The sequence below is a fragment of the Coffea arabica genome, chromosome 4c (assembly GCF_036785885.1).
Source record: "Coffea arabica cultivar ET-39 chromosome 4c, Coffea Arabica ET-39 HiFi, whole genome shotgun sequence".
NCBI classification, from domain to species: Eukaryota; Viridiplantae; Streptophyta; class Magnoliopsida; order Gentianales; family Rubiaceae; genus Coffea; species Coffea arabica.
The window spans coordinates 45,268,004-45,340,092 of record NC_092316.1 but is presented as its reverse complement, the minus strand read 5'-3'; the positions used below and the strand labels follow the sequence as shown (position 1 = coordinate 45,340,092).

The window sequence follows — 72,089 nt, the reverse complement described above, 5'->3', positions numbered from 1 at the left end:
GTTTCTATCGCAGATTTATCAAGGATTTCTCAAAGATCGGGGCACCACTTTTCAGGTTTTTGCAAAAGGATGTCAGTTTTGAATTCAACGAGGAGTGCAAAGAAGCGTTCGAGAAGTTGAAAAAACTAGTCACTTCTTCACCTGTCATCCAACCCCCTGATTGGAATCTTCCATTCAAAGTTATGTGTGATGCCAGCGACCACTCCGTGGGAGCAGTTTTGGGACAGAAAGTGGAGAAAGCGGCGCACGCAACATATTACGCCTCTAGAGCTTTAAATGGCGCCCAACTCAATTACTCCACTACGGAGAAAGAACTCTTAGCTGTTATTTTTGCTTTAGAAAAGTTTAGACCTTATTTGCTAGGTGCTAAAGTAATTGTGTATTCTGACCATGCAGCTTTGAGGTATCTGCTGACCAAGAAGGACGCTAAACCCCGTTTGATAAGATGGATATTGCTCCTGTAGGAATTTGACTTGAAAATCAGAGATAAAAAAGGAGCAGAGAATCTAGTAGCTGACCACCTAAGTCGAATACTGGTAGCGGAGGAGGAATTACCATTAAGGGAGTCTTTTCCTGAAGAACATTTACTTTCTATTAATTCATTCCCTCCTTGGTTTGCAGATATTGTGAATTATTTGGTTACTGACAAATTGCCCGCAGGTTGGCCCAAGACGAAAAGGGACAAACTAAAAAGCGATGCAAAGTACTATGTCTGGGATGATCCTTATCTTTGGAAACAAGGTGCTGACCAAATAATGAGGCGATGTGTAAGTGAAAGTGAATTCCAATCTATATTGACTTTCTGTCACTCTTTTGCATGTGGGGGTCATTTTGGACCTAAACGGACTGCTAGAAAAGTGTTGGAAAGTGGATTTTATTGGCCTACCTTATTTAAGGATGCCTACTTGTTTTGTAAGACATGTGATAAATGTCAGAGGGTAGGCAATTTATCCCGAAGGGATCAACTGCCACAGGTGCCCATGCTTTTCATTGAGATTTTTGATATTTTGGGTATAGATTTCATAGGTCCCTTTCCTAATTCTAGTGGATTTTTATATATTTTACTAGCAGTGGATTATGTCTCTAAGTGGGTGGAAGCAAAAGCCACCCGCACTAATGATTCTAAGGTGGTAGCAGGTTTCATAAAGTATAACATTTTCGTGCGATTTGGAATGCCACGGGCAGTTGTGAGTGATAGGGGGACGCATTTTTGCAACAAGACAATTGCTGTTTTGTTCAGAAAATATGGTGTACTTCATAAGGTTTCCACTTCCTACCATCTACAGACCAATGGCCAGGCTAAAGTCTCGAATAGGGAAATAAAATCTATTTTTGGAAAAGATGGTCCGCCCTGATAGGAAGGACTGGAGTTCAAGGTTGGAAGATACTTTGTGGGCATACAGGACCGCTTACAAGACACCTATAGGGATGTCTCCCTATAGGTTGGTATTTGGTAAGCCTTGCCATCTTCCAGTGGAGTTCGAACATAAAGTATTTTGGGCGGTTAAGCAATGCAATATGGATATTGAGGAGGGCGGAATTCAAAGGAAGTTACAGTTACAGGAGTTGGAGGAGATTCGCAATGAACCCTATGAGAATGCGGTAATTTATAAGGAGAAAAATAAGATTTTTCATGACCAACAGATCTCTAGGAAGACATTCGTTTGTGGGCAAAAAGTTCTACTGTATCACTCCAAATTGAAGTTATTTCCAGGTAAATTATGTTCTCGTTGGATTGGCCCTTTTGTTGTGACTAATGTCTTTCATTATGGTGCAGTAGAGATCCAAAGTTTGAAAACTGAAAAGAAATTTGTAGTGAATGGTCACCGTCTCAAGCCATATTATGAAGGTTTCCCAATTGAGCGAGTGGAGATGATGCACTTAGAGGACTCGATTTGCTTAGTTTAAGCAAAGTTTTGGACAACGTCTAGCCAAAGACGTTAAAGAAAGGCGCTTTTGGGAGGCAACCCAATTGTTAATTTTGTTGTTTTAGTGCTTAATTATTCAATTATGTCGTTTCTCACGTGGGTACTAGTCACTCTTGATGTTTTCTAACTCTGATCAGGATAGGTAATCTTGGCGTGCCCACGCAAGGAGGGCACGCGTTAAGCGTCTCAGTCCAAGTCCCATGGTCAGAGGACGTTTGTAAAACATGGCGTGCCCGCACCGTGTTGGTAAATTCTCAACATCTCGCGACGCCGGCAGAAAATAGAATCTTGGCGTGCCCACGCGAGGAGGGCACGCGTTAAAGTGTGTAAGGTGACTCTCGGAGTCAGTGGATATTTTCTAATCTGGGCGTGCCCACGCCATGTTTGACGACCCAAAAGCAAAGGAAAAAATTGTTATTTATTTAATTTTACTATTATCATTTCAAAAAAAAAATATATATATATATATGGTAGAGCATAGCACGGCCTTTCTTTTTTTCTTTTTTTTTTCTTTTTCTTCCTTTTCTTTTTCCTTCTTCTCTTCTTTTCTTTCTTTCCTTTCTTTCTTTTTTTTTCTTTTTCTTCTTCTCCTCCGCCGCTCCCCTGTTTCTTTTTCCCCTCTTCTTCTCCTTTCTTCCCCGCTGCCTCGCCTTTCCTTTTCCCTTTTCTCTTGCGACTGAAACCCTTCGTCGAGCGCCCCCACAGCCCGCGAGAAACTCATCGCGCGCGGGCATCGCTCACCTCGCAGCTCTACCACGGGCCAGCCCGCCGCCAACTGCCGCTGCTCCGCTGCTCGCACCCATGGCCGTGCGCATCTCCTCCATTGCCGCTTCGTCCGCCACCATCGCGCGACCTCCACCAGCTCCCCCTCTCTCCGCTGCCTTGCGAGCACCACCAGGCACGACAGCCGCACGTCGCGCCTTTCTCCCCGGCCTGCCCAGCCGCACGGCGCCCACCAGCATCGCCATCTCGCATACAGGCCCTCTCGCGTTTCCTTCCTCAGTGCGCCGTCGCCACCTGTCCAAAGTTGACAGGTGGAGGTATTGTTTTCCCTCCCTAGTAGAAATTTCTAGACATTACCTACTGGAATTGTTTGCCCTCCCCTTACTTCGTGTGGAGGGATAATTCACTGTATTTGTCCGCCATGATTGTGGAATTTCTCCTGTAATCTTAGGGTTGGTTTTGAGGGTTTCTCTGATAGTTAACTGAGTTGGGCAAGTTCTAGGGTTCATTGTGAAAAAAAATTGAGTTCAGTTGTTGCTCTATGTGGGATGCTTTCTAATATTTACTGAATTATTGGGCAGTTGATCTAAATTTTCCCTGTGCATACACCAGTGGTACTGGTGCTGTTCGTTTTGCCTATAGCTGTTGTCCACATTCTGATATGCTTTTGCAAGCACTTTTGGTTGGATTGAATGTGTGATTAACTGTCCAATGTCGTTGCGCTATTTTTGTTTAACTTCAACTGCTGTTGTTGGAATTGCCTGTTGCTTGGCTCAATTACTAATTTAGTAAATTGCTGTTGCTTGACTGTCCATTTAGAGACAGTGATGCCGGTTTTAGGTCCACGTGTGTCTGATTCATATATTTGGTGTCCAATTGTAGGTGAATTGCTGCGATTGCTGGTTAAATTTAGGGGCGCCCGTGACGCTTATATTTGCTTATTAGGGGCGCCCGTGACGCTTATAATTGCTACTCGGTTGGGTATACTGGACTTGTTTGGAGTCTTTTTCTAGCTCTTGGATTCCTATTTTGTGCTTTCTATTGTTTTGGTTTGTCTGTTGGTCACCATGATGAGGCCTCAATCTTCTTCTAAGTCTAGGACACCTAGGCAATCACAGCCTCCACCACCCCAACCCACTATTCCCGCCTCTGACCCCTCGCACGAACCTTCCTCCTCTGGGAGGAGAGCTCGCCTTGGGAGACAGAGGGACGTCCATATCTCTGACCCAACACATTTTGGGGGAAATCTGCACTTCACTAGGGCCGCCGACAAGCAGCGATATACTGTTTGTTGTGAGCGGCAGATCACTCCCTACCGATATCTGGACGCCGCCACCTTGGGCCTTCTAGATATTAGCGTCCTCGTCCACCATTTGATCAATGGCATTGAGTGGCGCCTATATTCCCGTATTGTTGACCTCCCGGCCTTTGTTGAGTTGGTTAGGGAGTTTTATGCCACTTTTGAGTTCACCATTACTACCGGTTATACTGTGTCTACCCCCGATGTCATTCGCTTTCGATTGATGGGTCAGGAGTTCCACCAGTCGATTACTGATTTTAATTTAATTTTTGGCTTTATTGATCCGGCCTATGCCGCCTCTTGGGAGTATGCCGAGAGTGCCTGCGACTACATAGAGCCTTTCTTCTCTCGTTATCGAAGTATGTGGGAGGCGCTGTCCGTCGACCCTGCCCCTTATGATCCTCGCCAGTCCAAGAGCTCTTACATCAAGAACCCGGCTTCTCGCTACATCCAGCGCTTCCTAGCGTATAGTTTCTCGGGTAGGTGAAATAGTTCGGGTATATTGTCTAAGCCAAAGTTTTTTTTCATATGGTGCATGCATAATAATATTAAAGCTAACTTGGGGTGTTGGCTCGCTTCTCAATTCAAGTCTGTTTTAACAAAGAAGAAGCGCGCCTTGATTTTTGGGTCGTATATCACCCATTTGGCTGTTAACTTGTAGTTGTTTGATCTCTCTAACCATGATTTACATGTTGCTTGTCAAATGGAGGCCTTGGACATCCCGTACTTAGAGCGAATGGGTTTGGTACGGGAGGGTGACAACGGGTGAGAGATTGTTCCCCCGGGACCGATTAGACCTCCACCTCGTTTATCCTTTGCCAGAGCCTCCACGGCGGGCGGTGACCACGGTCCTTCTTCTTCCGCTCCCCCCTCCCGTCCCAACGGCCAAGGAATGGCACCATCTCTGAAACACGGTCGAGAGGCTTGAGACGCGGCAGAAACACATTGACGTTAACGTGCACAATATGGCGCAGAATCTAGCGGCATTTATGCAGCAAGCCGGGTTCCCTCCTCAGTTTCCGCCTAACCCTCCCATGTTTTGACGACTCTGGGGAAGTACCGTTGCCCTTCTCTTTACTTTTGTTGCTGGTTTATCACATTAAGAGCAATGTGTCATTTAGGTGTGGGGGGGTCTCTGTTTGAGTGCTAGTATTCCCTGATTGGTGTTTTTCCTTTGCTCTTAGTTTGATGGTTATCTCATTTTCGTTTATCTTCTCTTCCTTTCTCTAGTGGTCAGTTCTAATTTGAATACCAAGTCGGATGTTAGTTTTTGTCTCTAATTCTGATATTGCCGAGTTTTAGTAAAAACATGGTATCAAGCTAAGGGGGTTAAGTCAGGAATATCTCTCTGGTGAATATCAGCAAGTGCTTGACTTTTCTAATTTTTAGTTAACTTTTCTAGGCATATGGGATGACTGTTGGCATTTTTCATGTGATTTGGTCAGGCTATTAATTTTAGTTCTTCGTTTGGAAGTTTGGGGCTGGCTGTTGTTATTTTTGCGTTGTTTTAGTTATTGTGCTATATGGTTAGCGTTGGCTGTGCTCCGCTAGTTATCGCCACCGAGTAACCGGAGATCTTCACCTAAAGTGTTGATCCTCGCATCAAAAGGTGGTGATGGCTATGAGTACTTGGTCACCTAGCAAGAGGAGTTGAGTAACCGGGCTCCTTCATCTGACAAATGTTGGAGTTCGCGTCAAAAGGCTCTAATGGCTAGAGACTGAGCCTTTTGAATAAAAACAAAAAAAAAACAGGGAGAGAGAAAGAAATAAATAAAAAGTGTGTCAAATGTGAAACGAGTCAGCTACCGATTTATGGGCTAATGTTGAGATTTTAGTTAATAATTGGACCGGTCGCTGATGAATGTGAGTAATCATCCTTTCTCCCTAGATTGGTTTGCTTTAAATTGGAAGAGTCGGTGGTTAGGAAGCTAACTGGGGCGATTTTTCTGTGATCTTGACCTGTGATGCTTGATATATATTTCTTTGAGTATTTTGGCAATACGGTAAGTGGAGAATAGCCATTGTCCAATTTTGGTGTCCAATTCCGGTTCTCATGCTTGAGGGCAAGCATGATTCAGGTGTGGGGGGAATTGATAGTAATTTTATTACTCATTTCCCCTGTTATACCTATCAAATATTGTGTTAATTGCCGATATCTACTTACATTTGGTATTTGGGTCTAATTCCAGGAATGGAGTAGAAAACTACAAAAAAGAAAGGGAACAAGAGACAATTGGGCTAAGGGCCCACCTTGTGTACTTCATTGGCTCAAGTTCTATGGGAGAGAGCATTAGTAATCTCCTTTGGCTTTTAAGAGGGACATCAGCGGGGACCACGAAGAAGCAAAGGCCTTTCTTCAATTGGGCTTTTGAGAGAAACACACGAGGAGAAGCTTTTTCCTTGTAATCTTTTGCTTGCTTCCCAATTGCGGTAGGACCAGAGACTAGATAGCTTTAGTCAACTTCCTTTTGTTTCTCTATAAGTAGAGAACGAACAGAAGCAAGCGGAATGAAGTACAGTTTTTAGTTCAGTTTTTAGTTTTCTTTCCTTTTCTGACTGGCCTCTGACACACGCCAGGTGTTTGACAATATTCCCCAACGAGGAAACATCTTTTATTCCTTGCTTTCTAGTAAAGGCAATGCCGTTGCAATCATTTAATTCGTGTGGTGATTTAATTATGCGGCGTGGCTAAACCTTCAATCTAGTCAAGGGTCAACTCGACGGCGCAGTCCCGAAATTCTGTGAGATCTAATTAGTTTTCACGCGTTCCTCAATTTATTAATATTTGTATGCTGTCTGCTTGAATTCTCATGGGATTTATTTATTAATTGGATGTCAAGGGCCTGATGTTCAATGTGATTTATTAATCTCGTGCCAATTTAGTCAATTAAATCCGTAATTGTTTGATTGATTAATATTAGTGGCAACTGGTGTGTTTACACATCAGGGGAGCGTGCAATCTAATTTAAATAACCCTCGTAGCGTGTTATTGATTAGGCTAGGTTTTTCTAGTTGTTAATGCAATTGGAAAATTAATTCCTATGGTCGTACCTAGGAGTATTTTCTGATTAGGGGTAATCAACGGTCGTACCTTGGTTATCAATAAATTAAGGAAAAATTGGTCGTCAGACTTCGTCAACGACTATAACTAGCCTATTAATACATTAAGTGAACCTCCCTTGCATCAATGATCGGATAATTGGACTGTGCCTGAATAGTTGTATCCTTGGCTAGAATTTATATATTCTTGATTTAATTACCTTTTTTTTTTATATTCGTGCTAGTTAATTATTTGTTCCAGTGAATTATTTAATTATTATTTTAGTTTAACTCCGATAAAATCCCCCTTATTCCAATTGGAATTTTAAAAGAAACAAATATCCCCAGTTCCTGTGGATTCGACCTTGTTTATCACTGTCTACAGAAGTTGTATTTTGTTTGAGCAGGTATTTATTATTGCACAGGTTCGGCACCTGTCTTAAACTTTTATTAAAACAAATAGTCCATAAACTTAAAAAACACAAGGTAACACAGTCTTCTCTATCTTAAAAAGAATCTATATTCTCAATAAAGAGCTATAAAAAATAGCTTATCATAGCAAAAGATTTGTTGCTATAGTTGATTATTAAATAACAAATATTGGCATGAAAAACTTGAGACTCCTTTTTTTTTTTTTTTTATAATTGTGTCAGATTACTTTACAATTGTTTAGAAAAAGGAATTGAACTTTATAAGATAAGGATATTTTAGGCTATTCATTAAATTTTTACCTTATTATAAGGTTTAGTTACCAAAGTGTCCAATTAAGGGAGGTAAATGTAATTTTTAAAACTTCAAGAGAACTAAGTGAAATAGTCAAAAACTTTAGTTGAGGTTACTGAAATTTTAGCTAAAATTAATAGATTTCAAACGATATTAATTGATTTTTTTTTCTACTCAACGCTTTGATAGAAAATGTTGAAATTTTAGTTACTAAAACTAATTAAACATGTGAAAAGTTGACTTTGATATATTTGGCCAACTAGGTCCTCGACCCTTTGCAATGAAGTCAAACGCTTGTCCTATAGCTAGGTCAACCAAGTTCGATTCTTTTATTTTTATTTTTTTTTTAAGCAAAGTTTGATTGTTTTATCAATCAGAATGATCAAGGATGCAGACACACCAAGATTCGATAAATCCATCCTTTAAGGAATTGAGGACCTTAAATAAAATCCATGACAGGGGGATGGCCGATTAGCCATTTTAGTCATTTAGCTTTTTAACTAAAACCAATTTTTGTCCTTTGTTTTTTACTCTGGCCAATTCTGTGTTTAAATTTGATTTGTAATTCCAATATCACTTAACTTGTTAGTGCTTTTTGTGCTGAAATGTTTTTGAATTGGTGGTACCTTTGTGAAAGGCTCTGTTTTAAAACTTGGACCGGACCAGCCAGTCGAACCGGGAACCGGCCAGGTAGCCGGTCCGAGTCATATTAAAAAATCGGAAATTTAAAACCCGGTCAAAGCCGGTAAAAAATCGGGTTTGACCGGGAAAAAACCGATTTTTCCGGTTCAACAGTAATTTTTTTAAAATAAATTCAAACTTTTTAATATTATGTTTTGACCCCTAAATTGTTAAAACTTATTGATATACCTCAAATATTTGATACTTTATAAATATTGTCCTAAAATTTGATGTTATTTTTCAATTAAATTCATAATTTTAATTCTAAACTTGTTAATATTTATTAAATAATATAAATTGCTACTTGATTGTTCTAATTTCTTTGTATTTTCTTGTTAAATATATTTGAAACATCAAATATATATGAATATACCTTTATTAATATCAATATAGTATTAGATATTATATATAATATTTTAATTTTTAAATAATTTTTATTTATGATGTCATCCGGTTCGACCCCTATCCGGTTCGACCCCTATCGACTCCCGGTCGAACTCATTGACCCCTGACCCCTGATCTCGGCCGAGTCGCTATCCGGTCCGGTTCTGAAAATATAGGTGAAAGGATCAAATTGGATTCAAAATTCAAATTTGAGTACTAAATTGACTAAAATAAAAAATTGAGGGACAAATTTGGATTTAAGAAAAGTTGGAAGACTGAAATGGCCATTTATCCTAGTCGGATCTTATTGGTTAAACGATGGAAAAACTTGATGCCTGGTTAAATACACAAGTCTAAGCTTGACAAAGATTTTGTTCAGTTCAAGTGTTTCCCGTACTCTTCTAAGTTCTAATTCACTGTTTTTTTTTTTTGCCACCAATTTGTGTTCAGAAATGGTTATATAGGTATAATACACTGATCTTGGGAAAGTTTCCAATTTATTCGAATAGACATTATTAATAAACTCAATGGGTATTCCAAGCTAAGTAATTTGGACAAATCAGTTTTATCACAGTAAACACGTTGAAAGTAATCTAGTTTTATTGCTCCCACTTTAGCAAACTGCTTTAGTGTAGATTTTTCTTCAAACAACAGTTACTAGAACAACATTAGTTTTATTAAGAAGAAATAAACCTTCAATTCACGTCAGCTTTTAAGCTAATAAATATCTGTATAAATTGACGAGCTGATTTAGATGTCCGAATTAAAAGATGGATTTAGGTCTTGTCAACATCTGAAAGGATACAATAATCTTCGGCGAATTGCAGATATCAGACTATAAGTGTTTTTTTTTTTTTTAGAAATATGTTTTTATTTATTCATGGGATTGAATACAAAAAAAAATATTCCTCTTACATATTTGTGATTTTTCGAAGTGAAGGCATTCCTAATCTGTCCAAACAGATTGCTCCACGAGCCAGTCTTGGGAACATACTAAAGGTATCGTAAACCTTGATTTGTTGCTGTGGATGAGATATTCCCACATTAGACAAAGCATCAGCAACTGTATTAGCTTCCCGATAGCAATGTGAGAATCTAGCAGGATCTTGTACTAGCTTCCAAATCTGGTTAACTTCTCTTCGAATTTGCCACGGATACTGAGTACGACGCTGAATGATCCCAATCAAAACTAATGAATCTGATTGTACACATATGTCTTCGAAGCCCTTTTGTATACACGTTTGAAGGCCAATTAGAAGAGTTCGAGCCTCTGCGCGGAGACTTGTAGTTTCTCCCAAGTAGGCCGAGAAGGCAATCAGTGGTAAGCCAGTTGAATCCCGAAGAACCCCACCACCTCCACCCACTCCTGGATTACCTTTAGCACAGCCATCCGTATTAAGTATATACCTTCCTGTCTCCTTTGTCTCCCAGCGGATAACTTTATATGCAACCCTGCCACCAGAAGGAATCGTCCAATCATACAACTGACTGAATGATTGCAGTCGAATAACTTTTTTGAACTGTATTCCCACCATAGTATGGATTTCTGCGAAGATGGCTTGGCAAATGGCCGACGATCGCATCTGGATACCCTCAAACATTGCTTTATTCCTCGCCTTCCAAATCTGCCAGCAAACTACACTTGGAAGAATGCGGTCAATAAACCGTCGTAGCTCATAGTCATGTGATCGCAACCACCAACCTACTATGCGAGCTCGTAAGTAAGATCCTGAAAAATTCAATCCACATAGACCTCCAAAATAATTCCATATTACCGTCGCTATGTGGCCATTGGAAAATAAATGCTCAATAGACTCCTCAGATGCCGCAGAACAACAAAAGCATTTGGAAGGTAAATGGAAACCCAGTTTGCATAACTGATCTGGTATCGGAATCCTTCCCAGAAGTAATCTCAACATGAAAAATGAAACTTTTACAGGAATGCGGGAATGCCAAATAGAGGCAAATACCATAGACGTGGGGCGAGCCTGCCTAATATCCCCGAAAGCGGACTTTAGGGAGAATTTTCCGGATGTTGTGGGCATCCAAATGACTTCAACTTCATTTCCTTCTTCCGGGACCATTTGCTCTAAAATGGAAAAAACATTCTCCCTTGGCAATGTCTGGTATAAAAGATTCAAATCCCAGTGACCATTGAGTGTGAAATTTCTGAATGATAAATGTGGGATAACTGGAACTTGTAGAAATAAAGCACCACTTCCCAACCAGTTATCGTACCAAAAATGACACGCCCCATGTTTGGCCACCCATAAGTGTTAGATATCACTATAAGTGTTAGATATCACTAAATACTACTTTCTTGACTTTCTACATTTTCATGTAAATGTCTTCATTATTGTTTTCAAGATAAAGCATAAATGAAAAGGATTTTGGTTATAAGATTGACATATTAGACTTCATTTTCGTGCATAGCACCAATATTTGCATCAACGAAGTATTTTCTTGTTAGCAGATAATTTATTTATTTAATATTGAGAACATTCTCTTTAGAAAACTATTACTCTTGATATCACCAAAAAGAAAAAGAAAAAAAACATAATGGCATCTTTGGCAAAAATAAAAAAGGAAAGCTGGACCTTGAATTTCTATTTAATGTAGTTGGCATATAAACCAAAAGCCTTGCTAGCTGTTTGTCCAAGTGGTATCCTTGCTTAAGATGGTAACAAAGGAAGTTAAACCAACAATTTATAGTACAAGATATATATATATTAATTTTCTTTCTTCATTCCACTAGATGAATTCCTTATTTTAGGGGGTAAAGCTTTCAAAAAAATAAAGTTTAAAGATTAAAGTTGATGAATTTCATACTTTAATAGGTATAGTGTTAAAAATGAAATTTAAGAAATTCGTTTTTGTGTAGGGGTTCAAAGTGAGGGATACTTGGCAAGAAAGAACCGGAAGTAGTCAGGACTCGAGGAGAAATGGCCAGCTACAGCGTTTGCTTCAGCATTACGAGCTAAAACTAGCGGCTATGACGACAGTGAATGGATAAGCAAAACCATACATGGATCCAATTGTTATAGCAATGGGTGAAATGGGTGCTCTAAGGAATCCCCTTTGAGGCAAAGCTGAGCATTCATGTTGAGATTAGAGATGCTGACGCCGGTTGGGCTACTTAGAGTGAGATTGACGAACCCCATTGACATTTGCTTTGGCTCCCGCAGTGACAAAATGTAAGACATTGGCTCCTACTAGAGGAGGAGAAATTCCCCCGTGTTGATCCAATACAAGGGAAAAAAACATTCATCGCAGGTACAACTTTAGCGATCTTCCCCCCTGGTGCATCGATAGTAAGTAACGAGGCCACCAAACTGTCCTAGACATTCTACCGTGTCCGACCATAATCCTATGTATAGATCCGGCACCAGCTTATTTATGGTTGGGACGGCCCACGAAATTACACCGCAGCAAATTGTGCTACCAAACTCTAAAGTCTAATCCTTTGAGAGGCGGGATGAGGGACCTCCAAAGTCAAGAATTTACAGCCAAATATTCCTATAGTAGCTAGGAATGGCAAACCAATAGTAGGGCGCATTGTAGCAGCCGATAGTGGGGGCAGGATGTGATGGGATGGAAGATGAGAGAAAGAGCAAGTGAGAGTCAATTTCAACATTGTGTTGAAGGTGTCAAGAGCAAGGATGGAGGTTTGTATGCATTGGAGTTCCAAATAAAGACCAGCTACAGCAAATTCAAGGGGGTAAAACAGTCTATATATGGCTAGCTACCCTGACAAATGACATCCGTGAATTGAGTACGTTTTACAAATGCTCCTTCTGTTTAGGAAAAATTAATAAGAATTATCTTAGCTGTTTATTTAATGCTCAAGCTCTGAGTAATTATTATGATGTAGATTGTAGAGTGGGTTAATCCCAATCTATTATGCTAAATGCACATTGTAAAGCATCGAGCATGTGCTCGCATTTATATACTTTTGTCCAATCAATACAATTCTATTGTTGCAATAATAAAAAAAAAAAAAAGTTAGGCATGGCAAACACTTGCCCCACAGAGAGCAACGGGGCAAGGCGAGGCAGTGCGAAAGTGGGGGGATTTTTTTCCCCCATTTTAAATGGGACAAGGGACGGAGAAGGATATTCTCGTAGAAAATATACATACATATATATATAGCTGCACATCAATAATATATGCATATATCTTATAATTTAAGAACTAAAAATATCATAATTTGTATGATAAAATGATGACTTGGTTATTTAGAGTTCATTTTAATTTTTTACATATTGTAAGTTATTTATTAAAAAATTTAAAATAAATATGATGGTTATAAGCTTATATTTGCTATACCTGTTATGACTACATTACAATAATATATGCATATACATTAAATTTTGAAAATATAAAACATAATTTGTATGATAAAATGATGATTTTGTTATTTTTAGCTTAAATTTTTTTTACATATTATGAGTTGTTTACCAATAAATAAATAAATAATGCAAGATCCTAATTATTCTTTTCAGTGACATACCTATTATCAAACATAATCGACAACAAATAATAAAAAAATTTGCAAATGAAACATTACAAAGAGCAAACCTTAATATCATAAATATCCTTATCAACATATTAAGGTTAGTTGTCGAGATTTTTATGGTATTAAAGTTCGCTCTTCGTAATTTTTGGTTGCAAATTGTTTTTTTATTATTTGTTGTTGATCATGTATAACAATTGGTATATAACTGAAAAAGTAATTTGAATTTTAAATTAAGTGAAATATAGACAATGATATATAATTTTTTGATACTATATGTGATTTGATCCTAGATGATAAACTGCGGATTCCAGTGTTTTTCTTTAATGTGTGAGATGATATTAGATTAACTAAATAATCTAGCCAATGGTGAAATCATGTTATATTCTCTCTCCTAATATCACCTTTTAATTGCTAGTTGGACCTAAATGTTAGAAGATAATAAATTTAAAAAAAGGTTAGTATAATTTTTGAAGTCTAAAAGGTGGCCAGTGAAATAGTTATTAGAAACCTCAAGGGAGGTTTCTAAAATTATTCCAAAGGATAATTAGTGGGATTATCTGTGAAGAGTTTGGTCAATCTTTGGTACATTAGAGACTCTTTTTTGCCTGGTTCATATATTTCAGTTTCTCCAAAAGCAAAATAATTTATGGGCCCATCTTATTTAAGCTCACCGTCGATCCCAAATTGATCTTCCTTGATGAAAGTTGGATCTTGAAAGAATTCAATTGATCTTGCATTATTCTCAACCAATGGAATTATGGAAAGTTCCCCTACTTCAACAAAATTCTTTCGTAAATTCCCCAAAAAATTTTGAGATACACCATAAAAAATCTTTCCTTCCAAGTTGGATAATTGAGTGAGAGGAAACTTGCTGTGTGGTTATAAAAGTTCTCAAAATTAAAAGGTCTAGTTTGTCTTCAAAAAGAGTGGTTGTATAGGATTTACTCATCCCTTATATCCAAATCGTTTCACTTCTTTCTTAAATTCCCGAACAATATTAAAAGCTCATCTTCTTTTCTCTTCTTAGCTAACTACTAAACTAAACTTCTGTGCAAACTACTCCTAATCTGTTTATACTACTGTAGAAACTACTAAGCTAAAACCCTAATTTTTTTTTTAATTTCAATTCTCTGCAAATTACAAGGCTAAAGCCTAGAAATTTACAATAATATCTAAAACATGATGAATGAATACCGTCATTACTCAAACACGGGCCCTTGGCCCTCCTTAGAGCCCAAAAAGTGATAAACCGAAACTCCAATGGTCCAATCCATTCCACTGAAGTCTGAAGAAAACAAGAGTTTAGCATGATTGTAAATAAATAATTTTCAGACCAGAAAAGTTACCTAACTGTCAAATGAATAATCTTTTACCTTTGAAAATGTCATTTTGCTTTTGGTTAAAGAAGGAAAAGTAATAACAGCTGCTTATATTTCCAAAATTTTCTCGAACCATAAAAGTCCAATGGAGATTGCAAAGTTTTACTTCGAGAATTCCAGTCCGGAATGCAGAACAAAAGAGAAGGGGTATGTAAGGTTTCATCAGTGGTTGATCAACCACCATACTGAAAACTTGAAGGAAAAAAAATAAAGAAAAGAAAATTTAGAGTCCAACAACCATGTTAATAAATTGATATTACCACCTCGAACAGTAAACTGAATTCCAAGAAGTATTAATTCGAATATCCTTTAGAAATACATAAATCCACTTTGCCCCTTCATTATCGATCTAATTGGATTTATTTTGCCAATAGCCTTTCAATACTTAATCAACCTAAGAAGCCCAAACCAAAAATATCGAATTTTCATGTGATATATAGACTATACGTAGACTGCCTTATTCAACCAATGTTGGGAGCTTCTTTTCTCAAACATTAAAGTTGCACACCTACATTCATTGTACATTTGATTAGTCTTAGGCACCATTTGGATTGAAGGAAATTGAAGGAAAGGAAAGGAAAGGGCTTTAATAGGAAAAAAAGAAAGAAAGGAGAATAGAGAAAACTTGAGTCTATTCATCTTTTTAACTAAACTTTATAACTCCCTTTCCCTTTCAATCCTTTTCTTTCCCTTCTCAAAAATTAATTCAAATATCAAAAATCTTCTCTCTCCATTTCCTTTCCTTTCCCTCCCATTCTCTCAAAACAAACAATGCCTTAGAGACTGGCAAAAATTTTGACTTAGGCCAATTCTTTTTCAAACAAACTATAGTTGTTCTTTTGGCTTCAACATGTGCATTTTGCGCTCAAACTTAGATTCAATAAATAAAGAGTTAATCATATATCACGGTTAGATGCACGATACATTAGCTGATTTTTTATTTTAAATTTAAATTCAGATGAATTGTCATGCATTCAGTGCTGACGGATCATACATTATCAGTGTATTGAAGATTCATTTATAGATTAATTGAAATTTATCAGTTGATTGTAAGACATTGGGAAACACAGCTTAGGGGTTTGATCTAATTAAACCTTAAAGAATTGCAATACTCTTTCCTAGAGAATCTTTATAGGTAAACTACACCATTTGGCAAAATATTTACTTGTTTGCTGAATAAGCATTTTATTTAATTGAGGCAACTCAGAAGGTCAAGGTCAACTTTATATGCTTAATCCATGTTTTCAATTTTTTTTTTTCAAATTTCTGTTTCTTTATTGTTTAGTCTGGCTAAGTCAGAACTTCCACCACAATTTTATGTGACTTCCAGTTCGGGGTCAATACGCTAGTAGCTAAATGCAGTACAAGAAGGTCTGGCCAAAAAAAGTGGAGGTCAATGAAGGATTCTATCCACAGAGGACGAATACGTGTATCGATCCATACAAACTAAAAGAGAGGTAACTTTTAATTTCAGACATTTTTTTTTTGGTGGGGAATTAAGTTCTAACTTAAGTAAAGATCTTCATGAAATTTTAGGTTGTAACGGTGTTTTTTTTTTTTTTTGGAAAATACCATTGGTGGTTTTTTCAACCTTTCTCATAAGTCCAAGGGGCAACATACTAAATATTAATTTCTACATGGACGTAACTTTCTTTTTCTTTTTTTTTAACCTTAAACGATTACCATGAAAAAAAAAAGTATAGATGTACTAACAAATTGACTAATGAAAGCATCTGAAAACTTGATCACTCAATATCTGGTAAAGAAATTGCTTTCTCTATTAGCCCTTTTTTTGGGGCAATATAATGGTGAGAATCACATGAACTTTACTTGAAGTACACTGAATATGTGACAGCAAGCAAAGTTTTCCGAATGTTGATGTGATCTTTTAATTAATATTCCAAAAAAAAATCTTTATTCAGTATTGAATATTATACAACTAATTATTATTAGTTTACATCAACAAGGAATCAGTCTTCAGACCCTTCAACTATTCTTTGCCTCAGTCGTCTTGCCTTGCCATATGGGTTTGAATTTCAACAAGTTTACTTTTACTAACTCTTGAAAACGATTTGGGCGAAATTAATATGCCATGCATCACTTACCCTTATTTGCTCTTAATTGCTTGCCTTTTCTCGTTAATATATGTTATAGTTTTTCAACCCATTAAAGTTTATTGCCCAGATTAAAAAAAAATGAACCCAGGAGGGAATTTCATTACTTTATCCACTTGCTTTTATTTTACGTTGTTTCTTTATATAAAGTGGATTTTTCCTTATACTTTTCAGCTTAGGAATCTTCTTGTACCATTTTCAACTATATCTCATACTCCATAACATTTTTCGCTAACCAATAAATTTCTTTTGCACTTGTTTTGAGAATCTTATTTCAAATACTACGTCCTGAGCTCCACATTTAGCAAAAAGTTCATTTATCAGTTGTCACTTTCCATGCTTCTGTTGTATTGCGCTTTTCATGTAGGACTGTCAATGGGGTTGAGCCAACCCGAGCTCGGCTCGTTCGACCCGATAAAAAACCGGATGAGCTTGACCATTTAGTGAGCCGGTCTGAGTTTGAGTCTAAAAATTAGGCCCGAATTGAATATGAGCCGAGCTTGAGTCTTATTAGGCTCAAACCCGATATAGGCCTGACCCTTTAATTACCTCTATATATAATATTTATATATTGATATTATGTATAATTATATATCCAAATATATTATTACTAAATACTAAATATATATAAATTACAAAACGCTAAAATACATCTAAAGACTCTTCCATGAGCTTTCTTGAGAGCCAATATTAGTAATGCATAACTAAATCTCTAACTTTTCTTATTGGTTGAGTAAATTTTTGTGTTGGCATAATATTGGTTGATTTCGTTTTGGTCTACAAACATAAATCATCAAGCATATTTGGATTTAAATCACAAGATTATAAAAAAAGTTTCAACTTTTAAAGATGTATTGGTTTATGATCGCATATTTTATTACTACTTTTCATGCATTTTGAACGAATTAAATATAAATATTGTTGAGAAATTTTTGGTTTATATACTTTTTAAAAACTATTACTTGTTCATGTTTAGTTTTAATGTTGTAGTCTTGTAAATGTTAAATTAGTTTTACAACTTAATAGTTATAGTAATTATATTAAGAAAATTAAGGAGTAATAAGTGAGTTTGGGTTAAACCCGATTAAGGCTCACAACCCAAATATTTTGTGAGTTGAGTATGAGTTTCACATTTATGACCCCGAAACTCATAGTCCGAAACCCGAAAATGTTTTAAATTAAATGAGCTGAACTTGATCTTATGAAAGCCTGACTCATTAGCCCCGATTGACAGATCTAGTTTCATGACATATAATGTTTTTACAAAAATTCCTTCTATAGGATGAAGTTTTCTTGAAGCGAAATGTTGTAGCCCGATTAGTATTACTTGGAATGAGTTTGAAGCCTTTCAAATGTTAAAAATAGATAATCTTGATGCAGTGTAACAGCCCCACTTTCCCCTAAGGCGAACCAAAGGGGTTAGCGGACTGCCTGCCCAACTCTCGCTAGGACTAACGGATCAGTTTATGTCGATCTCATACGTCCCGGAACATACCATTGCGGGCAAACAAGTCAAAATCACAAAATAAAAATAAAAATAAAAATAAAACGAAGAAAAATCGAAGCCGATGATGAACAGTACCGGCCACGTCAGAATCCAAATACTAGGCCGAGAGTAGCCAAAATTTTTCTTTTGCCGTTTGAAATACGAGTTGATCCGAAATTCAACCAAATATCAGCCAAACATATATACATTGAAATACAAAGTTTACAAGCCAAACGGCATACCAAAATATCCAACTAGTCCATACATGTGCAAATAGCCAATTACAACCCAACCATTGATGGGAAACAAAACACTTAGAGTTTTCACTCTCAAGGAGCTATTCAAAATACATTTACAAGCTCAACTTGGCAACCAACTAGCACAACCTTTCCCAAAATAGTCATTTTCCTGTAAGGAAAACAAATGGAACGGAGTGAGCTAAAGCTCAGTGAGTTACTACCACATAAGCATCTAAAATCACATAAGTGTAACCGTTCAGTTCAAGTATGCAAATAAGAAGTAAATCAAATCAGTGAAAGGATACGGACGGCTCTCAAGAGCCCATTTCCACGCTTACATTCTTGATCCAATCTCATTGACTCTCCGTCAACGTTTATGAGTACCAACCGTAAACCTCACTTCACTCCATTCCTTCTACCAAACATACCCCAACCGGGCCCGCACTCCAATCAGTCATTTTGATAATACTCGAGTATACCGAAATCAAAAGTCTCATTACTACAAGATTCCCCAGTACAGTCCCCGTGGCACGTCAATATTCACGACCAAACTCTCGCCGGCTCGATCCAATTGACTACCTACGGGGTTGAGCTCAGTAATACAGTAAGGCCGTTGGACATTCGTCCAAACGATACCAAATCAGTTTTCCATGAATGGAATTCAATATCTCATATAGCAAGTGCAGTATTTCAGTAAAACGGTAAACAGTCATGAATGGAATCACAAGGGGGTGAGGGCGGTCAAGTACACCCTCACCTCAATCATTTTCAATAGCCATATTAGCCGTTAAGGCATCAAATTCACATATACCAAAGCCACATTGTAACATTTAAGTGAATAGTATACTCACCAATCACGTAAGTGATATTTCATGCACCGTGATCAAAAGTGCGTCGTGAACCACCGTCACGCCCTAGAACACGTAAACAAATGCAATGAGACTCGATAACGAGTCATATAGCAATGCCAATCATAACCCTCAATAGGGTTTATATGCATAAATAAGCATCATTGGTAACCAGAAATTAAGAAATGGCTTTAGCTTAAGCCTTAACAAAGAAACCGTATTTGACCTCAATATGCGGTAATGGCACCAAATTCACTACGGTTATCGGATGGGGGTGTACCTTTGGGACTGGCTGAGGAAATAATGAAGCCATGATGGCTGGAAAAGTTAGCAAATTCAGGGGAAGTGCTGTTCGAACTTTGAAGGGACTTGTTTGCATTGAGTTTGTGATCTAAGACTTGGATTTGAGCAAGGCAATGTTATATGATGGATGATTTCTGAGCCATGGAGGTGAGTGACCCCAAACTATTGTTAAAGCTTCTTATGAAATGTTTCTTGCATTATTTACTCGACTGCATCTCATGCGTGCTTGCATGTGAATTCATGATATGATTTTGGCTTCAATGAATTCTTGGGGAGTCTTGTGCTGGACACCAACGTCTCCACCTCCGTTTACTTGGAGCAAATGGCTCCGGAGCTCAAAAAGGGGCTCCCTCTTAATGTTAATGTTAATGTTAAATGATCTATTTGAGCGTTGGGTGTTCAAGTACTATGATTTCACTGGCTCACGAGAGCAATAAACGGACATTTGTTCTTTGAATCATGACATCATCGAAAGGATCGAAATGCAATATTGTGAAATATATTTGATTACTAATTTTACTGGTTACTCGCTGAGCTTCTAGCTCACCCCAAAAATATTTTATTCCCCTCCACAGGGCTCGTGGCGAAGGAAGGACTTGTAGTACTTGTTCACGTGATTGTATGGCATATATCTTATATAATTTGGATTTGGAATCATTTTATGTATAGTTGGAAGTTGTTTCCGCTTCGCTTATGACATGTAAATATTGGAGATTTATATTGTAATATTTGAGGTTTATTCTTGTAATTCATTTGAGGATTGTAGTGAACGACTGAGTCCCGGCGAGAGCCGGGCAGGCGGCACGCCGAAGCCTCTGGTTCGCCTTAGGGGGAGGTGGGGCCGTCACATGCAGCGCAGAAGATCTAGTAACAAAAGGCAATCACCTGATGGTCTTGATCAACCTTTCTTAATAATTTAATAAACATATACCACATCTTATTCTATAAAGTATAGATTTTTGGAGGCCAATAAGGTTTTGATTCAGTGAAATCAGAGATTCTAGATTCAAAATTTTTATGTTCCTTCTTTGCTTCTGAAGTCTCACACCTCCCCTACAGGAAAAAAAAATTTAAAAAAAAGAATAAAAAGCAAAGTATAGATTCTCGGAGAATGAACAAGGCCATGGAATAAACTCATCCAAGGGTTGAAGAATAATAAATAATAATGTTTTATCATGCCATATATTTTGCATTAACTTGTATGTGTAGCATTTCGATAGTCCCCATATTTAGTAACTCTCGAATTTTTTCTTAATATTGAGGATAATCGATTAAACATTCACAATTAACAAATTTCCATCTTTGTTCCTCCATTTTTATTCTGTAGTGCACAAAATTAACGTGGCCTATATTTCATACCATAAGTAAAATGCTTCTCTATTTTCAAAACTTTTGTTTGATAGAGTTTAGGAGAAGTATTAGTTTTATTGCATTGATTTCATTTTCTTTTCATGTACTTTGATGGATTTATAATACCCTAGCCACTTAATGGAACTATTAACTTGATGACCAGTTTCGAGAAAGCTATAAGAGAAAAATTTTACGTTTTTTATAAACACATTTCTCAATCACTTTTTTTTTACTTCACATATATCATATCGTTATAATACATTTTCTACAAAAACTATAGTAATCCAAACGAACTATAAGGCTATCATATTCGCTAAGTTGTGTTTGCATCTGCTTTTTTACCCCTTTAATGCATAAAAGAAGCCTTATCTTTGCCTTCCATCTGTATATGCTAAGGTGGATTGTCCAAAAGACGCAGAATCATGGCACCCAAGTTTAAGAGGAAATAGAAAATTTAATTTGCAATACATCACCCAAAATCTTCATAATCCAACTGGAATTCACAGATTGCCATCTACCTGAAACAAGTACATCTATGCCTCTCAATGATCAAGATTTTTTAACTCCTTATTTTGATTTTTGAGGCATTTTATGATAATATCCTTGTTTATCTCAATTCATAGCTTTTGATGATTACAAAACAATTGGATGTTTCTAATACCTTTTGTAGAGATCCTTTTCAGAAATGAACCAAACAGGTCTGTGGATTTAAAGCAGAAAAAGAAGATAAAAAAAGAATGAAGTCTGCTGAGGATGATGTCGGACGCACAAAAGGAGAGTATCGGACGTCCGACATTCTTTGAGTATCTTCGGACGAGTAAAGAACTCAGACTCGGACGTCCGAAGAAGACAAGCCAGGAGTTACTCGATTACTGATCAGGTTCGGACGCTCAACACCTGTGTATCGAACGTCCGACAAGCGTTGCTGCTCTTCGGACGCAACACTCTGGACGCATCGGCCGTCCGAAGGAAGTGAAGAAGAAAATTCAAGTATTCATCCTACCCTCGGAGGCATGATCGGACGTCCTAAGAGATTCAAGAAAACTTCCAGAACTCATTGATCTCGTTCGGACGCATAAAAACCAAACATCGGACGTCCGACAGCACCAACGGCTAGTTGACTTTTCAGCTGCCTTCTACCCGTTGACGGCATTAATTGAGGAACTCTCTGGTCTCCTATAAAAAGAACAAAGTCAACCACCTCAAAACAACTTTGTACATCAAGCCTACATCAGATTGTGAGTCATTCGTGTGCTAGAATACTCAAAAGGAACATTTGTACTCCTTGCTTGTGCAATCTTCGTGCAGTTTTTTCAAGTGTGACATAGCTTCTTCAATAGTGTAGCATAGTGAGGGTTTGCGAGTGTTTGTAAAACTTCCTTGCTTGACCAAGTGTGGTTTGGGGCAAGAAGGAAGTGATCCCTTCCTTGTACACAAAAGATTGGTTGCAAGTCTATTCAACTTGAAGTAACTTGGTTTATAAAAGTGGTGTTCAAACCTCAGTTGTGTTTGAAGCTTGGTTTGTTTCTTTACTCTCATTTACTGCTTTTCTACATAAACTATTCTTCTCTCCATCTCACGAATACCTATGCTCTTGTGTTATCTTGTTCATTGGGAGGTATTTGAGAAAAGAAAGGCTGTCTGTGAAAAAAAGTAGAATATATCTTAGCAGATTTTTGAAAGCCTAATTCACCCCCTCTTAGGTTGTCTTCGATCCTTACAATTGGTATCAGAGCTTGGTCTCCTAGAGATTAAGCTCAAGCGGCTTGGAGTAAGATGACAACCAGTCATGCTATGTTTGTTGATGGGCAATCTGTTACTAGGCCTCCCATGTTTACTGGTTCCAATTATGTTAGCTGGAAAGAAAGAATGATTATCTTCTTGCAATCCATTGATATTGAGCTGTGGTTTATTGTGAATGAAGGACCGCATGATGCTAACTTTCTTGATGTAGAAACAGGTTTGTTGCGGCAAAAAACGAGAGTTGAGATGAATGCTCAAGATAGAACCAATCTCACATTGAATGCCAAAGCCATGAATGTTCTTTACAGTGCCTTAGACTCAAATGAATCAATTAGAGTAAAAGGGTGTAAATCTGCCAAAGAAATGTGGGATAAGTTAAGAGAAATTCATGAGGGTAGTGACAACGTAAGAGAACAGAAAAAGTCCATTCTGGTCACCAAATATGAATCTTTTAAGATGGAGCCTAATGAGAACATCGACAAAATGTATTGTAGATTTAATGATCTGATCAAGGATTTAGAGGTACTTGAGAAGGAGTACTCTCTAGGTGAAAAGAACAGAAAAATTCTGAATGCTCTATCAAAAGATTGGGAAAGCAAAGTGACTGCCATAGAGGAAGCCAAGGATCTAAATTCCTTATCCATTGAATCTCTGATTAACTCTCTAACCTCTTACGAACTGAAACTTAAATCTAAGTTGCAGGAAGAAGAAGAAACAAAAGGAAGGAAGAGTATTGCTCTGAAAGCTTTACAAGATGAAGATGAAACAGTTTCACTGGATGAAAATGACTTGGAAGGTGATGACAGTGATATTGCACTCATCACAAGAGGTTTTAAAAGATTTCTCAATAAGAGAAGATTCAGGAAAGGCGGATCCAGCAATTCCTTCCAGAATCAGACTAATGACTTCAGAAATAGAGGGAAACTAGAGTTCAACAAGAAGCAGAATGATAAATGTTTTGAATATGGCCAACCTGGACATTATGCAAATGAGTGTCCAATGAAGAAAAAGAAGGAAAACAAGATTGAACGAAAACCAAAGTTCAACAATTTCCAAATTACCTGGAATGATTGCAACTCAGAAGGCGAAGTTGAAGAAAAAGAGGAATCTGCTCAAGTAGCTTTCATGGCTATTGGAGATGAAGAGGTAACACAATGCAATTCTCAAACCAATAGTGATAGTGAATCTGATGATGATGTTAATTCTTTTCTAGAAAAAATGCATAACAGCTTGAAAGAATCCTATGTTAAAAACAAAGAACTGAAGCAAAAAATCAGCTTTCTAATACAAGACAATGCAAATCTTTTTCGACAAAACAAATGTCTTAAGCATGAAAATGATAACCTGAAAAGGACTGAAACTGATGTGCTTGCTGAACTTTACAAAAAGAAAAATTACTGTGACTTACTCAAAAGTGAGCAATGCAGCTTAAGGAAAAAGATGGATGATTTATGTAAATTGTTACATCATGTGAAACAGAATCATCTTCAAAAGAATGACACTGTACCTTATGTTAATACTCATCAAATAAGACTGAACCAAAATACAAATGAGTTTGCTATCCACAGAAGAAGGCAAGTCAGATTCATTAAACCTGTTCATTTGATTGATTCAATGTCAGTATGCAACTTTTGTTGTCAATCTGGTCACATGTATAGCAACTGTCATGTTAAGAAAAACATGAGAAATGGCATGAGATGCATGTGGATAGTCAAACATAAGACTAACTCTCAAGGACCCAACATGTAAAGGGTACCAAGTATTATCTTGTGGGTTTGTGTGTAGGTGAACCAGGATTACATTGCTAAAGAATCAAAATGGTTCATTGATAGTGGATGTTCAAGACATATGACTGGTGATGCATCACAATTCATCGAACTCAAGCAAAAAGCAAGTGGAAAGGTAACATTTGGAGATGATAACAAAGCCAAGACTGTTGGTATTGGCGATGTTGGTAAGAATGATCAAACTTTTATCCACAATGTTCTTCTTGTTGACAATTTGAGCTACAATCTGTTAAGTGTTAGCCAATTGTGTGATAGGAATCTGTTTGTATTGTTCAAAAAGCTTGAATGTCTCATATTTGACTAAAAGTTCAACATTATTTTCAAAGGAAAAAGAGTTAATGATGTCTATGTAGTGTTTCTTGAAAAAATTGATTCCTCACATCTCAAATGTCTCAAAGTAGCAAATGAGGACCCATGGTTGTGACATAGAAGGTTGTGTCACTTCAATATGGATTTGCTGAAAGAAATTTCTAAAAAAGAACTTGTTAGAGATCTTCCAAAAATTAAATTTGAAAAAGACAGAATCTGTGATGCTTGCCAATTTGGAAAACAAGTCAAGGTTTCTTTTAAACCTAAGAAATGTGTTTCTACTTCAAAATCACTTGAACTTCTGCACCTTGATCTGTTTGGTCCTACACAGACTGCAAGCCTTGGTGGTAAGAGATATTATTTTGTAATTGTTGATGACTACTCTCGATATACTTGGGTAATATTCCTTACTCATAAAGATGATGTCTTTAAGAATTTTACCTCATTATTTGCTAAAGTACAAAATCTGCTCGGCTTGAAAATTGTTAGGATTAGAAGTGATAATGGGACAGAATTCAAGTTCTGTGATTTTCCAGAATTTTGTGATCATAATGGTATTACTCATGAATTCTCTATTGCTAGAGTCCCTCAACAAAATGGAGTTGTAGAAAGAAAAAATAGAACTCTCCAAGAGGCTGCTAGAACCATGCTTAGTGAATGCAATTTACTAAAATATTTTTGGGCTGAAGCCATAAACACAGCCTGTTATACCATGAATAGAGTTCTTCTAAGACCAATTTTGAACAAAACTTCCTATGAGCTCATGTATGACAAAAAGCCTGTTGTCAGCTACTTCAAAGTATTTGGTTGTAAATGTTTCATTTTGAATATCAAGGAACATCTTGGAAAGTTTGACAAGAAATCTGATGAAGGAATTTTCTTGGGTTATTGTGAAAACAAAAGAGGTTTCAGAGTTTATAATCGTAGAACATTGATTATAGATGAGGCTATACACATTACTTTTGATGAATCTAATGGTGACATTTCTATGAGTTGTGGTGAAGATGATGACACAGGTGTTCAAGAAGGACTAAAGAAGCTAGCAATCAATGACCATGACTCTGCCTCACCAGAAACTGATTCAAAGGATAATGATGCTCAGGTCAGTCCAGCTGAAGAAGTGAATAATAGAGATACCACTACTCCTAATGATCTTCCAAGAGCCTGGAAATTTGCTCATAATCATCCCAGGGAGCTTATAATTGGTGATCCTTCTGAAAAGGTCAGGACTCGTTCCTCTAGACACCTGATAGATAATCTTGCTTTTGTATCACATATTGAACCTAAAAATGTTGTTGATGCTTTGAATGATGAGCACTGGATTTTGGCTATGGAAGAAGAGTTAATCCAATTTGAAAGAAACAAAGTTTGGACTCTGGTTGCCAGACCACAAGGCCATCCTATCATTGGCACTAAATGGATTTTTAGAAACAAATTGAATGATAAAGGGGAGATTGTTAGAAATAAGGCTAGACTGGTGGTTAAGGGGTACACTCAAGAAGAGGGAATAGACTTTAATGAGTCTTTTGCACCAGTAGCCAGGCTGGAATCCATAAGAATGTTTTTAGCATTTGCATTTTTCAAGAATTTTAAATTATTTCAAATGGATGTTAAGAGTGCCTTCTTAAATGGATTTATAGATCAAGAAATCTATGTTGACCAACCTCCTGGTTTTGAAAATGAATCTTATCCAGATCACGTGTTTAAACTCTCAAAAGCTTTATATGGATTAAAACAAGCTCCTAGAGCATGGTATGAACGTCTGAGTGGATTTCTGATTGAAAATGGTTTTAAAAGAGGCATTGTAGACACTACACTTTTTACAAAACAAAACTCACAAGATCTTTTGATTGTGCAAATATATGTGGATGATATCATATTTGGTGCTACTAATGAAAAATTGTGCAAGGACTTTTCCATCATCATGCAAAAAGAATTTGAAATGAGCATGATGGGAGAACTGAATTTCTTCCTTGGACTCCAAGTGATTCAAACCCAAGATGGAACGTTTATAAATCAAACAAAATACACCAAGGAGTTGCTGAAAAGATTCGGAATGGAGGATTCAAAGCCTGTTGGGACACCTATGTGCACATCTACCAAACTAGACAAAGATGAAGAAGGTACAAAAGTTGAGGAGAAGAAGTACAGAGGTATGATTGGAAGTTTACTTTATTTAACTGCTAGTAGGCCTGACATCATGTTTGCTGTGTGTTTATGTGCTCGATTTCAATCCTGTCCAAAGGAATCACACTTGAATGCAGTAAAAAGAATCTTGAGATATCTTAAAGGAACCTTAAATTTTGGCTTGTGGTATCCAAAATGTCATGAACTTCCTTTGTGTGGATTCTCTGATGCTGACTTTGGTGGTTGTAAAATAGATAGAAAAAGTACTACTGGTATATGCAACTTTCTTGGAAATTGTTTGGTCTCTTGGTTTAGTAAAAAACAAAATGCTATCTCACTGTCCACTACTGAAGCAGAATATGTTGTTGCTGGTGCTTGCTGTGCTCAATTGTTATGGATGAAAAACACATTGAATGACTTCGGTTTAGTATATGAATGTGTACCCATGTACTGTGACAACACTAGTGCAATTAATCTAACAAAAAATCCCATTCAACACTCTAGGACTAAGCACATTGATATAAAGCATCATTTCATTCGCGATCTTGTCTCAAAGGGGATAATCCGTGTTGAGTTTGTTTGTTCTAAAGAACATATCGCTGATATCCTCACAAAAGCTCTTCCGCTAGATCAATTTGTGTCTTTGAGGACTAAATTGGGTGTTTCAGAAAAAATGTTCAGAGTCTTATTTCCAGTCAATCTTTATCGGACGTCCGATGAATTGGAACGGACGTCCGACAGTGTTCTTCATCCAAGGTCCAGAAAATCCCTGGCTCGAACGGTTGTGTCCGACGCATCACTTCGTTCGGACGTCCGACACTCAAAAATGTGTCCTATAAGGCAGTTACCCACTCTTCTCAATTCATTTTCCTTCATAAGTCTCGGACGTGACCTTTCAGTTTCTCTAAAATTTGAAATTCAAATTTCTCTCTCCTCAAACCAAGTTCCGAGAAATTGACTCAACCAACTCTATTACACCTCTCTTGCTCATTAACCACTCATAAAAGGCACTCCTAACACTCAACTGCCCCAAAATTTCCAATTTACATACGAAACCCTAACCTCATATGACCCTCTCCCTGCGGCATCATAGTGCACTCTTGTTGGCTCTTACTGTTTTTTCCTTCTATACACAACATTCTGCATTAAAAATCATATCCACATTGCATCGTGGTTAGAATGAGGGGAGGATCTACTAGTGCCGGACGGTCTTTTAAGCTGAGGGATGAAGACATTGAAATTGTTGATCCACCTCCTGTGGCACCAAAAAGGAAGAAAGTGACTCGTAGTGGCAAAGTGAAGGAGACTGCTCAAAGAAAATTAGTTACTCCAATTCCTGAATCATCTGATGAACAAATGGAAGGGCAGATCTCTGAAGGGAACATTGCTGGTGGAAATGAGGAACCAGAACAGGCTACCCAAGGTGATGAAACTGTCACAAGGTCTTCTAGTAAAAGAAAAAGGACTGCAAAGGGGAAGAGAACTCCCCAATCCAAGAAAAAACAATCTGCTGGTCCCTCTGTTGATCAGCAGAATGAAGAAAACATTACTGAGAGTCAGCCAACACCTGAACCCTCCATCAGGAAGTCTCCAAGGACAAGGACTGAGACTCAAAATGTTGGTGCATCTGTCACTCAAACCTCTAAAGGGACACGTTCTGGGAAGAATCCAGTATCTCAGCCTGCACCTGAACCCGTTCCTCTACCAAAGTTCATCGATGATGAAGCCAGAGACAGATTTGAGTTAGTCTCTCAAAAAGGGTTCATCACCCAAAGGCTCATCATTCCTTTTGAATTTCGTAAGCTTGATCTTGAACCTGTCATCAAACTCTTTGAATTCCAGAAATAGACTTATCTTTTGACCATTCCTAATGTTTTCTATCCTGACATGCTGTATCAATTTTTGGCTAATCTTAGAAAGGGTACATCACACACTGAACTCATCTCTAGGGTCAACTCTGTAGACATCATGTTAACTCCTGACATTGTGAATTCTATTCTGAAAACTAGTATTGAACCTGGTTTTAAGGAAAAAATTACAAATTTCTTTTCGTATGAGGAATTCCCTTCTGCCTATCATCATTTTTACAATGCTAAACTCATGACTTATTTTCAAACCAAATTCAACACCCCTGCTGAGGCAAGATTGGATGATCTCAGTCCTCAGAATCTGATCATCTTCACCATCATTTCGAATCTGTTGGTGCCAACTGATGGCCACAGAACAGATGCAAACAAAATGGAACTCTATCTTTTCTACTGCTTTGTTGAAAAAATCCGCATTGACTTTGGATTTATAATGTGCAAATTTCTGCTCAAAATCAGCACTGATAGTCGTAGGAAGCTTTCCTATGGCAGATTTCTGACCCCTATTTTTGCTCATTTTGACATACCCTTTTCTGGCAAATCTCCAAAAGACAGTGCTTCTTCAGTTTTTTCCAAAGCTTATTTTGAAAGAAAGAACCTAAAATTTTTTGATGGTCATTGGTGCTACAAGGAGACTGTGGCCGAGTCTAGAAGAAAAAATTTGCATGAAACCCCTGCCACTTCTAGAACTCCCCATGATCAGTCAGGGTATGTTTCTCCTTTCACCATTCATCCTAGAAAGTCTGCTAGTAAGTCCTTCTCTTCCAACTCTGAGGTCATCTCCTTGCTTGAAGACCTCAAATAGCATGTTATGCTTCTTGAAGATGGTCTCATGATGACCATGACCTCTGCCCAACAATCCTTTTTCCTTGAAAAAAGGAATCTTGTTGTGCCCCCTATACCTGAGACAAATGAGACTGCTCATCAGAAAGAACCAAGATCTGAGCCCACAAGGCCAACTGGTAATGAGACCACACCAGCTTCCAGTTCTCAGCCCAAGGATAAAGGCAAGGCTCCAGTAACTGATGAAACATTTGAAGATGATGATGAAGAAACTGAGGAAGAAGAGGACCCTGAACAGTATCGTCTGACCAGGAGGAGGCCTGGATCATCTAAAATCACCATCTAGGCACTACTAGGTCACTGCACCTAAACCTAGGACTATAGTTCATCTTTTACATTGCACTTTTGTACTAAGTGTTGAACACCTGGTCTGTACAACTGGATATTTTCTACTATTTATGAATGTTTTAACTAAGTGTTTGTTATGAATGCTTTGAATGGATGTTATGATTGGTTATATGTTTTTGAAATCTGCTCAATGAATGAATGTTTCTGTTTAACATCTGCTACATGATTGAGTCCAAACTGTGCTGTACATTGTAAATGAATACACTGATAATGTTTCTGATGGGACGTACTACTGGTTCCAAAACTGATACTCAATCTTGTGATGACAAAAAGGGGGAGAATTGGAATTGGATTTGGTTTAACACTGATAGTATAGAGTAACTAGTTAGGGGGAGACAGTCTCAGGGGAAGTTGAGCTGGATCAGCACTGATGATGTGGATTGCGCTTCTTCTGATATACTACTCATGCACTTCGTTAGGGGGAGCTGTTATACTCATGCACTTCGTTAGGGGGAGCTGTTATATTTTGTGCTCTATCCAATTGTTTTGTCATCATCAAAAAGGGGGAGATTGTTTATTTCAATTCATATCTTTTGATGATTACAAAACAATTGGATGTTTCTAATACCTTTTGTATAGATCCTTTTCAGAAATGAACTAAACAGGTCTGTGGATTTAAAGCAGAAAAAGAAGATCAAAAAAGAATGAAGTCTGCTGAGGATGATGTCGGACGCACAAAAGGAGAGTATCGGACGTCCGACATTCTTTGAATATCTTCGGACGAGTAAAGAACTCAGACTCGGACGTCCGAAGAAGACAAGCCAGGAGTTACTCGATTACTGATCAGGTTCGGACGCTCAACACCTGTGTATCAGACGTCCGACAAACGTTGCTGCTCTTCGGACGCAACACTCTGGACGCATCGGCCGTCCGAAGGAAGTGAAGAAGAAAATCCAAGTATTCATCCTACCCTCGGACGCATGATCGGACGTCCTAAGGGATTCAAGAAAACTTCCAGAACTCATTGATCTCGTTCGGACGCATAAAAACCAAACATCGGACGTCCGACAGCACCAACGGCTAGTTGACTCTTCAACTGCCTTCTACCCGTTGACAGTATTAATTGAGGAACTCTCTGGTCTCCTATAAAAAGAACAAAGTCAACCACCTCAAAACAACTTTGTACATCAAGCCTACATCAGATTGTGAGTGATTCGTGTGCTAGAATACTCAAAAGGAACATTTGTACTCCTTGCTTGTGCAATCTTCGTGCAGTTTTTTCAAGTGTGACATAACTTCTTCAATAGTGTAGCATAGTGAGGGTTTGCGAGTGTTTGTAAAACTTCGTTGCTTGACCAAGTGTGGTTTGGGGCAAGAAAGAAGTGATCCCTTCCTTGTATACAAAAGATTGGTTGCAAGTCTATTCAACTTGAAGTAACTTGGTATATAAAAGTGGTGTTCAAACCTCAGTTGTGTTTGAAGCTTGGTTTGTTTCTTTACTCTCATTTACTGCTTTTCTACATAAACTATTCTTCTCTCCATCTCACGAATACCTGTGTTCTTGTGTTATCTTGTTCATTGGGAGGTATTTGAGAAAAGAAAGGCTACCTGTGAAAAAAAGTAGAATATATCTTAGCAGGTTTTTGAAAGCCTAATTCACCCCCCCTCTTAGGTTGTCTTCGATCCTTACAATCCTCAAAAGGGATTCATCATTGCATAGCTATTAGTATATCCCTAGACCACCATCTGTTGATTCTCTCTTCTTTCTGTTTTTTCCAATTGATTTGTAGACAGCTTATTTTAAGGTATTCAATTAGATCTTTTTTTATTGAAGTGCAAAATCCAACACAGAATGGTAAATCATAGTATATGTCCAGCAGTCCCATTTTTCTTAGCATGGAATTCAAAAAAAAAAAAAAAAAAAAAAAGAGGACAATTGGCACTGCAATATATGATATTCCAATTGGACTTCGCCAGTAAAACCAGAAATATAGAGTTCTTTATCACGTTTGAGGAATACCGATGTCATTTTCAATTTTTTATCTTCTCCAAGCCTTTGCTTAATTTGTAAGATAAAGATTGAAGTTATAATTGACTAACTGTAGTGTGGTTGATTACAGCAACTCTCTAACAACATATTGTAAGATAATAACTTATCAAATTTAGGAAGAAAACCCTCTGATTCATCTATTCATATATATATATATATATATATATATATATATATGATATATGAACAAGTCTCAATTCACTTTTTAACAAGAAATCCCAAACCTGTCATCAATTATTAAATGGATTAATTTTTCCTACACTGATACTGTATACACTATCAGCGTTGGATAAATGACAACTATGCAAAATTTGAATTTGAAATTCAACTTTTGCACATATGTCATGAATTCAACGATGATAGTGTATACATCATCAGCATAGGAAAGATTTACTCTTATTAAATTGGTGCAAGCTTCAACTTGTGGGGTGATCTTGCATGGTTTACATTTTGTATATAAGTGAGTAGATAGGTGAGTTTCTAAGATTCATTATTGCTAATTAGGTAGTTACATTACATGAGTTAAGAAAATTACAATTGAGCAAAAAAATTGCATGGACCACACAAGGTACACATCCAATTGTCAAATATACATGCACATCTAAAAGTCCATAGATTTGCATAAATTTTTAAATTTGATCATGGTCGGTCAAGTAATTACTTGAACAAACTGTTCTTATTATTATTATTATCAGTTGATGCCTACAAGATGAGAATTGCATTTTCTATTAAAGCAGTAAAGTCAATAATACACGTAATCACAAAAGTAAGCATGCAACAAGTAGGTAGTGTAAATAAAATACTTCAACATAATTGCCTTTTCTTTTTTTTTTTTCCCTTTTTTGTGAAATTGCCTATTAGTATCATAAATCCTCTATTCGTAGAATATTAAAAAAAAATTATAGAGTTTCAAGATTGAACAATGCCACTTTACAGTTGAAAAAAAAAAAACCTGTCTTAATTTAGGTGAGTTCTATTCAAATTAGAAAAAAAAAAGAAGTGTATATTAGAATCTGTACTTTTGATTTTCAGTTGGAAGTTGCATTCGTGGTGGTTCCCCTGGCTGCTTTCCACAATCCACACTCCAACTCTTCCTTGCTCTTTCTCCCACCTTTCCAGTCGTTTCATTTACGTCATAGCATTGATTCAATTCAAGAACAAGAAGAAGAAACAACAAAAAAAAGAAGAAAAAAGGTGCAATAGAAGCCAAAGTCCACCCCTAAACCTTTCTTTTTTTCTCAGTTTCTCTTCCTTCAAAGTCTTCTCTCTCTCTCTTCGTCCAATATCCATCCATCCCATGTAGCAAAAACACTTGGACTAGTTCTACTACTAGCATTTACTGCCCCTTGTAGAAAGACCTGTTCTATCCTCTTCCCTCCATCTGTTTCCATTTTGTCAGCATTTCATTTCACCTCTTTCTTTATATCTGAGCAGAACCCACAATTTTACCAACGCTTGTCTCAGTTTCTGCAGCATCTCAAATGGCAAATACTCTGTTTTCAAGAGCTTTCTTGATTGTATCCACCCTTGTATTGTCTAGTACCAGTATTTTAACTGAGGCAAGATTGTGGAGAAGAGTAGTATTAGTATACTTGATCCTTCTGATATTTGCTCCAAGCATGATGCTGCTATTGGCAACTTTGGTGTGCCTGACTATGGAGGATCAATGGTTGGAACTGTTGTTTATCCTGATACAGGTGCTACTGGTTGTTCTCCTTTTGAGGGTGATAAGCCCTTCAGGTCAAAGTCTTCCACTCCCACCATCCTCCTCCTTGATCGTGGAGGTAATCATCAGCTTTCTTCTTCTCCTGTCGCTTTTCCTGGTGCAATTTTTTTTTTTTGGTTAGTTTTATACATCTGCATGTGTTTATGTGACATGCAATTAACAATTTTTGAAAATTTGGAGAATGGGATTTTAGTAGTTAGCTCTTTAAGGTGGTGGAATTATTTCTTTTTAATTTTTTTAAAGTGAGTTTAACGTTGTTTAGAAGATTTTGATGTGTTGCTTCTGTCCTTTAGGTAATTAAATTGTCTTTTTGGATGTCCAGATTTAGTTACTCTGTCTTATTGCTCTGTTTTCATGGTCAACCTTGATACTTTCTGCCATGTGATCATCCGACGGCAGAGAATCAATTTGCAGTTTATAGCTTTTTTTTTTTTTTTAAATTTAATCAACTATAGTTTCCTAATTTAAAACCTTTGATTTTTGTGGTGTATTTGTGCAAACTTCTTTTTATTTTTCAGAGGAAATAAGTTGATTCTGATGCATCAAGCTGTTCTTATATCACCCTTCTGTGTCTTCCTAGAGGCACCCAAACAATTTTGGGTCCTGGAATACTATCCTTTGTGCATGGATTATTGATGCTTAACGGAAAGTCCTGGATGAACTCAGAATGCTAATCCAATCAAAATAATTTTGGTTACAGTATAAACGGAGCAACAATTGGTAGGGGTTCAAAAGTGGAATTTAAACACTGCAGATTTATGGAATCTCAAGTTTTGGCCGTGGTTGATGAAATTCTACTTCTTTTCTCCTGTCTTGTTATGAAATCATGCTAATTCTGGTTTCTGGGAGAGTGGAGGGAACCTTTTAGCTGTATACCAATTACCAGGAGACCTTTTTGAGATAAATGGACGAGCCCGATTGAAACCAATAACAAGTAATTAGAACAAACAATTTTATGATGCAATGGAACGCTGTGGTCTCTAATTAAAACTTTTTTCTGCCCTTTACAGGATGTTACTTCGCTTTGAAGGTATGGAATGGACAACAAGCTGGTGCTGCTGCAGTTTTAGTGGCTGATAGCGTAGATGAGCCCCTAATAACTATGGATTCACCGGAAGAAAGCTCAGATGCAGATGGATACTTGGAGAAGATTGGAGTCCCTTCAGTTTTGATTGATCATTCTGTCGGTGAATCCATAAAGGGTGCACTGAAGAAAGCTGCAAATGTTGTTGTAAAAATTGACTGGTCGGAGTCAATGCCACATCCTGATCAGAGGGTGGAGTATGAGCTCTGGACCAATAGTAATGATGAGTGTGGAATCCGGTGTGATGAACAAATGAATTTCATCAAAAATTTTAAGGGCAATGCTCAGATTCTTGAGAAGGGTGGATACACCCGTTTCACACCACACTACATCACTTGGTATTGTCCTCACGCTTTTCTTCTTAGCAGTCAATGCAAGTCTCAGTGCATCAATCATGGAAGATACTGTGCACCTGATCCTGAGCAAGACTTTGGGATGGGGTATCAAGGAAAGGACGTAGTATTCGAAAATTTAAGACAGCTCTGCGTGCACAGAGTTGCAAATGAGAGCAACCGCTCTTGGGTTTGGTGGGATTATGTCACAGACTTCCACATTAGGTGCTCAATGAAGCAAAAGAAATACAGCAAGGAATGTGCAGAGGAGGTTATGAGATCGCTGCGTGAGTTCTGCTCTCAAAAGCTTTTTCTGCAGAACAAATTGATCTTGCATTTTGAAAATACTCAACTATTTACGTATCTTGTCCATCAGATCTACCGATTGAGAAGATAAAGAGTTGTATGGGCGACCCCGAAGCTGATGTGGAAAATCAAGTACTTAAAATTGAACAAGACCTCCAGGTTCTTACAATCTCCACACCTCAATTTTATTTGTCTCAGTTGTCAGAAATTAACGCTGATGAGACAAAAGTTAGACATGATTTGGTGGATGAATGACCATTACATTGACTTTTTGTTCTTTGTTAAATCTAGGTTGGTCGAGGATCTCGAGGTGATGTCACAATATTGCCAACATTGGTTATAAACGACGTCCAGTACAGAGGTTTGTTACAGATGTCTATGTTGTTCAATACTTGTAGTCCCTTGGTAGTTTTGGATATTACTTCAGAAGATTAATCCACATTCTTTTTGGATGGTTAATGGAGAAAACATTGGACTTGTAATTTTCTGTATCAATTCAAAAATGCTGGCCAGCTGACATGGTCATCCATTCTGATTAAAATTTTCCGAGTTAAGATCAGATGCAAGATTCTGTCTGCAGCTGCAGCTTTTGGCCTCCTTTTTCTCCTGAAGATAAAAAAGGACTCATTTGGGAGTAACAGCATTGTCTTGCATTAGTTTATCCAAACAAAATTAGTAACTGAATTGACAACTTAATTCGATCACAGTAAGAATGACACAAGACTGGAGACAATATTTCAGAACACGGAATGGGGTTTTCCTGAGACATATTCCCTATTGCGAATTTCATTTATTCTAATACTTACTCTTGCAACTCCAACAAATTTACAATCTGAATGAATTCTGATTTGGTTGTGGCATTTCTGATCATACTTCAATTAGTTTGACTAAAGCATATAATGTGAAATGCTTCTACATCAAACAATTAACCATATAATAATCTAAAGAAACTATTTTTCTAGTTAATGATGGATTTTTGTTTTGCTAACCAAACTAAATTTGCTTTTTCTTCACTCCATCAAGGAAAATTAGAGAGGGTTGCCGTCTTAAAAGCCATTTGCGCTGGATTCAAGGAGACTACTGATCCTCCCATTTGTCTAAATGGAGGTTTGGCTCTGCATGGCTGATGGTTTTTGCTAGTGACAGAAATAGTACTTATGTAGCATCATCTGATCTCTCTGCTTTATAAACAGATCTTGAGACCAACGAGTGCCTTGAAAACAATGGTGGTTGTTGGCAGGACTCTCATTCTAACATAACTGCCTGCAAGGTAAGTGAAAGCATTTCTTCTGATTACATACACATGTGGTGACTTGTGCTTCTTGCTGTGGAATGCGATTGAAATACACGAATAAACCACTTCAGCTGCTCTCTTATCAGCCTTTATTTGTTATTTCTTAAGGATACATTCAGGGGAAGAGTTTGCCAGTGCCCTTCAGCGAATGGTGTGCAATATAGAGGAGATGGATACAAGTCTTGTGAAGGTATCTATTCTATTCTATAGGGAGATATATCTTTCAATAATTTAGCTTTGATACTTCCAAACATGTTCCCTTTTTATTATCAACTTGTGAAGGAATCTTTTCCTGGAACCATTTTTTTTTGGGGGCTTTTGCGGTCCAGAATAAGGCATTACGAGATAACATTTTAAGTGATTTCTCTTTGTTCTGTCACATTTCCTAGATCCAACAGGCATGCAAGTATCTTACACATTCACCAATTCCAACCCTGCTGCTTTACATAAGTGGCCAATTAAAATTATGTTCAAATTCTATATTCAAAGATTGCACCTGAGTTTCTCCTTAGAATTATAACCTCGTAGGCACATTCTATCCAGGATTCATGCCTCTTATGCTTTTGCTTCCTCTTTTATATTTGCAGCTGTTGGACCTGGAAGATGCATGGTCAATAATGGAGGGTGCTGGTCAGAAACTCGACATGGACTGACAGTTTCAGCTTGCACAGTTCAGTGATACATTACTTTTCAAAAGACAACAGTTTTTTTATGGATTCTACCATTCTAATGTTGATATGATATCCTTCTGTGGATAAACAGGAATCTGATCTTACAGGCTGTCACTGTCCTCCTGGATTCACTGGAGATGGCTATAAATGTGAAGGTGCTTTCCTGCCATTATCAAAAAATGGATAACTCTTTAACATATATAAGATCCCCAGTCTTCTACTTAGCTCTGGCTATCCTTCTTAAGTTTACTGCCTTAATCTGAGATTTCAATTCAATGTTCTACTCTTTAATGTATGACAGAAATAGATGAATGTAAGGAAGGTAAAGTTTGTCAATGTGATGATTGCACCTGTAAGAACACATGGAGCGGATTTGAGTGCGGTTGCAGAGGGGACAAACTTTACATTTTGGAGCACGATACCTGCATTGGTAAGAAAAATCATCTCAAATTGATTAGAATTTGTGATTCTGCAGAAGTAACACAGAGTTGTTTGCTGCTTTAAACACATCATGTGCGACTAGTTTCATTATCTTTCTCTTTGGTTGAAATGAAAATTTCATATTTTTCCGAGATTCTAATATTCATCTAGGGTAGAAAAGATGTAAGAGCCACCAAAATGTAAAAGATGAACTATGTCTTATTCTTTGCTTCAATCTGCTGATATCTCCTTGCTTGCATAGAGTTCCATGTAAACACCCTAAAAAGTGTTGACTTTCAATCCTGAGTACATCTTCCATGCAGAATACAATGTGAGCCTATTTTTATGGGATTTATTTACTCAGACTTCCTAAGTGCGGGTGCTTATGAATTTAAAATTTGTCCCTCGAATAAACCAACAAAAAGAAAAGCTCAAAAGACTACTCATGCTGCCTTATTTGTAAACAGCATAAGAAGATATAATGCACAAGACTCCCACCACATGGGGCTAGGTATACAAGATTAGATAGTATTTTCGTGTGCCTGACCTATGAATATCGTCCATGTCAGAATATTCTGCAGGAATGTCCAAAACCTCGACCACAGCAAATGTTTTAGGTTGTCACTCAAGAAAATGAAACTCACTTCTTTAATGACGATTCATTTCTTCAAAATAAATAGATTTAATTTTACTTGTTTGTTTGCAATATACTCGCTCTCTCTTTGTGCTTATGTATACAAACATAAGCTCCTATGCATCAAGACACACGTATCAGTTCAAGACTTCATTAACTTCAGTTTTCCTGCATCTTTTTCATTTCTATTTCTTACTGTTTTCCTTATAATGAGAGGCAAACCACCTTTTATCAACAGGACAGTACGTTTGAGTTGCTAGTAAGAAGGTTAAAAGATATGCATTCAACAAGTTATCCCCTGAGGGGAGATGAAAAATATGTACTTTAGTAGGATGCTGCAAACAAAGAACAAATTACTAATTACTATATTTTTCATTCCTCACAGAAAGGCACACATCAAAATTCGGGTGGTTTGTCACATTATTGGTTTTAGCTGCAGTAGTGGCTGCTAGCATGGCTGGTTACATCTTCTACAAATATAGACTTCGAGTACGTCTCATTATCATCAGCTCAACAAACTTCTTACATTGCGATCATCTATTTCATGTATCTAACTTCCATCTGATTTGCAGTCTTACATGGACTCGGAGATTATGGCCATCATGTCACAGTACATGCCAATCGACAACCAGCAAAATCAGGTTGTCCGTCATGAAGCTGAGCCTCTTCAACAACGTTCATCTGTGTAGAAGTCGCCGATTGCTATCTACACTCAGCTGCCACTTGTCTTCTTCAACTCTACAGTTTTCACAAATCCTGGATGAGGCATGCATTGCTTTATTTTCTAAAGCAGCAGCTGAGGCAACGACGAATTCTGATGGAAGGTATACATGAGAACTTGCATCTGCTGGTTTGGAATTTTGAAGCTGGATAGAAATGAATTAATGTAGCTACGCTTGAAGTTGGCAAAAACATTTTCCCTTGTGTACATAACATTACTCGTAGATGTAAGCCTAAACTTGTCAGGCAAAGGCGTGGAAGTTTACACTGAAATCATTTTCAGCTTTTATAGATGATAAGCTTTCAAAGGTGCAGATTTTGATGGGAGGAACATTTTCATCTTCGAATGGGTAAATTGAAGGCCATTCCTGTTTACTGTGTTCCTCCTATTTTAATCTAGAGTTTATAGGAAATGTATATACAGATATTCCGAACTAAGAAAAGACAATTTACTCTCCTTATCACTCAATAAGCAATTTCAAAGGAAGCTCTAAAACATCACAAAAAATAATTTTGGTGAGACAATACTTCTTAGGAGAAGTAACAGATCCAAATAGGAAAATAAAGCGTTTCAAGGCTTTGGCCAATGTTAAGCTTCTCATCTCTTTCTTCCTCCACGCTCTCTGAGAGAGAGTTGAAGTGTTTCTCCGGGTGCAACGTTATAATATGCGAGCGACAAATTGTCCTTGAGAAAACCAGGCCTTCCACTCAGTTTCTGTTTGTTAGCCGGAAGTTGAATCTCACCAGCTATTTTCTCTTTCAAGCTGCTGACAGTTTCAGACAGCGACTGCACAAGAATCTCCAGCACCTGCCCTTTCATATTGCCTTCATCATGATTGGGCACAGACACGTTGATACGAGCAGGTCCCTGCAGTGCACACAAATGCAAGCTTAGTTACAACCCAATGACGTAAAACCTTCTCTTTTTTCACAAAAGGAAATTTTTTTTTTTTAAAAATCACAAATATAAATGAATGCAAAAGTGCATCATACCGAATGTTGAGCTAAAAATTGATCCTCGGGAACAAGCAGAGCATCATCAAGTTTCTGTCTTTTTGGTTCTGGTTCATCAGGAAGTGGTGGAGGAGCTTCCTCAGGTGGAGGTGGTGGCATTCCCTGAGGCATGGATGGCGGTGGGACCATAGGCAGGCCAGGCTGAGACATGGAAAGGGGAACAAAAGGCCGGGGAGCAGACAAATGTGTAAATTGAGATCCAGGTGGCGGTGGCACAGGCATGTTGGGGGAATTCATGGACATGGACGGATGCATTTGGGGTCGATTTACCATCAGAGGTTGCTGGCCCGGCATCATTGACATCGGATGAGGTGCAGGTCTAGGCAGAACACCGACGACTGGAGGCCTAGGTGGAGGTGGAGCCAAAACACCGGGACCAGTTGGGGTTGAATACTGAACAGTATTAGGAGGCCTAGGGATATTCAAGGCAAGTCCAGGAGGTGGAGGAAGAGGTCTAATTGATGGCATGCCAGGTCTGGGAGGAGGAGGAGCTGCAGGACCTGGAAGATTTCTCATATCACTGTTGCCTGCTTCATTTAGATCTTCTCCACCAGCATTCTGAGACATGGCCTGACTTGCTGTACGACCAATACTTCCTGTATGCCCATCCCAAATGACTTGCTTTGGTTGATCATCTTTTTTCTTCTCGATCTCTGCCTTAACAGCATTAGAGACTTCCTCCTCAGTGGTACCAAAAATATCAGGACGGGTTCGAGCAAGTCCAACAATATTTTTTGTGATCTCATCATCAGGAGCAAGAGTTGTATCCCTAATTTTTGCAAACATCCTCTCCTTCTGCTCCTTGTACTTTGGATCAATTAAAGAGATCCTGATATGTTCAGACATCTCATTGTCAGGAATCAGCTCACCAGTTATTGGAGACACAACAAATTTAGTTGGATCTCTTTCAGCAGGTAACCTCTCCTCAGGTCTCTTCCAATTCTTTACTATCCTCATAGGTGGTTCTGCTTCATCTATTGTAACCTTAGCTTCATTATTCTTCAGGTCCCCGTTCTCTTCAAGACTAGCTGCCCTCATGCCCTCCTCAACAAGCTGCACCTCCTCTTCATCCATTTCCATTTCTACTTCCTTCCCAGGCTCAATGATCTCCTCTTCTTCCATACCTGTCATCTTGCTTCTTCGTATAACCTCCTCCAGGGTCATAGGAGGGGGCAAATCTTCATCCTCATCATCTGCAAAGTCTATGGTCTCTACTACAACAAAGTCATGCCAATCAATCATGGCCATATGTAATCGCTCCTGTTCTATCTCATCTTCAGCTTTCTGCCTAGCCTGCTCCTGCGACCGTTCCCACTCCAAGCGATGAAGGCATCTTTCAAGCACCGTAGTCATGTCAGTTACACTCTTTCTCAACTTATCTGTTAACGCTTTTGGAGGCATCAATACTTTCGAATAAGCATCCGCAAGAGATGTAAAAAACATAAACATGCTATGGGTTGGTTTTAGAAAAAGAAATTGAGGATTGTTAATCTCCCTACTGGTCAATCCAGTCAAAAATGATTTCCCATTCCTTGCGACAAACTGGGCAGTAAGCTTAATTATGTCCAACTCCTCCCCTGTAATCCCTTCAGGGAGACGAACAGTGTACTGCTCTGCTTCAGGGGGTTCAAGAATTTTACGAACAGGCCTAAACTGCACCGACGGATCAGGCTTTGCAATCGCATCCTTGCCATCAGCAGCCGGGGCAGCAGCTGCAGACTCAGGAGCAGCTGAATCTGCCAGTTGCAATGGCTGCAGAGCAGAAACCTGATTTTGTGCACGAGCTTCAGATAAACGATGCTGATAGTATGCATGGTATGGATCAGAGGCATTCAAAAAGTTAAATTTTGGATTCCCAGCATTGCTAGCGATAATCCTCTTTTCAAACTCAGGACCATTCTTGGCCACAAACTGAGATGTCTTGTCAACAATGTTTCTGATATCTGGAGGAGGATAAATAATACCAATAGTTCTCGTATGAGTCGCAACCGAAATAGGAGCTGAGTTGGATTTGTCAGCTTTGCTCAGATCCTCTTGACTTCCATTCTATTTCTCGTCTTCTTCAGTTATCTGAGCTAGTGGTAAAGGCCCAAGATTACCATCAGAAGGGGGTGCAGGTAAAGGCAATATCGGCAAATTGCCCAACATTTCCAGATGGTCTGCAAAAAGTTCACAAAAAAGTTAAAAACAAACCAACAAAAAACACATGCAGCACACTATTTTTACTTCCTAGCATATCATGCTCTGATAACTCATGACTTCATGAAGCTTTATCACGATGAAGACCTCAAAAATGAGCACAACTACAAGAGACGGGTATTACCCCCTTGAAGATCATAAACTAGGTATGAGTTCATGCCTACTTCAGATCATCCACAAACTTTTCAATTCACTCAAGACAAACATTCACAAACATATTTCATCACATATGTTCACATACATCAAGTGGAATCACTACATAATCCCAAGTACAAGCAAAATAAACTAACGAATCAAAAATGTTAGAAAGCCACCTTTTCTTAAAATGAAAATAAATAAATTACAGTAACAGAACAACCAACTTCAGAATAAACTAATCACAATGAAATTCATTAGAGCATCAAGATTCAGATTTCAGCAAAAACAACACCTAGGGGTGTGCATTCGGTGCATATTCGGTAATTCGGTGCATTGAATTCGGTGAATTCGGTTATTCTACCTGTAAAATTTTAAACCGTTTTCAATTCCGAATTGGGCATAACCGAATTCATTCCGCAACCGATTTCAAATTTGAAAACGGTAATGAATTTGGTTTAACCGAATTCATCTATTTAAAAAAAAAAAAAAAAAAATTGCCTGTTATCAGTTTAAGTTTGCAACGCTGCTTCCGTACAATTTACAGGCTATGAGGCTAATTGCAAACTAATTCTAATTGCTAACTTACAGGCTTCAAGCCTACAACACCAATTCAAAGGAAATCAACATCCAAATTATTACACACACATTACAAATGCGTTTCTCGCATCTGGTTATATGATTTCTCAAACCAGTTGTACCATTAGTCCTACCATCAGCAGCTATGCGTTTCTCGCAAAAAAGGCATTCACCATATCTAATCTTACCCTCAAAAACTTCTTTGAAGTGTGACCAAACTGTAGATCTTTTCTTGTATGGACCTCGCTTCTTTGGCTCTTTTCCTCCTGAATCTGCCGAGCTAGGAGCTGGAGCTGGAGCTGGAGTAGGACTTTCAGCTGATCAATCTGGTGATGTCATGACTTGATTGGGATTGTTAGTACTTCCAGTAGACATGACTGCAATAATTTGGAGAATAATGCAAAAAATCATGTCAATTGCAAAATCTCAGCTTTATGCGTAAAAAAAAATAGACTCAGTATTAACTTCACCATAAAAAATAGATTCAGCTTTATGCAAAATGTTGTAGGCCGATATAATATTCAAGGCAAGAATAGACTAGTTTCAAAGAAGCACAAGTGCATAACTTCATCCAGAATGTTGGCAAGACCCATTAATTAAGAGAATCTCCACGGACAAGGAGGTAAAAGGTGGAATTTTAGCAAGTTTTTTTCTTTTTAATTTTTCTAACGGGTAAAAGGTGGAATTTTTCCCCAAGGTCTTAACTTTTAAAGGCTGCACAACTGGAGAGAGATTTCTTGTGTATAAAATACAAAGCTTATGTTATATCAAATCTAATCTAAACTACTACAATAGTGAGAGTTTGCAATTGGAAGCTCAGATTCCGTCCCCTTATCAATTCAGGATAACAAATTTCCAAGTCGATCTTGGTCATTTTACTGCCAGAGATGAGCACTTACCTAAGCGAGCCAGAGATGAGCAGTGATTGGTGCTTCGGCTTTGGCACTCAGCAGCGATGAACCAGCACGGCAGGGATGAACTGGTGAAGTGAGAAATTCGGTCGAATGAGGACTGAGATGGAGACAGGAGAGACGTAGAGTGCGGCGGAGAGCAGCTTCGATTTGGGAATTGGGACTTGGGAGTGAAGCTGTGAAAGCCCTAAGTGAAGGCACTACCGCACTAGGCAGTGATTGTTCTGATTATCAGCTGAAATCAGACTTTTCCCAAATTCATCCGCAGTGATTGTGTAATTTTTAATTTACAAATTGGGGCTCCTAAATTATAATACATTCATTATGCTCCTCAATGATTTATAAATTATTACTAATTTGATCCTCAAATTTATTCATAATTGAACACATTACTTATGTTCTAATCATTTTGTGGTTTAATTGGCATTTATTTGATCACTTATACCTAGAATCCTTAGTCTATGATTTAAGAAACACATAAAAAGTGATTAACTTAAACTAGAATAAACCTTAGACTATACAATGATTGGTGATAATTTATGAATTTATAATTTACAATGACTAATAATAAGCAATATTAGTTAGTAGTTACAATGAATTTATAATTTACACTGATTAATAATAAGTACTATTAGTTACAAACTTACAAATTACAATGACTAGTGATAACTTATATTAGTTACAAACTTATAATTTATTTCAAATCAAAATAAAAACTTATTTACTTACACATGTTATTGTGAAAGTCAATACACTAGTACATTGATTTGCAATTCATATGCATTCACTTACACTGCTAACTACTTAGCTGTCTTATCTATACTTAAAGTCTTAAGAATTAAGATTAGTGAATAGATAATATGAATTTTTAAGTTAAATATGTAGAGTGCACTAATACTTGCAAGTTAGAGATTACGCATTCAAATATTCAATAATTCAAACATGAATGATGTATCAAATTACCAATATCTAAATTTTATTACTAATTATGTTTATTGTTTAATATTTAGTATTATGCAATATGCATATATGACATATGTGTTAATTATTATCTAATTCTAGTCATGTTACTCATGTATAAAATAATAAGTATTATAGTTATCTTATATTGTTATGTATTACTATATATTTGTATTATTATAGTCATATAACAATTAACAAATACTAAAATAATATATTGTACATTATTATATATTATTATTATTATAAGTACATGATATGATGATAAATTGATAATACCATATACTAATTATTATTAATAGCATTTACCTATATAATATAATAAAGTATTAGTAGTATATACTAATACTAAATAGCATTTATCTATATATTATATAATTTTATATGCCAATTTGGTAATTCGAATGCGGTAATGCGGTACCCGATTTCAATTACCGAATTTGAATGCGAAATCGGTTATTACCTAATTCATAATCTCATTACCTATTTCATACCATATTAGAATTCGGTGAATTTGGTACGTTCCGAATTTGTACCAAATTACCAAATTCCCGATTTCAAATTACCAAATTGAATTTGAAATCTGTTATGAATTCGGTAAGAACCGAATTTGCTCACCCCTAACAACACCAACTAAAATAAGCAAGGAGAACTCATCACTAACCAAACAGAAAATATCCCCCAACCACCAAGGAATAATAAGAAACTTTCTCAGCATAAAGAGAGAGTAAAGAGGTCACTACAAGCTGCAGATTCAGAATTGTCGATAGGGGAACTAGAGTTACGGATTTGGAATTTCATTTTTTTATTCTCGCTCTCTTAGACTTTCACTCTTGCTGACTCTACATTATGTTTCACATAAAAACTCAACAAAACCCAAAGGAAAAAGAAATGAGTGGGTTGGGGCATTCCAGGTTCTGATACTACTTCCTATTCTTCCTTTTCAGGGTCCGCTACCCAGCCCTAAAACTTTTTCAGGATGCAATATCCTTCAAGTGGTGTTCTTTTAATAATTGTCCCAAAAAATTCTTACTACTTAATCAAGTTGGAGAAGGAGGTTTACAAGTTAAACTTTTTTTAGTCATTTTTTAGCTTTACTTTTTCCTTCACTAGAAAGGTTAAACAGTAGCATTTGAAAATAAGAATGTTAGCCCCCACTTCGTATTGATTAATCAAAAGCTTACCTCTTCAATTTATTCATCTTCATTTTATTTCTTATCTATATATAATACACAACAAACACCACTAATATACACCATAAATGGCATACAGAAATAACAATAAAAAGGTTAATTACAACATTCACTCCAAAACTATTATTAATTTGTACTTTCTCACTTATAATATCAAGTCAGTACTTTACAACTAACAATTTGTGCATTAATGGCAAACAAGTAGGATGGCCGGGTTTTAAAGAATTCCAAGATACAGAAACAGACACAAGAAATCCAACGTTGGTCAAAGAACTAATGAGTGAGACAATATAAAGCCTATTTTAGTACCCGCCTCCTGTTTTACAAATTCTACCCATATTAACATGCACCCACTTACACTCTCTACCTCTCTTTCCTAGTTCCCACCGTCCCAAATACCTCGAGGTACTTGGATTTACAAGTTTTTAAAATCATTGAACGTACTTGGATGCATGTTTTTAAACTCAATTCTGATATTAAAACAAAATAGTTTGGTGTCTGGTTAACTCAAACAATCCAGTAGGTCTGGTTCAAAGACTAGGAAATAAGTACAAGCTTTTCCATCATATGTTCCAGTTCGAGTTAAGATACAATTGCACTTGGGCTTTCTAACGGTGTATTTTTGTAAATTAAATGAAGTAAATCCAAGATGGTTGCCTCTCAAAGTCCTTTGTCCTATCCCAAATCCAAGTGGATAGCCTCTCTACGAGTTTTTCTTTAACTATTTTGTTTGCTGAAATCAAAAGGAGGGAGGGAATCCATTTAACAATGAAAAACTAGGGAGAAGGTGGAATCCTTTGGGAAATTGACATTTTTTCCCTAAAACATGAGCACAATTACAAGAGAAGGGGTATCACCCCCAATGAAGATCATGAACTAGAGTACACTTTCCAGCCCATTTCAGACGATCCACAAACTTTTCAAGTCCCTCAAGACAAACATTCAAACACATTTCCGCCCCATATGTCCACATATCAACTCGTATCACTACAAAATCCTAATCACAAGCAAAATGAATAAACAAAGTCTAACATGTTAGAAAGCTGGCTATGCTGAAAACGAGAACAAATATTATCGTAACAAAGTAACCAACTTCAGAAAAGAACAATCACGATGAAATTCACCCGTCTAGACGAAGAACAGAGCCCATTAAGATTCAGACTTCAAAGAAAAAAAAAATCACCAAATCAGCAAGCAAGAATAACTCGTCGCTAGCCAAACACAAAAAATCCCAAACCCCAACGAGTATGACCAAAAAAATGAAAAAAGAATTCAGCATAAAAATAGAGTAAAGAGGTAATTACAAACTGAAAGCCAGCTACTTCTTAGCAAAATTCACCAACTTTACCTGAATTTTACAGAATCCCAACCAAAAAGGGGAAACTTCTACGTTTATAGGGTTTATTCATCACAGAACATCAAAACGAAAAACAAAAATAAGAAGAAAGAAATGGAAATGATTAAAGCGAAGAAGGACTGACCAGAGAGATTTGACCTCACTAATTGAAAACAGTATATTGAGAAATTAGGGTTAGGGATTCGGAATTTCTTCTCTTTATTCTCTCTCGCTCTGACTCCCACTATCGCCGACTCTATGCTTCGTTTTGAGATGGTAAAATCTAAACGAAAGGGAAAATGGGTGGGCCGGGGTTTACCGGCTTCTGTAACATCTGTTATTACTTCCTAATTGCTTAACTCTTTTTTTTTTAATTATAAGTAGAAAGTCTTGAATCCAAAATCTAATTTGATTGAGTAATAACGAACATAGAAAAGCAAGTAGACGGAAAAGAAAAAAAAAGAGAAAAGCAATTAGGAAGTAATAACAGATGTTACAGCAGCCGGTAAACCCCGGCCCACCCATTTTCCCTTCGGGTTTCGTTTAGATTTTACCATCTCAAAACGAAGCGTAGAGTCGGCGAGAGTGAGATTCAGAGCGAGGGAGAATAAAGAGAAGAAATTCCGAATTCCTAACCCTAATTTCTCAATATACTGTCTTCAATTAGCAAGCTCAAATCTCTCTGGTCAGTCCTTCTTCGCTTTAATCATTTCCATTTCTTTCTTCTTATTTTTGTTTTTCGTTTTGAAGTTCTATAATGAATAAACCCTATAAACATAGAAGTTTCCCCTTTTTGGTTGGGGTTCTATAAAATTCAGGTAAAGTTGGTGAATTTTGCTAAGAAGTAACAGGCTTTCAGTTTGTAATTACCTCTTTACTCTATTTTTATGCTAAATTCTTTTTTCTTTTTTTTGGGAATACTCATTGGGGTTTGGGATTTTTTGTGTTTGGTTAGCGACGAGTTATTCTTGCTTGCTGATTTGGTGATTTTTTTTTCTCTGAAGTCGGAATCTTAATGGGCTCTGTTCTTCGTCTGGACGGGTGAATTTCATCATGATTATTCTTTTCTGAAGTTGGTTACTCTGTTACAATAATATTTGTTCTCGTTTTCAGCATAGCTAGCTTTCTAACATGTTAGACTTCGTTTATTCATTTTGCTTGTGATTAGGATTTTGTAGTGATACGGGTTGATATGTGGACATATGGGGCGGAAATGTGTGTGAATGTTTGTCTTGAGGGACTTGAAAAGTTTGTGGATGGTCTGAAATGGGCTGGAAAGTGTACTCTAGTTTATGATCTTCATTGGGGGTGATACCCCTTCTCTTGTAATTGTGCTCATGTTTTAGGGAAAAAATGTCAATTTCCCAAAGGATTCCACCTTCCCAAAGGATTCCACCTTCTCCCTAGTTTTTCATTGTTAAACGGATTCCCTCCCATCTCTTGATTTCAGCAAACAAAATAGTTAAAGAAAAACTCGTAGAGAGGCGATCCACTTGGATTTGGGATAGGACAAAGGACTTGAGAGGCAACCATCTTGGATTTACTTCATTTAATTTTTAAAAAAAAACACCGTTAGAAAGCCCAAGTGCAATTGTATCTTAACTCAAACTGGAACATATGATGGAAAAGCTTGTACTTATTTCCTAGTCTTTGAACCAGACCTACTGGATTGTTTAAGTTAACCAGACAACAAACTATTTTGTTTTAATATCAGAATTGAGTTTAAAAACCTTCAATGATTTTAAAAACTTGTAAATCCAAGTACCTCAAAGTATTTGGGATGGTGGGAACTGGGAAAGAGAGGCAGAGAGTGTAAGTGGGTGCATATTAATATGGGTAGAATTTGTAAAGCAGGAGGCAGTACTAAAATAGGCTTTATATTGTCTCACTCATTAGTTCTTTGACCAACGTTGGATTTCTTGGGTCTGTTTCTGTATCTTGGAATTCTTTAAAACCCGGCCATCCTACTTGTTTGCCATTAATGCACAAATTGTTAGTTGTAAAGTGCTGAATTGATATAAGTGAGAAAGTACAAATTAATAATAGTTTTGGAACCCAGTTCTCAAGGACAATTTTTACAAGGTTATTCCTGCATGTTATAACAGGCAAGCTTTAGATCCAATGGAGAAGTCACTAAATTAATTGATCACAATCATCTCATTTACTGGGTGTCAAATTAATCCAAAGAATAGTTTTTGTCCCAGAAGACTTTAGTTTTGGAGGACTGAACCTTAGTTCCCCGTTTGCTCCAAATCAAATGACTAAACAAGCTAATGAATCAATATGCCCATAAGAATGACCACAAGACAACCACCAAAGGATGAACAAAGTTCAATTACTAAATTGGCATACGATAAAGATCTCAAGAACGACAACAATATTTCGTGAAAAATTCATAGAATATTTTAGCAATTGACCCTAAAAGAAGTAGATACGACTAACAAAATGAGCTCAATGAACCTAATGAGCTCCAAAACCAAGTCTTTCTACACCAAAACTATTCTCATGCTTCTGAAATAGAAAAGTTTCTACACAGGAAAGCATTCTCCCCTGCATCATCAAACAAGGAACTTCAACAATACCTAATTATGTCAACACTAATCTTCAAAAACCTTAATAATATGTTAACATTGAACAAAATACTCAATTTAATATCTAAATTAAATAAAGTAACCTTGGAATTACTGAATTAGCTAATTTTAGTAGAACATCTCCCCTTTAACTTCTTATTTTCCCTTTTTTTCCCTTTGGTATCTTTAGAAAAGATAGAAACCCAATCAGGGCCAATGTGGAATCTTGTCAACCCTAAACCCTTCTAAAACCAACAAAATCAACCCACAATTTCGACAACCCAAAAAAAATGCTGAAAATCAATCTATTCAACAAAAAAAATCCCAAAAAAATTGTAGAATTTACCTGGTGAAGATTAGGGCTAAAACTGAAAAAGGGACTTGCTTGCCGGGATTCTCTGTCAACCTGCAAACAATCAAACCAATGAATCAATTAATTTTCCTGTTAAACTCCAAGAAATAAATCAACAAAAATCCCAGTAAAAATTGAAGATTTTTCTCGCCGGAATCTATAAAATTTCGGGATTACCAAGAAGGCCCAGTTGACGGCCGACTTAGAAGAGACCGACGAGACAGCAAATACAAGAAACCATTAAGTAATCTTGGAGTATATGTATATTAGCAGTAGTAAATATACCTGAACGGAGATCGCGGACTTGAAAAGCAGAGTAGGTGCCTAGCTTTGGGTTGGGATGGGGCTTATAAGTTACAGGCAAATCGCCAATTTAATCCCTAAATTTTTTTACTTAAATTAATTTCGTCCTTTATAATTTTTTTTATCAATTTAGTCCTCAAACAATTTTATCAGATTTAATGTAAGACTTATTGGGCGGCGTCGTCATATTTTATGTATTTTATATGACGGGTCAAGGGTATAATTGAAATGACAAGTTCGACTGTCTAATTATAGGGATTATAACCGAAACTTTTAGATGATTAAAGACAAAAACCTCTAAAAATTGAGATTTCCCAAATTTAGAGAGGCAATTTAGAGAGATTCCTCCGGCTATCCTGTTTCTAAAACCTTTAGCCTCTGCAAAACTCCAATCCAAAGTCAAGCAACAATGGCTTCAAGCCCAGCCAAACTAGTTCGCAAATCTCCCTTGCTGTATCGTTTTGTACAGTTTTCTCGCAAACCCACTTCACATTTTAGGTGTGCCCCCAAAATTCCACCTTTCTCCACTTCTATAAGCAGTAGGGGCTTCAGCTTCAGAAGCTGCTATCACTCAATTTCTTTAACCTCAACTCCTGTGTATAAAGAATTGGGTTACTCTAAAATTGGTTTTAGACAACTGGGTTCTGATCATTTTCGCCTCTTTGCTGTATCTAATGGTGGCTCCGGCAGGGGAGATAGTGGGAATAGTGGTTCAGGTGGCGGAAATTCTGGTGACGGTGGTAGTGGTGCTGCCACCATGGATCACAAAAATTCAGAATCAAAACCAGAGAACCAGAAATAAAAGTGGTTACAAGCTTGATTGGCATCGCGAAAGCGTTGAGCTTGAAGGGCAGTGCAGAGGCCCCATCCTGGGCCTGCACACGTGGCAGCCTAGGGGCGACCCGAGCTGGGCTTGCGCCCCGGGCCCATGGGGAACCAGCCCAGGGGGCGGGGCGACTAGGGCTCCGGGAGGCTCCCGAGAGCTACCAGGGGCGGGGAGAATCCCCCTTAGCGCGGGGTTGGGGGCTATCTACGGCAAGCCCCGGAACGTACGGAGGTCGGACTCTTCAACAGGTATAAATGGTAACACATACCAACTGTACAAGGTACGTTCACTATTGCCAACTTACTCCCGACTGCTTTACTGTTGGTACTTCCCTCACTCGCCGGAGGACTAACTTGACCTTCGGAGTGCCCTCGGGGACAACCTCGGGGCCCCTGCCAGTCCACTTTCCTGTTTACCTTGCAGGTTTAGAACCAGCTCTTCCATCAACACCCCGAGCTCATCAGGTCAGCTCGGTCCGGGAAAGTTCCGTGCTTTTTCAGTTGGCGCCGTCTGTGGGAAGCGAAGGTACGAGTATTTGTGTTGATGGCGAGAACGCGTTCCAAGCGAACCATGGATAACACTGATCCCAGAGCCGGCGAGAGATCCCGGCGGCTGGAGACCGATGCAGCCCGAGGCGCCGGGGGCTCGGCCCTTTCTAGGGAACGGAAACAGTAGATTTACCAGTTTGTAACCGAAAACCTCCCCATGCTGGAAGACATAATCCGGCAGGCGAAGGAGGGGGGTGAGGCTGGCGGTGCGCAGACCTCAAAGGCAAAGGGGAAGGAAAAGGAGTCGCTCCCCATCCCCTCGGAGGACGAGTCGCAAGACCAGCCCCCCAGGAGGAAACGACCGTGGACTCCTCCCAGGCCGCGGGCCTCAGTGGTCGGGGACAGTGAGAGATATTCTCGCGATCGGTCTGCTGGGGGCCGGCTGGGGAATCCCTCCTCGTGGAAGCTTACGCGGAATGAGCCGGAGCGCTCCCCCGTCCGGTCTATCAGGAGTCGGCCGCGGTACCCTCCCCAATGGCAGCCCGTCCGGGACGAGCTCGAGCAGATCCTGCGACCACAACAGTACGAGGACAACTACGCGGCCTCGCCCTTCACCCGAGAGGTAGAGGACTACCCGTTGCCTCGGAGGTTTAAAATCCCAAACATCGAGTTGTACGATGGTTCGACTGACCCGGAGGACCACCTCTCGGTCTTCCTGACGCACATGCGTCTGCAGACCGCCGCGGATGCACTCCGTTGCAAGACCTTCCCCATGTTCCTGAAGGGTAAGACCCGGCTCTGGTTCCAGGGTCTAACCCCGAGGTCTATCCGGAGTTTCACCGAGTTGGCCAGACAGTTCGCCGCCCAGTTTATCTCCTCGAAGACTTACTCGAAAAACGCGGCCCACTTGATGGCCGTCAAGCAGAAGCCGGATGAGTCCCTGAAGAATTTCATGACGCGCTTCAACACGGAAAGCCTGCAGATCAGGGACAAAGATGAGAAGGTGGTCATGGCTGCCTTCATGAACGGGCTAAGGGTAGAGGAGCTCTACTACAAGCTTGTCGAACAGCGCCCCAAGAATCTGGGAGAGCTCCTGACCCGGGCTCACGCTGCTGCCAACGCAGAGGAGGCCGGCCGCCTGAAACGAGAATCAGATCGGGAGCTCGGGGACCGGAAAGGACAGGCAAACCCCCCTGAAACCAAGGACGGCCAAGCCAAGAAGAACGTCTTCGATCGCCTCTCTAAGGATAGGGCCCCCGCTCAACCGCCGCTCCCTGAAAAAGGGTATACACCCCTAACTCGGCCAAGGGCACAAATCCTAGCTGTCATGGAGACAAAGGGCCTGGGAGACCGGCCGCCTAAAATGGGCACACCTCAAAATAAGAGGAATCAGCACCGGTACTGTGCCTTCCACAGGGACGTCGGGCATGACACTGAGGGTGCTGGGCCCTAAAGAGGGAGATTGAGGACCTCGTTCAGCGCGGCTTCTTGGGGCGATTTGTGCGGCAAGGTCGCCCAGGCCAGGAGCCGGGACGCACCTACCGTGGAGAGAGAGGCGAGGGCCAGCACCGTGACCGACCTGATCGGCGTGGCGAACCACAGGGTTATTCCCCCGACCAGGACGCCCAGAACTTGGCTGGTATGATAAACACCATTGCCGGCGGTCCCACGGGGGGGATAGCCATGCAGCTCGGAAAAACAAGCGATCTCCCCCCGAGGGGGACGACTCCCTAAAACGCCTGCGCATGGACGAGGAGATCACCTTCGGGCCGAGGGACGCGGTTCCCCTAGCATCTGGGAACCATGAGGCTATAGTCATCGATGTTGTGACCAACAACTATCGGGTGAAGAATGTATACGTCGACCAAGGCAGTGCGGTCAACATTATGTTTTATCGGGTGTTCAAGGAGCTCAGCTTGGAGGATGGACAGCTGACCCCGGTTCGGACACCCCTGGTGGGTTTTACCGGACCGCCTGTCAACCCGGAGGGGATGATCACCCTGATGGTCACAGTAGGTCAGGCACCTAGATGCCGGACCATCCCTGTCAACTTTGTGGTGGTCAAGCAGCCATCCCCGTATAACATATTTCTTGGTCGGCCCACCTTGAATGCCCTCCGAGTTATTCCTTCAACGCTCCACCTCAGCGTCAAATTCCCCACCCCAGAAGGAGTTGCCGAGATGCATGGAGATCCGGAAGTGGCCCGAACTTGCTACCTCGCCATGCTCCAGGGGCATGAGAAGGTGGTCGCTCAGGCGACCAGCTTGGAACCCTACATCCCGGGGGAGGAGGAACGGCAGCTGGACACTCCGGATGAGATCGCGGAATTTCCATTGAAGGAGGGGAGGCCTGACCAGACAATCCGTATCGGTGCATCGCTGCCGCCCAAAGAGAAGGACAACCTGAAGGCCCTCCTAAGGGAGTACGCCCAGGTTTTTGCTTGGACGGTAGAAGACATGCTTGGGATTCCGACTGACCTGGCCGTCCACCACCTCAACATAGACCCCCGCTTCAGGCCTGTGAAGCAGAAGAAGAGGAACTTCGCTCCAGAGAGAAATGAGGTGATCAGAAAGGAGGTCGGGAAGTTGCTGGAATCCAAAATCATCATGGATGTCTACTATCCGACCTGGCTAGCCAACCCTGTTCTGGTAAAGAAGGAGGACCAGTCCTGGTGGATGTGCGTTGACTTCACGGATCTCAATAAAGCCTGCCCGAAGGACTGCTTCCCCTTGCCAAGGATCGACAGGTTAGTAGATGCTACTGTTGGTTTTGATGTTTTGTGTTTCTTGGATACCTTTAAGGGATACCACCAGATAGAGATGGCCGAGGAGGATCGGGAAAAAACATCGTTCATCACCGAGGAAGGAACTTACTGCTACCGGACGATGCCCTTCGGACTAAAGAATGCCGGAGCTACTTACCAACGCTTGGTCAATAAATTATTTCAGAACCAGATCGGTAGGAGCATGGAGGTTTACGTGGACGACATGATAGTCAAGAGCCGAGCAGGACCACAGCTCGTCCCGACCTGAGGGAGATTTTGAGCATCCTCTGGGAGAGTCGGATGCGGTTAAACCCGAAGAAATGCACCTTCGGAGTTAGGTCGGGCCGGTTCCTCGGTTTCTTGGTCTCCCGAGAAGGGATCCGGGCCAACCCCGAAAAACTCCAGGCCATCATGGACATGGCCCCTCCACGGAATGTGAAGGAGGTCCAGCGACTCACGGGGAGGATGGCCGCCCTGAACAGATTCCTCTCTCAGCCCGCGGTGAGGGGGCTCCCCTTCTTCCGAATCCTTAAGGTACCCAAAGACTTTCAGTGGACCGAGGAGTGCGAGAAGGCTTTCACCGACCTCAAGGCATATTTGGCCGAGCTACCCACCCTGATCGCCCCGGAGTAGGGAGAAACCTTGTTCCTGTACTTGTCCGCCTACAACGAGGCCGTTAGCGCGGTTCTGGTGCGGGAGGACAGGGGGGCTCAGAGGCCGATATATTATGTCAGCCGTGCTCTCCAAGGGCCGGAGACACGGTACACGCCGGCTGAGAAACTGGTCCTGGTTTTGGTGCATGCTGCCCGAAAACTTCGACCTTATTTTCAGGCCCACAGCGTCGTCGTCATGACCGACCAACCCCTGCGGCAGATACTCACCAAGCCCGAAATCTAGGACAGGATGACCAAGTGGGCCGTCGAGTTGGCTGAGCATGACATCGGTTACAAGCCTCCCACAGCCATCAAGGCCCAAGCCCTGGCAGACTTCCTTGCTGAGGGGGCCAACTTGACCCTAACCGAGCTAAGCCCTCTACGCGATGATGTACAGCCGAAGGAGCCATGGGTGCTGTTCGTAGATGGGGCCTCCAGCAAGGAGGGAAGCGGAGCCGGTCTACTGCTCATCTCGCCAACAGGGGAAGAACTAATCTATGCTCTCCGGTTCGACTTCCCCACGTCTAACAATGAGGCTGAGTATGAGGCCCTATTGACGGGATTGCGGATAGCCCACCAGATGAGTATTACCGCGATCAAAGTCTGGAGTGACTCTCAACTCGTCGTCCTCCAGGTCTGCGGGGAATACGAGGCCAAGGAGGAGGTCATGAAGAAGTACTTGGCCAAGGTGCAGGGGGCGACAGCCCTGTTTGATACATTTGAAATCGAGCGGGTGCCTAGATCGCAAAACAAGCGCGCAGACGCCCTGTCAAATCTGGCATCCTCCTCGTTTGCGCACCTGAACAAAGAAGTTCTGGTTGAGGTTGTGAAACAGAAAAATATCGATCAGGTCCAGGTCCTGACTATAGACAGCTCGGCCATCTAGATGACCCCTCTCGTAAACTTCCTCAGCTCGGGTGCCCTCCCTGAGAACAAAACCGAGGCTCGCCGGATCCAGTTCAGAACTGCCAAGTACGCCTACGCCGGGGGAACCCTCTACAGGAGGTCATACCTATCCCCCTGGCTAAAGTGCGTGACTCCCGAGGAGGGCGATTATGTCCTCTGCGAAGTCCATGAAGGATTATGCACGGCGCATGTCGAGTCCCGGGTACTAGCCAAAAAATGCCTTCTCCTGGGCTACTATTGGCCTTCGGTTTTCCAAGATGCGGCTGCTTTGGTTCAAAAATGCCGAGCATGTCAGGTGCATGCCTCGCTGCGCCACCAACCCACCCGGGAGATGGTCCCCATCCACAGTCCCTGGCCTTTCGCCCAGTGGGGGATAGACCTCCTGGGTCTCTTCCCCCGAGCTCCGGGCAGGTACGAACACCTCGTGGTAGCCATCGACTATTTCACGAAGTGGATGGAAGCCGAACCCCTGGCCACCATCTCTGGTAGGGCAATTCAGAAGTTCTTCTGGAAAAACATAGTCTGCCGCTTCGGAATCCCGCACGTCCTAATATCCGACAATGGCCGACAGTTTGCCGAAAATCCCTTCAAAAATTGGTGCGCCGAGCTCGGGATTAACCAGCACTTCACCTCGGTTGGACACCCCCAAGCCAACGGTCAGGTGGAGAATGCCAACCGAACCATCCTGCAGGGGCTAAAGACTAGGTTGGAGCTAGCCCAGTCTAATTGGCTAGACGAACTACCTAGCGTTCTCTGGGCTTACCGCACCACGCCCAGAACGGCCACCCATGAAATCCCGTTCTCTCTGACTTACGGAGTAGAGGCGGTGGTATCCGCGGAGATTGGTCTCCCCTCGCCCCGGACACAGAACTTCGTTGCGTCAACCAACAGGGAAGAGCTGAGGTACAACTTGGACACGCTGGAGGCTAAGCGTGAGGAAGCGGCAGTACGGATGGCTAAGTACAAAAGCCAGCTTGCCCGCTATCATAATGCCAGAGTAAGGACCATACAGTACCAGCCAGGGGACCTTGTCCTAAGGAAAAACTCGATCAGCCGAGCTCATAACTCCAACAAGCTCGACCCGAACTGGGAGGGCCCTTACCAGGTCCTCGAGGCAAGCCGAGCTGGCTACTGCAAGCTCGCGAAAATAAATGGATCAGAGTTACCCCGCACTTGGCACTTCTCCAATCTGCGACTGTTTGTAGCATAGGTTGGACCAGGGTGTCCGTTTGTCTGTTTTCTGGAATTCGAATTTCAGTTTCATTACTCAATACAAGCTCACTTGTTTGTGATTTTATTTGTACTTGTTTGCTTTTTAAGCTTGAATCTTACACTAGCACACTTAGCGTTCCCTCACTAAATGTCCTAGTGGGGGGCTAGGGGGTAGTACTGGATGCCAGAATGTTCGTAAGAGTGTTCGACCCCAGGAGGTCGGCACGACTGGAAAACTTTGAAGAACTTTGAAGGGCTCCGAAAATTTCACGCTCGGCCCAGGAGGTCGACACGAACGCCTTCAAGGTCGGACGCTCGACCCGGGAGGTCGGCGGGGAAGACCCTTAAGGATTTGGTGCTCAGCCCCAAGAGACTGGCACGTTGCCCCGGTAGGACGGTGGGGTGCTCGACCCGGGAGGTCGGCACAGGTTTTCGACAATCTGCTTCCCTCTAATGATTTAGTTGTTAGATTAACGGGGGTATGCATTTGGTGCTCGACCAAGGAGGTCGGCACCTGGTTTCGTTTGTTGCAGTGGGGTGCAGGAAAGAATTGTAGGAGGGACTCTTTCGAATTTCGTATAAACATTCAAAACCTATCTATTACAAAACTTTCAGCCTATCTATTACAAAGCCTACCGAGCTATACAGGGAAAGGGGGGAACCTAGCTACGCCTTTCTTCTTGCTGGCGATCTGCTTGAGGCAGGAGCTGAAGGTACACCTCAAACATGTTGAGAGGTAGGGGCTGAAGGTACACCTCAAACATGTTGAGAGGTAGGAGCTGAAGGTGCACCTTAAGTATGTTGGAGGTCGGGTGGAGAAGGCTATTAAAAAGGATCTGGGGAGCCTTTCCGTCTCAGATGGACCCTCAAGAGTATTTTCAACTGGAACATGGTCACATCCTTATGTCGGGTGGAGAAGGCTGTGAAAAAGGACTTGGGGGGCCTTTCCGTCTCAGATGGACCTTCAAGAGCATTTTCAACTGGAGCATGGTCACATCCTTATAAGGAGACGGAAAGGGTTTCTGGAGTGGCCGCTGCTTTAGGCCATGGGCTCCTTCCCGGAAGCCTTGCCAGGAGTCTCCTCCTCCTCCAAAGGAAGCTCCGCCAGCTCGGCCCCCACATCGCTCCTTCCCATCAGCTCCCTCAGGGCATGCCCCTTGCGGTACCCATCGAAGAGCCAGTCAAGCTTCTCCTCGGCCGCAGGATTGTAGTTCTTGATGTCCGCCAAGTTGAAGCCGGGTGGGTTGAGACCCTTCACCTTGTCCAGGGTCCGCGTGGCGCCGATCTGGAAGATGGGCTGGTTGAGGCAGGCCACGTCATCGGCGAACTGATCGGAGGAGATGAAGTCCCGGACAGCCTTCTTGCTCTCCCGGCTGATGGTGCCAGAGAGCTCGAAGGCGTGCTCCTCCTTCAGCTTCGCCACGCCATTCGTCTCTTGGTCCAGCTCGGACCGGGTGGAGGCGAGCTGGACCTGGGAGTCCTCCAGCCCCTTCTCAGCCTTGCCCAGCTTGGCCTTAAGGGAGTCCACCTTCTTCAGGGCCTTGGTCAGCTTCTGCTCCGCCTCCCGATTTTTCTTTTGCATTTTCTCCAAGTCGGGAGACAGCTCGGAGAAACGGGTCATCAGGGCAGCACCGGCGGCGTTGGCCTGTAGAAACAAAAGTAAGAGTCAGCTCATTGCTAGCCCCATTCAGAGAAAGAGCAGGGGCTCAAGGGGGCCTAAAAGGGGGAAAGGCTTACTTGGGCCTGGGCGGTGTAGTACATGTCTTGGAGCTCAGACGGGGTGGCCAGCTCCATCAACTTCTTGTCACGTGGAAGGACTGAGCCCGTGACCAGCTCGCGAGCCACTTCGGGGAATTGGGCTCGGTCATTGATGGAGAGCTCCCACGACGGACAGAAACGCCGGGGATCATGCATTGTGGGGGCCTGCCCCGGCTTCGAGGGGGCCACATGGCGGAAGTGCCACAAGCTCGGGGGAGCGCTCTCCTGGGCGTGCTCCTCCGCGGAGCCTACCCCCAGGTGGACCGGGCCTCCAGACGTCAGCAGGAGAGGGCGCTGAGCTGGGCCCTGCGCGGTTTTCTTCCCAAGCTGGGAAGGCTCGTCTTCTCGCCCCCTCTTCTGCCCTGTTGCCTTCTCCTTTCCGGGGGCTGGCTTGGAGGGGGACTGAGCTTGAGAGGCCTCTTTTTGGGGGGTCGAGCTGCCCCCAGGAGTCGCAGAGGCCTTAGGGGCCTTCTTCGCCGCCTCAGGCTGTTCAGCGGAGGCTGTCTCCTCGACCGCCGCACCCAATAGCCTGGAAAGCCTCTTCACTACAAAGAACATCACCAAGTTAGTGCTATAGGTCAGAAAAACAAAGGGAAAAAGGCAGCAGATAACAGGGGAACAGGTGCAATATTACAGGCATCATGGTCGGCGAGGGAGAACTCCACCCCTCCGGGGGACCCGGACAGCTTCCCCAACAGCCCGGCTGCGGAAATCTGCTCAGTGCAGAACTTGGCTGCGTACAGTTTCGTCGCAGAGGCCAGCAGCTGGGCGAGAGCCTTAAGGTCCAGGTCCTCCGGGCAGGGGTCGTCCTCGACCCCCCCAACCTTCCATGCATTGGGAGGAAATTGGTTGGTTTTGACAAAAAAGAAGTCCCCCTTCCAGTTCTTCACGGAAGAGGGGACCCCGTAGAGAAGATCCTGGGCCCCCTTCCCGCCGCGATTGTTGGTGGAGCGACGGCAGAAGTAGTACCACCCAGGGAGGGAGGCCTTGAGGACGTAGATAGTGCGGAAGAGAGAGAGAGAATAGGGGATGGAGCAGATCTGGCAGTAGATCAGGAACCCGATGATGCTCCTGATGGAGTTAGGGTGGACCTGGGTGATCCTGAGCCCCCAGAAGCTCAGGATCTCGGCCAGGGCCGGGGGAATGGGGAGTCGAAGCCCCGCGACCAGCTGCTCTTTGTAAATGGCTACAAAGCCTGGGGGAGGTCGGCAAGCCCGGTCGGTGGGCTCGGCAGCTCGCGGCTCGAAGGCCGGAGGAATAGAGAATGAAGAGGCCAGCTCGGCTACCGCCCCGGGCGAGAGGGTGGTCTCCTCCCGATCGGGGTGACCGTAATTGAACTCAGGATCATCCCCCCTGCTCGGCAGCAGGGGTCCCCTCTGAGGATTCCCTGTCCTCCCCAGCTCCCCCTTGGGCTCCGCCAGGGGAGTCATGTGGGGACTCGGGGGATGGGACAGAAGTGGCTTGCTGCCGGATGTAGGCATCAAGCTCGGAGGCGGGCGGAAGGAGAATGGGCAGAGGGAGAACTCATGATGTCAATGGGCTCAAGCAAATCAGGAATGGGAAAATGGGGGTTGGAAGCAGAGGATGAAGAAGGAGAAGGAGGGGGAAACGATGAAGATGAAGATGAAGATGAAGAGGAGATGAAGATTCTGGTGGCTCTACGATGGACCGGAGTCTGGGATACGGTAGAAGTAACGTCGGAGAGGCCCGACATAAAATGCAAAGGGTGATGAAAAGAGGTAAGGAAATGCGAAAGAAGAGGGGAAAGGACTTACTAGTGGACAGGGAATGTGTTGGAGTTGAAGCGGTGAACAGGATCGCCGGAATCTGGGTGCTGTTGGCCGGAAATGCACTACTGGGAGTTGGAAATGCACGAAGAAAGGAGAAAATGGCAAATGGAGTTAACCGGAATTTGGCAGCCCCTATTTATAGGGAACGAAATGGGGGAGAAACGGTTACTTGAATTTGAACCGTCCCATGTGAACACATTTAATGGGGGTACGGAGACCGAAGGGAAGCGACAACTGAAGGGACGCGGACGCCACTTCCCAATGTCAGCACAGCCTCGGAGGTGACCGCGGCAGAGCAGTGTGATGATGGGCTTCCACGTGGCCAAGTGATAGATCAGGTCTGCCTGGGAGCCGGACCTAATCTAGGGGGCTAGTGCAGAGGCCCCATCCTGGGCCTGCACACGTGGCAGCCCAGGGGCGACCCGAGCTGGGCTTGCGCCCCGGGCCCACGGGGAACCAGCCCAGGGGGCGCGGCGACTAGGGCTCCGGGAGGCTCCCGAGAGCTACCCCGCAGAGGGCGGGGAGAATCCCCCTTAGCGCGGGGTTGGGGGCTATCTACGGCAAGCCCCGGAACGTACGGAGGTCGGACTCTTCAACAGGTATAAATGATAACACATACCAACTGTACAAGGTACGCTCACTATTGGCAACTTACTCCCAACTGCTTTACTGTTGGTACTTCCCTCACTCGCCGGAGGACTAACTTGACCGTCGGAGTGCCCTCGGGGACAACCTCGGGGCCCCTGCCAGTCCACTCTCCTGTTTACCTTGCAGGCTTAGAACCAGCTCTTCCATCAACACCCCGAGCTCATCAGGTCAGTTCGATCCGGGGAAGTTCCGTGCTTCTTCAGGCAGCGGTGTGTTTGGAAACCAAAGCCTAGATCACCAAAGTCTTGATTTTCCCAAGCAGAGTAGGGATAACCCTTCCGGGCATCGGAGTTGAGCAGTGTGGCGGTGGACTCCTTGACCAGCCCAGCAAAAGCGTTGCCCAAGTTGTCGCTTCTGGATGCTGCTTCTAAAAGCGTCAGATCGTACCTGAATCTCTCAAAGGCCCTGGAACCAAATACATTTGATACAGTAGACATCTGGGGAACCATTTTCGGCCACGACTCTGCTCTGCTGCTCCATAAGGATCCAAAATATTACCTTGGTTGGGTTTCTCTTCAGTGCTCCTCTCTCAATTTTCAGCGATTTTTGTCTTTAATCATCTAAAAGTCTCCATTATAATCTCTATAATTAGACAGTCGAACTTGTCATTCCAATTATATCGCTGGCCCGCCATATGAAATACATAAAATATGGTGGCGTCGCCTAATAAGTCCTACATTGAATCTGATAAAATTGTTTGAGAACTAAATTGGTGAAAAAAAATCATAGATGACGAAATTGGTTTAAGTGAAAAAGTTTAGAGATTAAATTGACGATTTGCCCTAAGTTATAATATGTAATGTTATCTCTTCAGCTGTCTTTCGGCCCAAGCTAAGGCAATATGCTTCAAAAATTTCAAGTTTTAATTTTTATTTATTTATTTACTAAAAAATTTATATTTAAAATATGTTTGCTATTTTATTCAGACCCCTCATTTAGCTATATATTTTAAATCCCACCTATCTTTTATTTTTCACTTTCCAATGGAAATTTGAAATTTATTTAATGTCCACTTTTTCTTTGTTGTAGTTTGCTCGAGTATATATATATTTTTTATTTTTATTTTAATAGTAAAATTATATGTATATTCTTAATATTTTATTATTTATTAAGAAAAATATTATTTTATTTATTTTTAAAAAATAAAATAATTATTTTTTATTTTTTCGAGCTCGAGTTTTAAATTGGCAACTCATCGAACTCGATTTCAAGTTCAAGTTTGATAAAACTAAGTCAAGGTTTGGCTCAATTAGGCTAAAGTTTGGCTTGACTCGACTCGTTTGTAGCCCTAATATTGATCTCCAGTTGAGTTCGAGCTGAAGAAGTCGAATTTAGGATCAAAGATATTGAGGTCGTTAACTCGCGAGCTCGCTCAATTTTATATATTTTTTTATTTTAATAGTGATTTTACACCACACACACACGCGCATATATTCCTAATATTTTATTATTTGTTAACAAAAATTACTATTTTGTTCATTTTTAAAAATAAAATAATTATTTTTCATTTTTTTAAACTCGAGCTCGACTCGACTCGAATTTGAGATGAAGTTTGAATTTGACTTTATATTGAGAGCTCGTCGAACTCAAGTTCGAGTTCAAGTTTTGGTAAAATTAAGTCGTGACCCAACTCACTAGATCAAAACTCGATGCGATTCGATTCGTTTGCAAGTCTAATCCCCAACAATTTGTTTATTTCATATATATCACATCACAAAAAGTGTTACATTAATTATTTTAAATAATATTTCAAAAAATCTACTATCTAAACACACAAGAGTCTCGTGTAATTAGTAAGCAGTTTCTACTAATTTATTTCTGCAAGCCATGAATCTTATCACTATGAAGTTATGAATCTTATCATCTTTTTCAATGATACTCTAAACCCAGCTTGCATGCTTGTGTTATATATATATGACTAAAGTTGAGATTTTTATTTCAAATTTTTACAAGGTTATTCTTGCATTCTATTCTTTAAACTTCTAAAATTTCTTGGGTGCTAAAATCAGAAAAAAGAAATGCTTGCCAAATCGTAATTGAGCAGACAATCAGAGGTAGTTAATGGCGGTTGGCGGTTGGCGGTTGGCGGTTACGTTTAGCAGACATATCTGTTAATTAGTTAACTGCTTATACACCTATTCAACAAGGATTGCATCCTGTGATAGTGCCTTGGACAGGTGCTTCAATTCTTTTAAATAGTAGGATTTCGACATAATTAAATCACTTTTACTTTTCATTTGATAGTTCTTAGACTTTGTTGTATCCTAGAGGTAATTTGTCTAATATAAGCAAATAACACCTTAAGTAAAGTGCTTTCACGCCTCAAAGTCTCTACATTTGTCTAGTTTAGTTTTGTTATTTACTACAATTTTCCAACAGTTGGACGAGATGTATTTGTGGTGTAATTAAGGATCATGTCGACATCTTTTATGGTGACACTGAAGAAGCCATTCACATCTGTTATAGTTACCGGAGCGACAAAATTTGTAGTACCAAGATTGCAAGTGGCTGAGACTTTGGCTCCAATTAGAGGAGAAGAAAGGCCAGCAGGTAAATGATTCCCCGTATTGGTGCAGTGTAATCGATCAGAAACCCTCATCCTGGGCACAACTATATTGACGTTGGCTGTATCAGAAGCCATGAAAGCAAAGAGGATAGCGAGGCAAAGAAAGACAACAAAGAAAGAATGATCACGATGAGAAGCCATTGAGGAAAGCGCTGTTTTTTTTTTTTTTGTTGGAAAGGAGGAGGAGTTAGAGAAAAGGAGGAGAGTTATACACTAGAAAATATTGTTCGCCACTAGTGTTTAATACATACATCGGTGGTAGCGTTTGTTTTTGTTTTTATTTTTTTAAATGTAAGTGAAAAATTTCGAACCTCTCTCAGATACACTGCCAATCCCACCCCTACTGGTGAGAATGTTTTGATATTTTTATTATACCCTTAATTGTAAGGCCTAAGTCGTCCTAACCTCTTAGGTTAAAAGATAAAAAAAAAAAGAAAAAAAATACCATATTTGAATTTGAACTATTATCCCCAACAATTGCACGTTAATCTCGATACTGCTAAATTAACAACCATACGTTATTTAAATTTTTCTAATCATCCTTGTAAGTGACATGTGATCCTAGAGGCCTGATTTGACCGAGGGTAGTGACTAGAATTAAAACCATCCAACATTTTTTCTGTCCAATAACTTCTCCAATCATTCATTCCTAGTCCTGCACCATTTGTAAACAAATTCATTATTCATTAAACAAGTAAAAACTAATTATAAGTTACTATCCATTCACATAGACATATCTATATATTCATTAGGAAAATACAAAATCAATTTTCATAAAAACAATTTTACAAATATACGATATTTAAGATTTGATGCATATACATTGAGCGTGCACTAAATACTAATTTTATGTAAATTTGGTACAATAATAATATGTACAAAAAAAGGTTGTAGCAAACACAACGACTAGTAGAACGGGTCCAACCGGACAAAGTACAGCTACACCGACTTTGAAGTCCGACATTATCCCTTGCTACACTAATACGAATCATATTTCAATTTATGAACAATTTAATTTTACAAAGTATTTGATAAGAAATGATGGATAGTGAGCTATTGCACCCATGCAATAACTTCTCGGTCTTATAGATAAGGGACTGCCCCAGCAAACGTGCAAGAACAGCTACCTTAGGAAACTACCCTACCACAATCCCACCTATAGAGCAGGGACAAGCTTATATATGGTTGGGACTTGGGACCGTCCACGAAAGCCATACTGAAATCCCCTAAGAAGTAAGAGCTTGGACAGGGAAGTGCCAAAGTAAAAAATTTACAGCTAATAATAGTTAAAAAATATATATAGATCCCAAATCACAGTGGGGATACTTGGCAAGAAAGAACCGGAAGTTGTCAGGACTCGAGGAGAAATGGCCAGCTACAGCGTTTGCTTCAGCATTACCAGCTAAAACTAGCGGCTATGACGACAGCGAATGGATAAGCAAAACCATACATGGATCCAATTGTTATAGCAATGGGTTAAATGGGTGCTCTAAGGAATCCCCTTTGAGGCAAAGCTGAGCATTCATGTTGAGATTAGAGATGCTGACGCCGGTTGGGCTACTTAGAGTGAGATTGACGAACCCCATTGACATTTGCTTTGGTTCCCGGAGTGACAAAATGTCGTGGTAGGATTACAAGAAAGTAAGACATTGGCTCCTACTAGAGGAGGAGAAATTCCCCCGTGTTGATCCAATACAAGGGAACAAAACATTCATCGCAGGTACAACTTTAGCGATCTTCCCCCCTGGTGCATCGATTGTAAGTAACGAGGCCACCAAAGTGTCCTAGACATTCTACCGTGTCCGACCATAATCCTATGTATAGATGCGGCACCAGCTTATTTATGGTTGGGACGGCCCACGAAATTACACCGCAGCAAATTGTGCTACCAAACTCTAAAGTCTAATCCTTTGAGAGGCGGGATGAGGGACCTCCAAAGTCAAGAATTTACAGCCAAATATTCCTATAGTAGCTAGGAATGGCAAACCGATAGTAAGGCGCATTGTAGCAGCCGATAGTAGGGGGCAGGATGTGATGGGATGGGAAGATGAGAGAAAGAGCAAGTGAGAGTCAATTTCAACATTGTGTTGAAGGTGTCAAGAGCAAGGATGGAGGTTTGTATGCATTGGAGTTCCAAATAAAGACCAGCTGCAGCAAATTCAAGGGGGTAAAACAGTCTATATATGGCTAGCTACCCTGACAAATGACATCCGTGAATTGAGTACGTTTTACAAATGCTCCTTTTGTTTAGGAAAAGGGATAATTGCAGAAACCTCCCCTGAGATTTCTGACATTTGCACTGACCTCCCCTCTAGGTTTAGAAATTGCATTCACCTCCCCTGAACAGTAACAATTCGTGGCAGAAACCTCCTTGACAGCTTTTGTAGAAGTGAGATAAGAATTTTCTTGCTTGACAATTTATTATTTGCTTGACAATTGCTTAACTAATTATCTAATTAGTTAATAGTTAAACTAATTAACTATTAACTAATTATCTAATTAACTATTAACTAATTATCTAATTAATTAATTAACTAATTAACTAAAGTTTTTGTCTGTCCGAAACTAATAAACTATTTGCATGTTAAACTAATTAACTAATTAACTGCTTAACTAATTAACAAACTATTTGCATGCTAAACTATATGCAGTACGCATTACCTATTTAAAGTATCAGCTCTTTATAGGTATTTTACTTTCAAACATTTAATTTATGATAAAAACATCAATATTTGTAAGTAAAATTCAAAAAGTTAATTAGTTTAACTATGCAGAAATAGTTTGATTAGTTAATAACTATTAACAATTAGATAATTAGTTAATAGTTAATTAGATAATTAGTTATTAATTAATTAGATTATTAGTTATTTAGTTATTTAGTTATTTAGTTAATTAGTTAAACTATGCAGAAATAGTTAATTTAGTGTAATTTTTATTAACAAATGTTTTGTTGGGTTTGATGAAAGTACTCATCACATTCATTTGGTAAAATTAAATCATGTCAGGGGTACTTTAGTAAATTGACCCACTTTTGCCTATTAAATTGCCTCCAACTTTTGATAGGGGAGGTCAGTGCAATTTCAAAATTGATAGGGGAGGACAATGCTATTACTATAAACGTCAGGGGAGGTTTCTGCAATTATCCCTTAGGAAAAATTAATAAGAATTATCTTAGCTGTTTATTTAATGCTCAAGCTCTGAGTAATTATCATGATGTAGAGTGTGTTAATCCCAATCTACTGTGCTAAATGCACATTGTAAAGCATCGAGCATGTGCTCGCCTTTATATACTTTTGTCCAATCAATACAATTCTATTGTTTCAATAAAAAAAAAAAGTTAGGCATGGCAAACACTTGCCTCGCAGAGAGCAACGGGGCAAGGCAAGGCAGTGCGAAAGTGGGGGGATTTTTCTTCCCCCATTTTAAATGGGACAAGGGACGGAGAAGGATATTCTCGTAGAAAATATACATACATACATATATATATATATATAGCTGCACATTAATAATATATGCATATATCTTATAATTTAAGAACTAAAAATATCATAATTTGTATGATAAAATGATGACTTGGTTATTTAGAGTTCATTTTAATTTTTTACATATTGTAAGTTATTTATTAAAAAATTTAAAATAACTATGATGGTTATAAGCTTATATTTGCTATACCTGTTATAACTACATATCAATAATATATGCATATACATTAAATTTTGAAAATACAAAAACATAATTTGTATGATAAAATGATGATTTTGTTATTTTTAGCTTACTTAAATTTTTTTTACATATTATGAGTTGTTTACCAAAAAATAAAAAAAATGCAAGATCCTAACTATTCTTTTCAGTGACATACCTATTATCAAACATAATCGACAACAAATAATAAAAAAAATTTGCAGATGAAACATTACAAAGAGCAAACCTTAATACTCCCTCCGTCCCGTTTTGTTAGTCTTGTTTTCCTTTTTCATCTGTCCCAAATTGTAGTCCACTTTCCCATTAAGGAATGTAGTAATCTTTCAAATTGTCTAAAATACCCTTATTAAATATCTTGTTATTAATACATTGTTATTAAATACTAACCCACTACATTGAATACATTGAGTTTTTCCAATACATAGATAAATGAAAAGTCTATCTTATTATTCTTTAAAATTTATTTATATCAGGAGGGAAACAAATAATGCCATCATTCTTTGATATTAATTGGCACTCTTCGTGATTAGCATAAGGGTATTTTAGGAAATTATTAATCTAAATTTATGTTTCCAACCAAATTAATTACACTTTCTTAATCTGTGTGAAAAAAAATCAAGACTAACAAAACGGGACGGAGGGAGTATCATAAATATCCTTATCAACATATTAAGGTTAGTTGTCGAGATTTTTATGGTATTAAAGTTCGCTTTTTGTAATTTTTGGTTGCAATTTTTTTTAATTATTTGTTGTTGATCATGTATAACAATTGGTATATAACTGAAAAAGTAATTTGAATTTTAAATTAAGTGAAATATATACAATGATATATTATTTTTTGATACTATATGTTATTTGATCCTAGATGATAAACAGCGGATTCTAGTGTTTTTCTTTAATGTGTGAGATGATATTAGATTAACTGAATAATCTAGGCAATGGTGAAATCATGTTATATTCTCTCTCCTAATATCACCTTTTAATTGCTAGTTGAACCTAAATGTTATAAGATAATAAATTTAAAAAAGGTTAGTATAATTTTTGAAGTCTAAAAGGTGGCCAGTGAAATAGTTAGAAACCTCAAGGGAGGTTTCTAAAATTATTCCAAAGGATAATTAGTGGGATTATTTGTGAAGAGTTTGGTCAATCTTTGGTACATTAGAGACTCTTTTTTGCCTGGTTCATATATTTCAGTTTCTCCAAAAGCAAAATAATTTATGGGCTCATCTTATTTAAGCTCACCGTCCATCCCAAATTGATCTTCCTTGATGAAAGTTGGATCTTGAAAGAATTCAATTGATCTTGCATTATTCTCAACCAATGGAATTATGGAAAGTTCCCCTACTTCAACAACATTCTTTTGTAAATTCCCCAAAAAATTTTGAGATACACCATAAAAAATCTTTCCTTCCAAGTTGGATAATTGAGTGAGAGGAAACTTGCTGTGTGGTTATAAAAGTTCTCAAAATTAAAAGGTCTAGTTTGTCTTCAAAAAGAGTGGTTGTATAGGATTTACTCATCCCTTATATCCAAATCCTTTCACTTCTTTCTTAAATTCCCGAACAATATTAAAAGCTCATCTTCTTTTCTCTTCTTAGCTAACTACTAAACTAAACTTCTGTGCAAACTACTCCTAATCTGTTTATACTACTGTAGAAATTACTAAGCTAAAACCCTAATTTTTTTTTAATTTCAATTCTCTGCAAATTACAAGGCTAAAGCCTAGAAATTTACAATAATATCTAAAACATGATGAATGAATACCGTCATTACTCAAACACGGGCCCTTGGCCCTCCTTAGAGCCCAAAAAGTGATAAACCGAAACTCCAATGGTCCAATCCATTCCACTGAAGTCTGAAGAAAACAAGAGTTTAGCATGATTGTAAATAAATAATTTTCAGACCAGAAAAGTTACCTAACTGTCAAATGAATAATCTTTTACCTTTGAAAATGTCATTTTGCTTTTGGTTAAAGAAGGAAAAGTAATAACAGCTGCTTATATTTCCAAAATTTTCTCGAACCATAAAAGTTCAATGGAGATTGCAAAGTTTTACTTCGAGAATTCCAGTCCGGAATGCAGAACAAAAGAGAAGGGGTATGTAAGGTTTCATCAGTGGTTGATCAACCACTATACTGAAAACTTGAAGAAAAAAAATAAAGAAAAGAAAATTTAGAGTCCAACAACCATGTTAATAAATTGATATTACCACCTCGAACAGTAAACTGAATTCCAAGAAGTATTAATTCGAATATCCTTTAGAAATACATAAATCCACTTTGCCCCTTCATTATCGATCTAATTGGATTTATTTTGCCAATAGCCTTTCAATACTTAATCAACCTAAGAAGCCCAAACCAAAAATATCGAATTTTCATGTGATATATAGACTATACGTAGACTGCCTTATTTAACCAATGTTGGGAGCTTCTTTTCTCAAACATTAAAGTTGCACACCTACATTTAGGCATGGTCATGGTTCCATTTGGAACTGAGAACCGGACCGGAACCGGACCGTTTCGAACCGGACCGGAACCGGAACCGGAACCAAAACCGTGGTAGAACCCTGGATAAAGGTTCCGGTTCTGGTTCTCTAAAAAATAGAACCAGAACCAGAACCGCCGGTTCCAGAACCGTTAAAAAAATTAAAAATAATTAATATAAATAATGAAATAAAAATAGAATTACCGGCTCAATAAAGGCCTATTAAGCCCAGAATCACTAGAAATTCAAGCATGCGTGGATGATTGAACTAGAGCAGAATATAGACAACAAGAAATGGAAAAAGATGAAGAAGAAAAATTCAATTATACAACTGATTCTAGTGCCATCGCAAGCAATGAAGATGATTAAATAATTAATGTTTGTTTTGATATTTCATCTAAATTTCAATGAAAAATCAAGTATTTTCTTTTCCATTTAAAATTATTACCATTTGATAGTGTAATGTATTTTTTAATTTGACAATATAACGTATTTTTCATAAAATTTGTATTATCTATATATTACTTCATACTTTGTTGAATAATAATAAAATTAAAATATGATCTTTATTTTGTATTTATTTTTTACATTCTATTTAAAATTTTAAATATATTGTTATATTCGTATTAAAATTGGTAAGGATAAAAAATTAAATAAAATTGTATACAACTATACGGAATCAGAACCAGGACCGTAAGGAATCGAAATTAGAACTATAAGGAACCAGAACTGGAACCGGAACCGGAACCAGATGGTGCGGTTCTGATTCTATCTCTTTGAAGAACCAGAACCAGAACCATCTTAGATGGTGCGGTTCTGGTTCTACCTCTTTGAAGAACTAGAACCGGCGGTTCTGGAACCGTGGCCATGCCTACCTACATTCATTGTACATTTGATTAGTCTTAGGCACCATTTGGATTGAAGGAAAGGAAAGGAAAGGAGAGGGTTTTAATAGGAAAAAAAAGAAAGAAAGAAAGGAGAATAGAGAAAACTTGAGTCTATTCATCTTTTTAACTAAACTTTATAACTCCCTTTCCCTCTCAATCCTTTTCTTTCCCTTCTCAAAAATTAATCCAAATATCAAAAATCTTCTCTCTCCATTTCCTTTCCCTCCCATTCTCTCAAAACAAACAATGCCTTGGAGACGGACAAAAATTTTGACTTAGGCCAATTCTTTTTCAAACAAACTATAGTTGTTCTTTTGGCTTCAACATGTGCATTTTGCGCTCAAACTTAGATTCAATAAATAAAGAGTTAATCATATATCACGGTTAGATGCACGATACATTAGCTGATTTTTTATTTTAAATTTAAATTTAGATGAATTGTCATGCATTCAGTGCTGACGGATCATACATTATCAGTGTATTGAAGATTCATTTATAGATTAATTGAAATTTATGAGTTGATTGTAAGACATTGGGAAACACAGCTTAGGGGTTTGATCTAATTAAACCTTAAAGAATTGCAATACTCTTTCCTAGAGAATCTTTATAGGTAAACTACACCATTTGGCAAAATATTTACTT

The 72,089-nt window shown here is 39.5% G+C and overlaps 4 protein-coding genes across 5 annotated transcripts; 3 read left to right on the top strand and 1 right to left on the bottom strand.

Annotated features, from left to right (window-relative positions):
• The first annotated feature begins 33,143 nt into the window (after positions 1-33,143).
• Positions 33,144-39,526, top strand: LOC113740209 (vacuolar-sorting receptor 6-like). 2 transcript variants are annotated; one of them, XM_027267739.2, is made up of 12 exons: positions 33,152-33,809; positions 34,762-35,454; positions 35,544-35,632; positions 35,765-35,834; positions 36,497-36,580; positions 36,667-36,743; positions 36,876-36,957; positions 37,355-37,437; positions 37,530-37,593; positions 37,740-37,868; positions 38,878-38,981; positions 39,065-39,526. In XM_027267739.2, exons 1-12 carry the CDS (start codon positions 33,692-33,694, stop codon positions 39,179-39,181), a joined length of 1,710 nt encoding a protein of 569 aa, XP_027123540.1. In that variant the 5' UTR covers positions 33,152-33,691; the 3' UTR covers positions 39,182-39,526. The 2 variants fall into 2 exon arrangements, with proteins under 2 accessions (XP_027123541.1, XP_027123540.1); XM_027267740.2 differs by lacking the exon at positions 38,878-38,981 and having other exon boundaries at positions 33,144-33,809.
• Positions 39,527-39,647: 121 nt separating this feature from the next.
• Positions 39,648-44,279, bottom strand: LOC113740206 (probable splicing factor 3A subunit 1). Its single transcript, XM_072046249.1, has 4 exons — positions 44,039-44,279; positions 43,328-43,516; positions 40,206-42,385; positions 39,648-40,080 (listed from the first exon to the last, which is right to left on the bottom strand). Exons 3-4 carry the CDS (start codon positions 41,673-41,675, stop codon positions 39,811-39,813), a joined length of 1,740 nt encoding a protein of 579 aa, XP_071902350.1. The 5' UTR covers positions 41,676-42,385; positions 43,328-43,516; positions 44,039-44,279; the 3' UTR covers positions 39,648-39,810.
• Positions 44,280-53,823: 9,544 nt separating this feature from the next.
• On the top strand, positions 53,824-55,110 carry LOC140004823 (uncharacterized). Its single transcript, XM_072044973.1, has one exon. The coding sequence runs from the start codon at positions 53,824-53,826 to the stop codon at positions 55,108-55,110; it is 1,287 nt and encodes a 428-aa protein (XP_071901074.1).
• A 635-nt stretch (positions 55,111-55,745) lies between these two features.
• On the top strand, positions 55,746-56,381 carry LOC140004822 (uncharacterized). Its single transcript, XM_072044972.1, has one exon. It carries the CDS (start codon positions 55,746-55,748, stop codon positions 56,379-56,381), a length of 636 nt encoding a protein of 211 aa, XP_071901073.1.
• Positions 56,382-72,089: the final 15,708 nt, after the last annotated feature.

Excerpts from the sequence above, each read along its gene's own strand:
- LOC113740209 (XM_027267739.2), top strand. The coding sequence starts at position 33,692 with ATGGTTGGAACTGTTGTTTATCCTGATACAGGTGCTACTGGTTGTTCT. Across the intron at positions 36,581-36,666 it reads TCCCATTTGTCTAAATGGAG|ATCTTGAGACCAACGAGTGC; the intron begins GTTTGGCTCTGC and ends CTTTATAAACAG. Across the intron at positions 36,744-36,875 it reads CTAACATAACTGCCTGCAAG|GATACATTCAGGGGAAGAGT; the intron begins GTAAGTGAAAGC and ends TTATTTCTTAAG.
- LOC140004822 (XM_072044972.1), top strand. The coding sequence starts at position 55,746 with ATGACCAAGTGGGCCGTCGAGTTGGCTGAGCATGACATCGGTTACAAG.
- LOC140004823 (XM_072044973.1), top strand. The coding sequence starts at position 53,824 with ATGGACGAGGAGATCACCTTCGGGCCGAGGGACGCGGTTCCCCTAGCA.
- LOC113740206 (XM_072046249.1), bottom strand. The coding sequence starts at position 41,675 with ATGTTTATGTTTTTTACATCTCTTGCGGATGCTTATTCGAAAGTATTG. Across the intron at positions 40,081-40,205 it reads AATTTTTAGCTCAACATTCG|GGACCTGCTCGTATCAACGT; the intron begins GTATGATGCACT and ends TGTGCACTGCAG.